General features: G+C 49.1%; 1 long non-coding RNA gene across 2 annotated transcripts; it reads right to left on the bottom strand.

Annotated features, from left to right (window-relative positions):
* Window positions 1–31,829: 31,829 nt before the first annotated feature.
* Window positions 31,830–50,891, bottom strand: LOC113197247 (uncharacterized). 2 transcript variants are annotated; one of them, XR_003302663.2, is made up of 3 exons: window positions 50,843–50,891; window positions 49,678–49,933; window positions 31,830–34,000 (listed from the first exon to the last, which is right to left on the bottom strand). It is a non-coding gene; the product is annotated as an uncharacterized LOC113197247 (long non-coding RNA). The 2 variants fall into 2 exon arrangements; XR_003302662.2 differs by having other exon boundaries at window positions 49,678–49,930; window positions 50,843–50,888.
* Between the last annotated feature and the right edge of the window lie 20,491 nt (window positions 50,892–71,382).

The raw sequence follows: 71,382 nt of genomic DNA, 5'->3' as shown, positions 1-71,382 counted from the left end.
GGCTGCAGTGCCGAAGTAGGATTGGCATGGGGTGACTGAGGTCTGGAAGCTGGCAATGGATCTTCTCTCACAGGGAACGTGAACCCCGTTGAAGGGCACTGGCTTATTTATACGGTGTGCCCGGGGACAGATCTGTGTGGGGATCCACGTGTGTCATGGAGTGAGGCCTGGCCCAGGGACACCGACCCCTTGCCTATGCCAGGTCCTGGGTTCCACCCCGCACACACAAAATTACCAAAAGAAAATGCAGTTGGCCACGGGCCTCTGCTCTGGCTCTCAGCGGGGGCTGCCTTCTCTAGGCCACGTTGGCGAGGCCCACAGGCAGAGCCTTGTCCTCTGGCAGAGTTGGCTTCTCTGCCGTGGTCACTGCTGCTCGCTGTGTGGGGAAGGGTGACGTCAGACACCTCTGGCTGAGGTGGGACAGATGCTGAGAAGTGGTGTGTGTTTGTTAAATCACCAGCCAATCTCCTTGGCCACCGAGGTTTATGCACCTACAGGTCTGTGCAAGACGCCCGGTGTTCCAGGCCCTCTGTCTCTGTCTCTTCATTGCCACATGATGAAGGGCTCTCTGAGCAACCAGGAGGAGCAGGAGGTGTGAGGGCCCCCTCCACCCAGGAAGGGCAGTGGAGCCTCCAGGACCACCTGCTCACAACAGGGTGTGTAGTGCCTGCCAAATCCCGTCCTCAAGACACAGCTGCATTTTCTTTTATAGTACTGGGGATTGAACCCGGGGTATTTTACCACTGAGCCACATCCTCAGCCCTTTTTTAAAATTTTTTATTTTCAGACAGGATCTTGCTAAGTTGCCTAAGACCTTGCTGAGTTGCTGAGGCTGGCTTTGAACTTGTGATCCTCCTGCCTCAGCCTCCCAAGCCCCTAGGATTGCAGGCGTGAGCCACCGCACCAGGCCAGGAGCTGCATCTTAAAGGGAGAGAGCATGGAGCATGTATCTATTCCAATTCTAGCATCTTCCATAACGTTCTCCTGCTGGAACTGGCCATAGACTCCAGGAGACATTTCCATCTCTTTGGACACATGGGGCACGGTACACATCGTCACACGGGGTGGGACTCCACATGAGCCCATAGATCGAGCTAGAGAGACTCTTCTTCCTCTGCTCCACTCAAGGATGCTGCATTGTAGATCCACCCTCGAGCAGGACAAGGAAGGACAGGCTGACCCTCCACACAGTGCTCTTCTTTCTCAGCCACTTGGGAGGCGGATGACTGGAATTTGGGAGAGGTGTTTTGTCCGGCTTCGTAGTACATGACCTCAGAACTTCACTAGGTGGCAGCCCTATATGTTTCTGGAGCCTTTTCCCCTACTTCCTCTCATAAGCATGTCTTAGAAAGACACATCTGAGCCAGGCATGATGGTGCACACCTGTAATCCTAGTGACCTTGGACACTGACAGGAGGATCGCAAGTTGGAGGCCAGCCTCAGCAACTTAGCAAGACCCTGTATCAAAACATAAAAAAGGATAGGGATGCAGTGCACCCTTGGTTCAATCCCCAGTCTCAAGAAACAAAAAAGATGTGTGAGAGCACTCCTGGAGAACACTCATGCAATGTCCCAGGTGCGGAGGGGGTAAAATGACAAAGTTGCTGAGAGGAAACCTGTGACCTCCCCGTGGAGACGCAGCAGTCCCTCAGGCGGAGCTGTGGGAGTGTAAGTGCCCTTGCCAGAGGACAGCAGACCACCTCCCAGTGTCTTTACTGAATGAAGAAAAATAAAGCCACGTCATGTAGAGAGTGACGTGTCAGGTACTGAAGTCCATGTTCACTTTCTGTAGTGAAGGGACCATGTCTTGGTCAGGAACGGCCTTGAGTCACCCAGAGTAGGTTCATCATACACTCTGGGCACCTGCACCTTCACTTTTATCCCCACCTGGCTGGAGACTCCATCTAGTCAAGGTCAGTGTTGTATCTTTCACACGCCAGTGCTTCAGATATCTTGGTATTGTTTAGTTTGGGTTAAATGACATAAATTAGTAAGTTCGTACACAGTGAGTACTGAATAATAGTAAATAATTAAATCTAGATGAAAACTTAATGCCAATAAATAATATACCTAAAATGGTTAAAATGATTAATTTTTGATATGTATATCTGCCATAATAAAAAAAGAATATTGCTGGGTGTGGTGGTGCTCAGGAGGCCTAGGCAGGAGGATTGAAAGTTCAAAGTCAGCCTCAGCAACAGCGAGGTGCTAAGCAATTCAGTGAGACCCTGTCTGTAAATAAAATACGAAATAGGGCTGGGGATGTGGCTCAGTGGTTGAATGCCCCTGAGTTCAATCCCTGGTATCTGCCCCCACCCCCGCCACCCCTGCCAAAAGAATATCATGCCCTTAAAAAAATCTAGATGAAATAGAATATTTCTAGGACTTATTTCAATAAATAAAATTGACACCAAAGTCTTAAATCCTTGAAAATATCAGTGCCCAAAGAAGAAATCTGAATGGTTGCCAAAAATTTACACCTAAGGAAAGGGTGGCACACATCTACGTATCCCAGTGACTTAGGAGGCTGAGACAAGAGGAGCCCAAGTTCAATGTCAGTAGCAGTTCAGCGAGATCCTGTCTCAAAATATAAAATTTAAAAAAGAAAAAAATAAATAAAGGTCAGTGGATATTGTTCAGTGGTAAATCATCACTTGCTAGCCTGCCCAAGGCCCTGGGTTCAATCCCTAGTACCCCCACACACACAAAAAAAAAAGAAAGCAAGATCCACAGCATTTCTAAGAGGCTCTCTCAAGGTCTTCTCTAACAAGTACGCTGACGTACTAACTGTTCCTCCGCAGCCAGCAAAATCCTGCTACTTCTCAAACTGGACAGCTCTCCAAAGCCAGCTGTGGATATACCTCATTTAGGGATTGAAGCCAAGGTCCACAGTCTGTTGGGGACAGGCTCCACAAGTCCCTGCTGACTCCACATCTCATAAGCTAAGGTTCTAACTGCCCTTTAGCTCCACACTGAGTTTTCAAGGACATCTGTATAGTGAATGACCTTGGAAAACAGCTGAGAAACTTCAGGTTTGCTGAGTGTCTGGTCCCTAAAAATAGTCTCCCTCTGATAGTTTTGCTTATTTCTCTGTATAAAAGACTCCGGTTCCCTGAGCTTGGAGTTCCTCAGCCAGGACACAAGCCCACTGTGTGGACAGTGTCTTCCTGGACCCTCCACTTCGTCCTCACCGTGGGGCTTGAGTGCAAGACAATCAGGAGGAACCTGGTGCTTGTGAGTCAGAAAGTCCCATCTCCGTCCCAGGAGTCTCCTGTCCTCTGGGGGCACCTGTGGGGCTCAGCTCCCAGCTCAGAGTGAAGACTTCAGACCCCCCCCCCCCCCGCCCAGTTCTCAGCAAGGGCTTACATTATGGTCAGGCTGAATTCAGTAATGCATTAAGAGATCACACACCATGGAATGACAGAGCTTGTCCTACTGATTCAAGGATGATCAGAAAAGCCATTAACAGAATAGATATGTTAAGAGAACAAGGAAAGGTAACATGCTGAAAAAGTATTTGTTGAAATGTGTCCCCTATTAGTAACTAACACTAAATAAATCAATGAACATCAGCAAAACTCTTTCCTTTCTTTCTTTCAACAGTAGGTATGAAACAGAGGAGAACTCTTCCATCAAGCTTCACCAGACCTTTTTTATTTATTTTTAGGTCATTAATTTTGTGGGTACTGGGGCTAGAACCCAGTTGTACTTTACCCCTGAGCTACTTTCCAGGTGCAAGCGCCCCGCCCCTTTTATTTTGAAGCAGGGTCTAAGTTGCTGAGACTGGTTTCTAGCTTGCAATCTTCCTGCCTCAGCCTCTCAGGTCACTGGAGTCACAGGCATGCACCACCCTGCCCAGCAGCAAAACTGTATCTACCCGCTAGGAACAGGAGAGACATTGCTTAACTGAAGAAAGTGTTTTAGCCCAGCTTCTCAGGAGGCTGAGGCAGAAAGACTGCAAGTTCAAGGCCAGTATGGGCAACTTAGGGAGACCTTTTCTCAATTACAAAAAGGGCCAGGCATTGTCGCGACCCCTTGCAAGGAAGACGCAACTCAGGAATCTTCTTTCAGCAGTTTATTCAGGCCCTTGATATTTCTTCTTCTCGCTCTCGGATGCCCCTCCCAGCCTTAATAAAGCACCTCAAGCCCCAATGCGAAGCTGCCACGTGGAGCTTTCTCATAGGGTGTTGAAAAACCATGCGCCAACTCTCCCAAATAAGGAGTTGTTTGTCACAGACCACAGCGGAGCCAGCGCCATCTTGTAATGGCAACCATAGTCCGCAGAAACGGCTCACCACAAGGCATGGTGGCACACTCTTGTAATTAAAACAAAAGCAAAATCAAAACAAAAAACTTCCTATCTTGAAAACTGGCATGCTTTTTAATAGGAAAACTCTATATATCAAGATGTCACTATATTTTTAATGCCAATTGTTATGTCAAAAATACTTTTTTTTTTTTGGTGGCACTGGGAACTGGACTCGCCGCAGCCTGGGGCACACTAGGCAAGCTCTCTCTGCTGAGCCACTTATTCAGCTACCCTCTGCTATTTTCATTTTTACAATTTACCCTGGGGGCTGCATTCTTTTTTTTTCTCCCTCTCTGCATCTTGACCCTAACATAGCTGTCACTTCATGGTGACAAATCTTAACTCTTTCATAAACTTGAAGCTTAAGTTCCTGTTCCTCCTCCTTCTCCTCCTCTTCTTCTTTATTTTCCTTTTCTTTTTGGTACCAGGGATTGAGCCCAGGTCCCTTAACCACTGAGCCACATCCCCCATCCCCAGCCCTTTTTATGTTTTATTTAGAGACAGGGTCTTGCTAAATTGCTTAGGGCCTTGATAAATTGCTGAGGCTGGTTTGAATTGGGATCCTCCTGCCTCAGCCTCCTGAGCCCTCGGGATGACAGGCGTGCCCACTAAACCCAGCCCAGTTGTACCTTCTATAAAGGGAAAAGCAGATATGTTTTGCCATCTCCCAGGGCCTCCTCTCTGGAGGCCAAGAGCTCTTCAGCCTTCATCCTCAGTGTCTCCAGGCCAAGGGGAGAAAGGACCCCTTTCCTTGGCTTTCACCCTTCCTCTGCTGACTGTTAATAACTGGTTCCTGTGAGAACAAGGAGTTAGGGGAACGGGCTGCAATTTGCTGGCTGGTGAAGTTCTGAACCTCTCCTGCTATGGAGGAGCCAGACAACAACCACACCAAAGCTGCCGCTCCGGGCAGACCCTCAGAGCACAACTGCAGGGGTGGTCAGGGCAGGGCCACTGAGGCTCACCAGGGTCACCCAGGGCTGTCCTTGTCCCCGCCTCCACACTCCTGCTTGGAACCTGAGGCGCAGGTGTCCTGCCCCTAGATAGAGCAGAATGTGCCCCAGCTCTACCCCAAGCACAGGAATTTGGACCTGTCACTTGGGAAGCAACTCCTCGCTGGCCGCCAGCCGCGTGGGCAGCGCTTCCTGGCTGACCTCTTCATTCAGCCCGCTCTGGGGATGGGTGTAGGACTCTGGCCATTTTGTCTCACTGCACATCAAAGGCCTCCGTGACAGAAGCCCCAGCGCTGGACGAGGCGAATCCCGTTCTTTTCTATGTTTACCTTCTGGCCTGAGAACCGTCTGAAAGGTGGGGACTCACCAGACCCCTGCACTGGAGGCTTCTGCTCTGAGAGCTGGGTGCCAGGCCCTCCGAGGCCTGGCTTTCACGGTGTTGTCTGGTCTGACCTTGGAGAGGCGACTGAGGTTAGGATCTGTCCCCGGCACCCTGCAGCAGTCCTTCATCCCGCCTGCAAGCCCTGGTAAAGGCCTGGGGGCTTTCATCTCTCACTGTGGTAGTCAGGAGAAGCCTGGCCCAGCCTCTCCCACTGTGTCCTGTGTCTGTGGCCCGCAGCAGGCACAGCACAGAGCCGCATGTGGGAGACAGGTCCAGAAGCCACTTGCAACCCAGGGTGACATGGAGACCCACAGGTGTTCTGTTACAGTTCCTCCTTGCTAGGAATGGGGCTGTCCAAGGGAAGGTAATCCCGCCTAAGGGCTTCAGTGGCACAGGGGCAGCTGCGCTGGGTGGGGCACAGGAGGTAAGAGCACCTGGAAGAAAGGATCAGGCCCCTCAGGCTGGGAAAGAGACCCCCTCCCACACACAACCCGGGGAAGCCTGGCGAACCTCAGCCTAAGGGCAGGCTCCAGAGGAATGTGAGGAGGCTGTGGTCCACACCCATAATGCCAGCTACTGGGCTGGGGCTGGAGGGCAGAGGCAGGAGGGCTGCAAATTCAAGGCCAGCCCAGGCAGTTCAGCAAGAGGCTCTGTCTCAAAATAGAATAAATAGAAGATCTGGGAATGTAGCTCAGTGGTAGAGCACTCGTGGAACATGCACCAGGCCTGGCTTCCATCCCCAGTACAAAAAAAGAAAAAACAACCCATAGTAGGTCTACATACACCAGTAGTCAGCAAACTACAGCCTTCAGGCCAAATCCTACCATAGCCTGAGAGCCAAGAATGGTTTACTCTTTAAATGGAAGGAAGAGATGGGAACAGTCTCTCATGACCGGGAAATTCCAATTTCAGTACCTCGTGCAGGAAGCTCTGTCCTAGCCCAGCCTCCCGCAGTCCAGTGTTGTCGAGGTCGAGACCATGTGGCCTCCAAGCTTAAAATGTCTACTCTCCCAACAGAAAGAGTGTGCCCAATCGAGGTGGAGACCACAGGTGAAGCCCAGCCTGGCTCGGCGGCGTGGCTGAGGGAAGACTTCCCAGGTCCGCCGCACTCTGCTCTGTTTGTGCTTAGTTAAGGGACACTTTTAGCAAATTTCATCCTGGAGAATTTGTCAGTGAGTCAGAGAGATGGCTGGTGCCGCCTTGGTCTCGGTGATCTTTCCTTTTGAACTCTTAGTCGTTTTGCCTTTTATGAAAATGTCTTAATTACTTTCAGAAGGAGGACGTGAAACGTCTCCAACACAGAGTAAGACTCGCTCATTCCCTTTGCAGGCACCAGGGCCACCTAATTGTTTGCTCCACACAAAAGACGGATCAGAGAAAAGTCTTGTCTTTATTCTTCCTTATACGTGTCTCCCCGCACCTGGGGAGTCTGGGAGCCCTGGGCTGAGCGTAGCCTGCAGCTGATGATGGGTTAGGCCAGAACACAGCAAGACCTAAATCCCTCCCAGGTTTAGGAAGATTTTCTACAGCTTACCTCCATTTCTAATTGTCCTGCCACCTGTACTAAGTGTACAGTGGGTGCTAATCTCAGATTCTTTCCTGTTTCCATAATCTTGATGAAGTTTCCTGCACTCAAACAGTAAACCCAGTTTGGCCCACGGGTTTTGAAGAAGGAGTTCAAGGTGACGTTAAGGATCTCAGCACAAAGGCTTCTGGGAGGTACTTGGGCAAGTGACAGCCCCCTAGGGCTGTGTTCTCCCCAGAGTGTTCCTTTTTGTTTGTTTGTTTGTTTGCAGGTGGCACTGAGATCATAGAAGGAAAAGATGGACTGGTGCTTATTTCTGTAAGCATTTTTCTGGACGTTTCGGAAGGCAACTGTATGGAAGTCAGCTGTGCGACTCAGACATGTTGTCAAAACTCCTCTCTCCTCGGATCTCAAGCTGCAAACATGCATCACCCACCCGCTGCTGCTTCTAGAAATGAAGGTGAAAAAAATGTATAGCCACTTCTGGAAAAGCAAAAGCATTCTGCAAGTGACAGTACACTTAGAAAAGAAGATTTCTGTTGGGCACAGAGGCGCACACCTGTCATCCCAGCAACTCGGGAGGCTGAGGCAGGAGGATTGCAGGTTCCAGACCAGCCTCAGAAATAAAAAATCAAAATGTGAATCAGTGGCAAAGCACCCTGGGTTCAATCCCCACAGCCAAAAAGAAAAAAAAAAAAAGAAGAAGAAAAAGAAAACACTATGTATATGTGATATGTGTAAATGTGTAAAATGTCCCTCTAGGGGAAGGGGGCAGCCTCTCCTCACTGCCTTGGCAATTTTCTGTGAGCCTATAATTACTCCAGAATCAGAAGTTTGTATAAAGTATCTGCAGAGCACTTGACACAGTGCTAGGAAGACCTGGGTATTCGAGGAGATCTGTCCTTTGTTATGAGGATTGTGTCACCTGAGCTCCACTTGATATTGTCATCTCACACCATATTAACAGTAGTATTAGTTGAATGCTTGCTGTGATGAGCACCATTTTCAGGAGCATATTATAAAATTCTGACGAACTCAGGTGGTAGTCAACAATGATGTCCCATTTGTAACAGGGGGAGTCGGAGCACAGAGGGCCGGGTCATCTGTCCAGGCTCACAGTGTTCAGAGGTGGGGAAGCAGGAAGCAAGCTCCAGCCATCTGACCTGATAACTCCCGCCCAGGGGAAGGCCGGACTTGGTCCTCTGCAGACTGAGGCTGGGTGAAGCCTGGAGGTGGGGAACCGCCCTTTGTCCTACCTTCCTGCCAGACTCCAAGGATGGGATTGTTGGGATTCCTGAGGACCAGTCCACCCCTCCCAGTAGTCCACCTCACTCAGCTCTCCTGCTGGTGGGAACCTCACAGACAAGGCGCTCCTTCCATTCTACAGTTGGTTCCCAAACTGGGGCACCTTGGGAGAAGCCTGGGCTGAGGGTGCAAACCCAGTGGCGTGGGCTGCTGGGACCCCAGCACCTTTTTCAATGTGGCTTCAGATGGATTCTTCCCATGAGCCAGGTTTAGGAAGCAAGGCCCTAGGAGTGCCTCCAAGAGCCACGTGACCCAAAGCCCTGCGGTGGCTGGGGTGACAGTGGGGAGGGGGGTGCTGGAGCGTGAACCTTCCCCGGGGCGCTCAGGCGAGTGTGGACTGGAGGCAGCTCGTCCTGACTTACTCCAGGCTCCTACCTTCCTCTTTCCCAGTCCTGAGGCTTCATTCTTGCGATTTTAAAATAGAGGCTACTGGACACATCTCACAGGAGAGGAGGGCTGACGTCATGCCGTCGCTGTGATTTACCATCAACCACCCTGCACACAGGCCAGCGAATGAGGAACAGCTGGCACCATGCTAGAGGGTGGGCCCTGGGGAAGGCCACTGCATGGCCAGCTGGACTGAGGGTGGGAGCACCAGAGGGAGATGTGCTGGGGGTCTGGAAAGCAGCTCGGTGACACCAGCCCCACAAGACGCCCCTCTTGCTGGGCACCGTGGCACACTCCTGCAATCCCACCACTTGGGAGGCTGAGGCAGGAGGATCACAAGCTCTAGACCAATCTGGGAAACTTAGCAAGGCCCCAAGCAACTTAGTGAGGCCCTGTCTCAAAAAATAAGAAGGGCTGGGGATGTGGCTCAGTGGTTAAGCGCCCTGGTTCAACCCTAGAACCAAAAAAGCCAAGGGTGGCCAGTGTCACCACCACTGGAAGAGCGTCTTGGACAAGCAAGCCCACGGCCACTGGGCGACGGCATGCTGGGACAAGAGCACCCAGCTTCTCACCAACCTGCAGATGCCAGAGACGACAGAGCCCCACCTCTTACCTCTAGCTCAGGACCTCCCCTGGGGGCCTCGACAGGGATACAGGGTCAGGACATCCAGGACATCTGTCTGCAGCAGAGATCTTGGGCAGGAATGAGTTCGGGAGATGAGCAAGTCTGCCCACGAAGAGGCAGTGGCCAAGGAGAACTTTAATGTCTTCAAATTCAGCCTCTGCTAAGCAAGATAAAGGGCTGTCTTTTCCAGTGAGAGCGTGCTCACTCGCTCTCTGTCTCGCTTACTTGCTCTCTCTCTCTCTCACTGAGGAGTGAACCCAGGGGTGCTTAACCACTGAGCCACGTCCCCAGCCCATTTTTGCATTTCATTTAGAGACAGGGTCTCATTGAGTTGCTTTGGGCCTCACTAAGTTACTGAGGCTGGCTCTGAACTCATGATCCTCCTGCCTTAGCCTCCCTGGGATACAGGTGTGAGGCCACCACGCCTGGCTCTACCTTCTTCTCCTTCTCCTTCTTCTTCAACTCTGTCTTTTCCATCTTACCCGTGGAAGTGATGTGCTGGGGGACTGAGTTGGGAGCACATGAGTCTGGGTGCTTTAGGGCACCATCGCTGTGATGGTCCGTGGAGTTGCCATTTAGGGCACCCCTCGCTGGGACATAAGGCCACAGGCAGAACACGGTGACCCTGTGCCCAGCCGCCTCCCTGCTCTACGACACCGAAGCCGAGCAGACTGTGAGCGTGGATCCCAGCGCTTAGCAGGTGATGTCAGTACCGGCGACCAAGGCCCGGCTCAGGCAGCCCTGTTGGCAGACTGCGCCCAAGAAAAGACAGGAGCAAGTCTTCCAGTGGTCCGTTGTCCATCTGTCCAGAAGGTCTCGGCGGCAACGGCGCTTGCAGCCGCAGCCTGCCCGGTGTCCCTCCTGTCTCGGTGCCCCAGGCTGCACACAGCTGGCTGCAGGCCCTGCCGGGTGCCGTCCGCTCTTGCAGGAACCAAGGGCGGCCAGTCCTTGCCTGACGGGGGCTGCCAGGTCCCCTTAAATCACACAGTTGGCCGGGTCCTCAGAGGCCTCGGGGGACCCCTCAGCCCTTCCTGCCTCCATCTTGCAATTGTGACCTGAGCTCAGCCCCAGAGGCGGGGTCAGTTGCAGCCGTGACCCCCCTTTGCCGAGTGGGGGGGGATGGGCAGGGACAACTGAAAAGCGCCACCACCTCCTCCCACCCCTGCCGGTCCCCACTGAGGGCCCTGGCCATGGAGGCAGCCCAGGGACTGTGGATGGCACTCTCTGCTTGGCTCCCCACTTGGGAGCTGCCTCAGGGTGCTGGGACACTGGACAGGTGAATCCACCATCATACCCTGTTTTTCTCTTGCTGTGGAAGAAGTTCCTGAGTCAGACGGCAAGGACACAGTGGTGGCCTTGTCAGAAGCCCTGCAGGAGGGACACAGCTAGAAGCAGGGCCAGGGATCAGCCAGAACAGAGGAAACACCTTTCTTAACCGTGTGCAGGAAATGCCTGCAATCCCAGCAACTCAGGAGGCTGAGGCAGGAGGATCCCAAGTTGGAGGCCAGCCTCAGCATTTAGCAAGACCCTGTCAAAAAATGAGAAAGGCTGGAGACATAGCTCAGTGGTACAACACCCGTGGGTTCAATCCCCGGTACACACACACAAAACTTGTGGAGAATTTAAACTATAAAAGGTAATAAAAAGGAAAAACTCAACTCATCCTCCTCCCTTGCTTTTCCTCCTTCCCTGTCTGTGCACGATAGCATATTCTCAACAGAGATTTGACCACTGGTCCTTGGGGCTGTATTCCCTGTGCTTTTTCCTGTGCATTTATGCACATACATGAGCATGTAGAAAAAGACCTTTCTTCCTTAATGTCAGTGGGCTCTTCTTGCACACACCATTGTAGAATTTCTTTCTTATTTATGTATCTGGCACCAGGGACTGAACCCAGGGGCACTTAACCATCAATCAGCCACATCCTCTGAATTGCTGAGGCTGGCCCTTAAAATTGCAATCCTCCTGCCTCAGCCTCCTGAGTCCCTGGGATTACAGGCCTGCCACACCATGCCCAGCCTTATGACCCATTTTGAGTTAGTATTTCTATAAGGTTTAAGGTTGAACTAAGTGTTTCTGTTTTGTTTTACCCCCTCGACTGCTGGGTATTGAATCCTGGCAAGTGTGTCTACCGCTGAGTTACATAGCTAGTCCTCAAGGTTTCCCTCTCTTTCAACCTTCAGTATCCAGGTCGTCCTCTATTTTTTTTTTTTTTTAAGAGAGAGTGAGAGAGGAGAGAGAGAGAGAGAGAGAGAGAGAGAGAATTTTTAATATTTATTTTTTAGTTCTCGGCGGACACAACATCTTTTGTTGGTATGTGGTGCTGAGGATCGAACCCGGGCCGCACGCATGCCAGGCGAGTGCGCTACCGCTTGAGCCACATCCCCAGCCCCCGTCCTTCTCTATTGAATTGCTCTCACACCATTGTCAAAGGCCTGTTGGTGCTGGGGAGAGAGATGGAGCAAATTGTGAATAGCAGTGGGTGCCATCATTACATAAGGATACCACCCCACAAAAATGAATACATAAATAAGCATCACATCACACACAGGCCTCTGTCGGAGAGACTGGGTGGGACTGCTTCTGGGCTCTGTCCTAGTCCCGTCCCCCCCCCCCCCCCCGAAGTGCCCTGTTCTCCTCCAACACCCATCTTCATTTCCGCAGCTAGGTACATGTTGAGCATCCCAAACTCAAAACTCCATGATTTTTTGAGTGTTGATGTGATGCCACAAGAGGAAAATTCCACAGCTGGTCTCATCTGAGGGGCCACTGTCACTACATAGGTGCACCGAAGATGTCGTGTAAAGCCACCTGCAGCCTGTCACCTATTGTGCAGATGAGACATGAACGAATCTCAGGATTAGAGCTCAGTCCGTCTCCAGGTTGTCACCGCACACATGCAAATCAGCCACAACCTGAAAGGTCCCAAACTTTGAGACGCTGCTGGTCCCGAGCATTTCAGGTGGGAGACCCAAGCTGGAACAAGGAGCCTCAGAGTTGGTGGCTGGTCCCTCTCACCTGGTTCTTTGTCATACTTCCTGGCTACTCTGGTCCCTTGGCTTCAGCGTGAGTTCCAGAGTCAGCTCATCTATATCCACAGACCCCGGCGGGGATGTCCACAGGTGGATCTGGGATGATCGACATCTTTAACATGCTGAGTCTTCCAATTAATGAACATGGTGTGTCTCTCCATTTCCTTGGGTTTTACTTTGTTCTGGTTTTTTTTTTTCTTTTCTTTTCTTCTTTTTTTTTTTAACTTTTTTTCCATCAGCATTTTGTAGCACACAGATCTGGTACATGTTTCCTTAGATTGACAACCAGTATTTCCTCTTTTTATAAAGCCATTATAAATGGAATCATGCTTTTCATTCTTGCTTCAACTGTTTCTTGTTGGCAGTAGCTGGTGGCTTGTGTGCGTGCACGTTCCCACCTGAGCACCTGCTATGCTCACTTCTTAGTTCAAGACACTTTTCTTTTCAGTAAATCCTTGTGATTCTCTGGACAATTGTGTCCCCTGCAAATAGGGTCAGTTGACTTCCCCCATCCCAATCCTTATGGAAATTTCAATCCACGGGAGACAACCAGCTAGTGCCTCCATTCTCTGTGGCTGGAAACCTGGCTCCTCTTTTATTCCAGGCACCTCCTCTGCTATCAACATGAGCCACACCCTGCATCGCACCCCAGGGGCTGGCTGTGGCTTGGAATCCCCTTCCTGGAGTTTAGAATTACTGAAGATTCCATAACATCCCAGCAGGCTTAGGATGGCACCTGTAATCATATATATGTATATATACTTTTTTTTTTTTTTTGCAAATGAATAAATGGATGCTCACACTAAGTGAGATAACACCTATAAATAGCTCATCTTGGTTCTGGTCAGTTCTGGTCAGGTTCTGGTCAGGTGTCGCTGTACATGAGATAGAGCCAAACTTATGGGGAAAAGTGTTGTGTGTGAGAGCATTTTGGGTTTAGGAATTGCAGATGAGAGACTGTGATCTATGGTTGACTCGATGTTGCCTTTGACTGTTCTTTCTCACCGTAGTTTTTACCAGAGACTGCAGTTTCCCTTCATCTGTTTCCTTCTGCTGTCAGGAGTTTGGAGTTCATCATGATTTCCAGTTTCTTAACGGTACCCGTTGCTCATTGATATTATCATTATTATTGAGTACTGGGAATTGAACCCAGGGGCACTAAGTCACTGAGCCACATCCCCAGCCCTTTCTATTGTTTGTTTGTTTGTTTTTAAATTTTGAGAGTCTCACTGAGTTGCTTAGGGCTTCAGTAAGTTGCTGAGGCTGGCCTTGAACTTGTGATCCTCCTGCCTCAGACTCCCAATTCACTGGGATTACAGGTGTGGGCAAAGGTACCCCAGCTGTCAATCATGCTTACAGGGTAAGACTGGTGTGCTCCATATTTCTTGTAAGTGTACAAATCCATGGTTTTCAGCATATCTCTACTTGCAGCCAACACTGCAATCAGTCCGAGAACATTTCCAACACCTCAGAAGAGATTCCACATGCCTTAGATCTTCACTCCCAACTTTCCCTTCTCCTTAGCCATAAGCAACCACTAATCTGCTTTGCCTATAGCCATCCATCCTGGACAGTCAGACAAATAAAACAACATAATATGTGTTTTGTACATATGTGACTGGCTTCTTCACACAATTTTTTTGTTTGTTTTCAATGTTCATTCATGTTATAGCTTGTATCAGAACTCTATTCTTCTCTCTCGATGTCTCTCTCTGCTTTCTTTTGGGGACTGGATCTTCCTAAGCTGCTGAGGCTGGCCTTGAATTTGTGTTCCTCCTGCTTTGGCCTCCTGAGTTCCTGGGATTATAGGTGTGTGCCACTGTGCCTGATTTATACCTTTTTATGATTCAATAGTATTCCACTGTATGGGTGTACCACATTTGTCTACCCATCCATCAACTGGTAAACATTTAGGTTATTTTCACTTCTTGGCTCTTATAAGTAATGCTGCTATGAATATTGGTGCACACGTTTTTTGTGGATATATGTTCTTATTTCTCTTGGATGCATCCCTAGGAGTAGAATTGCTGGATCAAATGTTAACCCTGTGTTTAACCCTTTGATAAACTTCCGGGTCATTCCAGAGGTTCATGACTGCTGCCTGAGTGTTCAAATTGACATCTATAATAACAAGCAATTGTATTTTCTTTTTCAAAAGAAAAGAACTTATTGAAAACCAGTTGTGGGTTCTAATTTTGTAAGTGACTTTCCCTGCATGGAGTGGGAATGGCCACCAGCATGGTCTGAAGCCCTCTGACTGGGGCAGCGGGTCCGTGCTTGCCAAATACCAGGAGCAGAATTCCTTCATCGAGTTCTTTGAACCTGAAACCGGGCAGTGCTCAGTGACCACGGCCCTGGGTCTTCGGGAAGCCTTAATCAGCCTTGACCAGGGGCAGAGCCCGTGCGGGAGCCTGTGGGGTCTGCCCCAGCCTGCAATTAAAGGGCCGTTCTGCAACCTGCCTCCCTCGGGATCGCAGCCAGGGTCATTGTTGGGCAGAGGTAACATTAATTATTTTTCCGCTTGTCGGATCCCATGAAAAGGTCGTGAAAACGGCCTGTTTGTAAAAGAGTGCGAGCAGGGCTGTGAGCTGAATATGTCAAACCCAGTCAGAGCCTTGGGGTGTGGGCGATCCTAAGTGACAAAGCACGGTGGCATCTGTGCCCACGGCAGGCGCAGCCCAGCCATCCACGGCTCCCCAGCAGGGACCGGAGCTGCCTTAACCCTTGCTGCACGGAGCTGATCACAGTGTGACAGTGTGACGCAGAGGCCACTCAGGGGTCCGCCATGCTCCTGCAGGGGTGGGGAGGGCTGGGGGCTCCTCGCTGGTGACCTGGCACCCAGTTCTTCCTGTGGCTTGGGCAGCTGTGCAGATGGGGGAAAGTGCACAGGGACAAAGCCCAGAAGGTAAGTCAGAAGGAACATGCTGGAATACGAAAAATCGTGCTCTCCATGCGTAATAACACTTGTGATGCATTCCACTGCTGTCGTGTATCAAAAATATAAAATCAATAATATATAAAAAAATATTTAGAATATCTGGAAAAAAAAAAGAAGGAACATTCCAGAAAAGATCTCGGAGTTCGTGAGCAGGGCTCCCCGACCTTACATACAGCAGGTCCGGCTGAGGGATGTCTCCAAGTGGCCCTTGACCACACTCACTGTATGCAGGATCGAACTCCTCAGGAGTCCTTATCTCTACCCCTCTCAGGGTGGAGAGCCAAACGTCATCAGAGTCACACACCCCTGTTCTTGGCAGTCATCCGAGTCAGTGATCATCAAGCCTGTGGGGCCAATTTTATTTTGTTATTTTAATTTTTTTGTGATATAGGGCATTGAACCTGGGGCCTTGCATATGCTAAGCAAGCTCTTTATTTTTTCTTCTGAGACAAGGCCTCACTAAGTGGCTGAAGCTGGCCTGTAACTTGCAATCCTCCTGCTTCAGCCTCCTGAGTCACTGCGATTATAGGCATGTGCCACCGTGCCCAGTCCAGTTGTATTTTTCTAATAACTGATATGTGTTGTGTGCTCTTTCCATTTATGAAACGAACTACATCAATGAGAAAGCCTACTTACACATGTGACTATAAAAAGATCAAAATGCTGTCAACATAAAATAAATCTTTACTGATCTGCAGTGAGATAAAAAGCTGACGCCAGAATGAAAATCAAGTCCACCCCATGTGCATTATTAGTGCAGGGGACATTTTCTTCACTGACTTTCCTGAGAGAAGCCAGAGGGTGATGCACCTTCTGTTGCACGCTCCTGGCCTTGCAGCAAGCGGAGCTTCCTGTAGCACACCCCCAGCAAGGCCAGCAGACGCCAGAACTTGTCAGTCAAGGCGCAGGACCAACCCAGACTTGGGACAGGCAATGTAACTCGAGGCTGAGGGTGGAGGTGCCATTCCCCACGGTGGTGGAGAATTCCACATATACAAAGTGCAGCCCTCTCCTGATCCACAGCTGTTTCTCATTCAGTTCTACTTCTTACGAGGAGCCACCTGGGGGCAGTTTGGGGTTCCAGGATCAGAATATGGGAAGCAGCTCATGCGAATGTCCAGAGGAGCTTGCAAAAACCACGCAGCCTCCAGATGAGAGACCACCCTACAGACACTGCACACAGGGACCCCGCCCCATGCACCCCATTTCAACCCAAGTCCCTTCTGCAGCTCCACGGTGCCCCATCGACGGTGCCGTCCAGTCTAATCCAAACCTGCGTGACAGGTTATTCTAGGAGGCAAATGTCTCCCCCAGATCACACACAGATCTGCCTGGACAACTAGGACAATGTCACCAGCCCAGAGTTTCCTAGGGATGCTGCCACACTCCATGCTGTCTACTAACTCATGATCTGAGAAGTTAAACTTCTAGCTGGTGTGACGGTGCACACACCTGTAATCCCAGTAGCTTGGGAGGCTGAGGCAGGAGGATCTCAAGTTCAAAGCCAGCCTCAGCAACTTATGGAGGCCCTAAGCAACTGAGCAAGACCCTGTCTCAAAATAAAATCTAAAACAGGCTGGGGATGTGGCTGGGTTCAATTCCTGGTACCAAAAAAATTTTAAGTTCTGAAAGTCTCTCTGCAAGATTTTGATAATCACCCCCCACCTCCCCACCCCCGATTATTCTGATTGACATGAAAAAAGTTGCACATACCTCCCAGGCACGGTGGTGCAGGCCTATGATCCCAACTTAGCCGGATCCTGTGTCAGACAGGATAAGGGCTGGGGTGGGGCTCAGAGTTAGAGTGCTTTCCAGGCAGGAGCCAGGACCTGGGTCCTATCCCCAGCACCTAACTAAATAATTTAAAAATTAAGTAAAAAGGCTTTCTTCAGTCAGATGTGATCTGGAAATTCTGGACTAGCCAAAGCCGAAAATCTTTTTTCGAACCCTTTAATAAGTGAGTGTGTGCATCTCCAGGGTGGAGCAGGGCTCCCCTCGGCACCTCCACAATGGAGCAGGGCTCCCCTCGGCACCTCCACAATGGAGCAGGGCTCCCCCGGGGAATGTCCAGGATGGAGCTGGGAAGGTCTGGGAAGGTCTAGCAGTGCTCACGCTGTGTGTCGAGGTCTTTACGTCCACCCACTCATCTCTCAGACTTCCTCCATCAGGCACTGCCCACTCCACCCTGTGTTTGTTGGCTGAATGGCTGTTGATCACCGGGGATGTGGATCAATCCGCATCTCTGCTGTCATTGTGGAGATGAAAGAAAGGGGGTAAGAGACAATGACTGAGGGGAGAAGTATAACAAAGTGGAGGAGATTTGTATATTATTTCAAATAGAAAATAAAAAACATATTTTATAATCCTTTTATTTTAACTTTCTGAGTCCGATGAGAATAATTTCAAGTTCTATTTATTGAATTATTTTTTCTGGTTCTTTCCATTGCCTGGGCATAGAACCTGGCCTATAGTTGTTGCTTGGATACTATTTGCTAACTGAGCTACTTAATCAATTGAATAATCATTAGCAGTCTACTCAAAAGGCAATGGGACCACTTCAGGTCTTTCTGAGAAATGAGATGTTTCCCTGTTTCTTAGAAGCAGGCGACTTAGACAGCACTAGAGAAAGCACATCACAGAAAACCTTTCACCTGTACCTGAGACGCCAATCCTACCCAGGACAGGCAGGAGCAGCTGTGCAGGCCCTGCCCTGCAGAGTCTGCAGCAGGTCCACTCCAAGAAGCGTGTTTCCACTGACCGAGGACAGTCAAAGGAGCCAAGAGCTCTCTGCTTGCTGGGTGCCCTGGGTGAAGTCAGGTCTTCGTTTACATGTGTTATGTATTTGGCTGCCCTCTGGGGGACCAGTGGCCACGCACCGGAGCTCCGCTGCAGGGGTTCTCATGCTCTTCTATGCTAGACTGCAGTTCCCTGGCCTCGCTTTCTGCTCACGACCACTTCTCAGTCAGCACTAGGTGACCTGCCGCTGCCCGGATCCTTCCTTCTACTGATCAGGCACTGTCCCTTTGGTCTTCCTGACACACATGGCGTATCCTTCAGGGCCCTCAAATGTCACCTGTCTGGGTGGGTTCTGCTAGCACTCTCTGTCCATGACCACAGTGACCAGAGAGAGTGGCTAAGTCAGACAGAGGGCTCCAGTATAGGGTCCCTGGGGTGGCCAAGAGCCTGGGTAAGTCATCCCTTTTCTAAGCCCCTGGTTCTCTGGTCTGAAGTGAGAAGGGACACTCCTCCTTCATAAGACTGGGCTGCGGTCTATGGGATATCGCAAATCTGGCCCCCGAACAGTTCCTGCTGCAGCTGAGGCTCAGCAAGGTCATGGCACCAGCTCTGCCTGGGCTCGCCTGGGTCCTGTCCCCGTGGGTGAGGCCACCCCACAGTCACCGAGCTCCTGTGTCCACTGTGTACTCACCAAGTTACACTGCATGGCCTGGGCTGGAGGGGAGGCCAGGTTGACCTCTCAGCCCATCAGGGTGTGTGGGGGGCCCAGTGCAGAAGGCAGCCGTGTGGTACCAACAGAAGCCTCTAGAAGGGAGGAAGGTCTGGCAGTGAACACCCCACGTGTTGAGGTCTGTTACATCCATTCCTCATCAATAAACTGGACTGGTTGTTGTGTTTCACCCAGAACGTTCTTGAGGGGGCTGGGCTGGGGCGCAGTGGGGAGACTTGCCTGGCACACTCGAGGTGCTGGGTTCGACCCTCAGCACCACATAAAAGTAGATAAATAAAACACAGAGTGTCCACCTACAACTAAACTGGGCCACACCCCTTCAGGGGGCGGGAAGGCTGGGCGCCCACCCAAGACCCTTCTTGAGTGCAGATGTCCCTGTTTTATCCTGGGACACTGACCAACCTCCAAACACCAGTCCCTGGGACTTGCCTAGAAGGATTTCCTCCCGGTTCAATTGTAAAGTGCATCTGTCACTTCCTCCCAGTGTTTGCGGGTCCCTTCCTCTGCTGCAGCCACGCTGAAGTCAGCCCCTGAGTCCCTCACGCTGACGTCAGTCCCCGTGGGACCCCCTTCCCGCCCATGGGAGGTGGGTCAGGACTAAGGACCGGGTCTTGGGCTGGACACCGGCTGCCAGCTGTGGCACCCAGGAGCCGCGTGGCTGCAGCGGAGCAGCTCCTCTCACTAGGTCCGCTGTTGGGGGGGCGGGGGAGGCGACAGGGTGACAGCCAAGCCCTTGCGCAGCCCTCCAGGGAAGAGCCTCGCAGTCAGCCCGCCCGGTGCCTCCCTGGGGACAGGGGCGCCCAACCTTCCCGCCACCAGTGGGGGTGTGACCCCCAGGTGATGCCCAGCCTGGGCCGCCTGGCGACCTGCTGTCAGTTTCAGGGCTTTGGTGATGGCCAGTGTGGCAGGCTGTGCACACTGTCCTGTGTTCTCCCCTCACCTCACCTGATGGGGACTGGGGTCTACCAAGCCCGGCCCACTTCTCCCTCTAACGACCCCCTCCACCCTGACTGCAGGTCCAGTCCCCGCTCTGGATCCTGTGCTGTCCACTTCAGTCACCTAAGGGTAACCACAGCTGGACAATCCTACCTGGAGAATTCTAGAAATGGACTGTTTTGTGTGTGGTTCTGGGGTGGAGGCCAGGGCCTCCCTGTGCTGGGACAGGCTCCACCCCTTGGCCATACCAGCCCATATGCTGCTCACCCAGAGTGGGCTGTGTGCCCTTCAGGGGGACGATAGACCTCCTCTGGTCCTCTTCCCACCCTGGACACGACCCGGACCCTCAAGTCACCAGCAGCTGCCTGAGTTCTTGGGTGGACATCACAGCACTTTGGTGCCTGTGTTCAGGTGACCCTTGCTCTACTAGATGTCCCCGTGGGGCAAATCAGGGTGCTCACGGCCACTCACCATGGTCTTGTCCTCGCTGTTCTGTTGTGCAGAAGGTTATCCTTGACCTCTTACTGGGTCCAGTTTATAAATTAAGCTACATCACAGTAAAGACGGTAAAGCAGGAAGCTGTCCTACTTCTAGGCACCCACTTGGACCCTGGAATGACCTCCCCTCAGAGAAAGGGGAGATTCCTGTGTATAAATCTCACACTGCCACTAGGATCCTCTCTGCATTCTCTTCTCAGCCTTTTTCAATGATTTTTTTTTTTTTCCTGGCACTGGGGATTGAACCAAGGGAGCCACATCCCAGACCTTTTTATTTTTTATTTTGAGGCAGGGTCTGTCTCACTAAGTTGCTGAGGCTGGCCTCAAACTTGTAGTCCTTCTGCTTCAGCCTCCCAAGTCACTGGGCTTATGAACTTCACCACCACATAAAACTGACCTTAATTTTTTACTTATATGAAGTCAGTGTGTTTTTTTTTTCCTGCTTATCTTTATGTCATACTTACTCAACTTTATGTCATACCTACTCATGATATATTGGCCATAATTCATGTAATTGTCACTTAAAAATCTGTAGTTTGCTATCTTGTTAATTAATGAAAGTTTCAGTTGGGTGTGGAAGTGCAGGCCTGTGATCCCAGCAACTGGGGGGGCTGAGGCAGGAGGATTGCAAGATCAAGGCCAGCCTCAGCAACTTGGCAAGACTCTGTCTCAAAATAAATAGATAGATAAAAAGGGCTGGGGAGGTAGCTCAGTGTTAGAGTGCCCCCAGGTTCATTTCCTAGTACTGAGGAAGGCCTGCAGGTAGGCAGGCAGGAAGGAAGGAAAAAGAAAAAGAAATGGAAGTTTTATGTGGGTGTGATGGCACATGCTTTTAGTTCCTTACCCAGACCCTGGAACCACTCATCTACTTTCCATCTCTATAGATTTGCCTTTGATTTCATGACCATCTAATATTCCATTGTGTAGATATATTACATCTTATTGTCCATTCCTCCTTCCCTCCCTCCCTCCCCTCCCCCCACCCTCACTTCTCCCTCCCCATTCCCTCTCTCCCCTAGGGTGGAACCCAGGGCCTGGGAGTCACAAGCACTCTCCCTAGGATGCTCCCAGCCCCAGTGGTCCTCTCGGTGTGCTCCCTATTCTGTTGTGTTGCTCTCCTGTTGTCTTTTTTGGTGTACTTTGGACCATAAAAGCTTTACATTTTGTTAATGTCCAGTTTATCTATTTTTTTCTTTTGTTGCTTGGGTACTTGGTACCACATCTGAGAAGTCAATGTCCGGCCCACGCTCATGAAGATTCATACTTATACTTTCTTCTAAGAATCCTCCGGGTTTGGCTCCCGTGTTTAAGTCTTTGATGGGCTCTGCGTTACATTTTGCGCGTGGTGTGAGGTAGGGGTCCAGAGCCGTCCACCTGTGTGCGGGTGCCTGAGGTCCAGAGCCGTCCACCTGCGTGCGGGTGCCGGGGTCCTAGCACCACTGGCTGAAGACTGGACAGTATAAAATCCAATATAAAAAGCTCCCCGTTGGATGGTCTTGGCATGATGCCTTCACCTTCTCAGTTCCTCTTCCCTGCAGGACTGCACATGTTGTGAGCAGGCAAATATATTTCTGGAATCAAAGTGTAATTCTGAATAATTGAAGCTCTTTTACACCAGGGCTAAACTTTCAGAGAGGACTTCCTCTGGGGAGAAAACCAAACAAACCCATTGTTTTCGGGGAATTAGGTTCACAGTACTGCAGCAGAGTTCCTATTACTCCTGAGATGGGCCTAATCTACTCAGAAACGCCACCATCATTCAGTGCCCTTGAATCAAACCAGCTTCTGAAAGCAGAACTCGTCAAGCCTGTCACACTGCTAACATGTGCCAAGTAAATGCATCATTGATCTGAAGGCACTGAGGATGTGTTTTGAGCCTCTATCTTGGGCACAATAAAAAATAATGGTATTAAGTTGAATTTAGACTAAAAACTGTTTCCATTGGGGTTGTGGTGCACATCTGTACTTCCAGGAACTTGGGAGGCTGAGGCAGGAGTAAGGCAAGTTGGAGGCCAGTCTCGGCAATTTGGCAAGGCTTTCGGCAACTTCACAAGACAAAAAAACAAAACCAGAAAAACCCAAACAACAACAAAAACCCCTCAAAGACAGTCTAACCAATTAGAATACAGAATCTTTTTTGGCCTTCACTTTGGGTGTGAAGAATTGGAACAGCAAGGTGATTCTTTCACACAAGAGGTTGGGGAAGATTTTATACTGCCCAGCACAGGAGCCTTGACCGGGATCAGCCTGGTGTCCTCCACCAGGGTGCCCAGCACACCTCACATGTGATCTAGGGCCCTCTCCTGCTGAGCCCAGGAGGACCTCAGACTCTTCCCAGCCCCGGACTCCAGGTAGACCCACCGCTCAGTCTAAATGGGAACAAAGTGGAGACTGTCTGCCCCTGACCAGGAGAAAGAGATCCCGGAACAGTGAGGAGCTGGGGACTGAAGCTCTCCGAGGGCTGCCTACCAAGCAGACAGAGGGCGACACCCTGGAGCCTGTCATTTAAAACTGTGTTCAGTTGTGAGCCCAGTATTTGACTTTCCAGGCTCCTGCCAGTTCACATTGCCAGCTCTGTTCCTGCTAGAGCGTGCTTACTAGGTAACACAACACGTGGTGCTATTAGAAAGCACATTATGTGTTTTGATCTATGATATTTTGCATGGGATTTTTGTTTATGTGGTGAAGTGTTTCTCTTTTTCCTTTTTTTGGTATCAGTGGTTGAAACCAGGGCTTTGCACATGCCAAGTAAGCACTGTGTCACTGAGCTACACCCAGCCCTCTACTTATTTGTTTATTCTATTTTTTTGAATATATATATCAGTTGTAGTTGGACACAATGCCTTTATTTTATTTATCCATTTTTATGTGGTGCTGAGGATTGAACCCAGGGCCTCGCAGAAGCTACGCAAGTGCTCTACTACTGAGCCCCAGTTCAGCCTCTGTTATTCTATTTCAAGAGAGGGCCTCACTAAGTTACTGAGGCTGGCCTCTAACATGTGATCCTCTTGCCTCAGCCTCCAAGTCTTTGGGATGACAGATGTGGGCCATAACCCCCTGGCCTTTTCTATAAAAAAAGAATATCAGGTACCAAGAGGTCCACATGTAGATGGGCCTAGAGTCCCTCTCTCTGGAGTTCTCTGGGCTCTTCCTTCTCCAGGAACACAGAATCTTTTTCAGCTGCAGACTTTGTCAAAGAGCAGTGTGTCCCCCGCCTACTGGAGACCCTCAGGATGCTTGGCACTGAGAGGTAGAGCCAGCCCAGCTGACCGTCGGCATCTGTGCTCAGAGTGACTCCAGCTGGTTGAGAGGCAGTAAAAGGCGGGGCGGCTGCTGTCACCCTATGGGGTGGCCATGGGCACCCCTGGCCCCTGGGGAGGGCAGTGGCAGGGTGCTGCAGCTCTGCAGCTGCCCTGAGCAGCCGGGTGGCGGTGGTGGGAAGCACCCGCCAGCCCAGGGAGCCAGGTACCAATTAAGTGGGGATAAATAGCCATTACGCGGAGGCCGGCAACCGCGGAGGCCGCAGCCCGCTGGAGCAACTGCTTATTTTCCCATTGATCCCCGGCAGGGTAAGGCCTCGCCTTCTGCAGTGCCCCAAATAACAGGCTGGCAAAGCCGCTGCTCAGAGGTGGCATCTGGGAGAATCCGCTCGGTCTTCCTGTTTCATCTCGGGGCCTGCCGCAGGAGAGATAATTACGGGCCTGGGCTTTGTACCTCGCAGACAATGGGGGGATCAGCCCGTGCCCTCTGAAATCAGATTAGGAAATTCTAAAGGTTTGGGCTCAGGAGGATGCCAGGCCTTCCCACAGGCCCTGCGAGAAAGGGAAGAGGTGGAGGGGAAGGGGGGGAGGAGTAACCGTCGGGAGGCGCTGAACAGACCCCTGCCCGCTGCCCCGCCCTTTCCTCCAGGTACCTTTCCCTGGCCTGTCCACACCTTGAGGCGTGGACTGGTTCCATGCAGAGCCAGCACCGCTTAAGCCCCAGTCCCTGCACAGCCTGTGCAGTCAGGCTGCTTCTTGGTGGGCAGGGGTGCCTCCCTCCTCCAGGGTCCTTGCCAGGCAGGGATGCCTCAGGGTGCACTGTCTAGGGTCAGGGACCACCCCCTCCCCTATGGGGAGTGCACTGCCCAGGGTCAGTGATCCCTGGGGCCCTCACCTGTGGGGAGTGCACTGTTCAGGGTCAAGGACCTCCACCCACCCCCACCTGGCCCTCCCCTGTGGGGAGGTGCACTGTCCAAGGTCAGGGGACCCCGGATGCTCCTCTGTGGGGAGATAGCATCATCTAGGGTCAACCCCAGGGTTCAGAATCAGAGCTCAGCCTTCCACTGGGCCTCCTGTTTTTGCCAGTTGACCTTGAGGAGGCTACTTGGCCTTGACCTTGGACTCCCTGTATCCTTATCTGTAAAACAAGCCCCAGGCGTCTCTCTGAGACTGTTTTCCAGGATCTGATGAGACAAGAGGGCCTCAAGGGCCTTGGTTCACAGGAGCCTGGCACCCAGGAGGGTGCAGGTCCAGCCACAGGAGCTGCAGTGGGCTCCTTCATTCACCGGAGAGCTTCCTTGGCAGTGTCCTTCCATTGTTCCCCCTAGAGAAGCACTTCATGTGGAACCAGACATCTTCAGAAACCCTGTCCTGTATATTACTAATACATTATATTATTATATACATTATATTAGTTTGTTTTCCTCCCTCCCCTTCTAATCCTCCTCCCTTCCCTCACTCCCTCCTCCTCCCCCTCTCTTCCTCCTTCTCCCTCCCTCTCTTCCTCCTCCTCCCCTCCCTCTCTCCCTTCTCCCCTCCCTCTCTCCCTTCTCCCCTCCTCTCTCCCTTCTCCCCTCCCTCTCTTCCTCCTCCCCCCTCTTCCTCCTCCCCCTCCCTCTCTTCTCCCTCTCCCTCCTTCCTCTTTTCCTCTTCCTCCCCCTCCCTCTCTTTCTCCTTCCTCCCTCCTCCCTGCTTCCCTCCCTCTCTTCCACATATATATATATATATATATCTAATGTGTGTGTGTGTACACATATATACATAAATATGTAAGGGCGGGACATAATGTTTTGATACATTATACACATAGCTTGTGAACTGAGAACCATAATGAAGCTTAATTAGCATATCCATCACCTCATAGCTTTTTAAAATTTTTTCATTTTTTTTAACTTTATTTTTTTTTAAGAGAGAGAGAATGAGAGAATTTTCATATTTATTTTTTAGTTTTCGGCGGATACAACATCTTTGTTTTGTATGTGGTGCTGAGGATCAAACCCAGGCCTCACGCATGCCAGGCGAGCGCGCTACTGCTTGAGCCACATCCCCAGCCCAAATTTTTTCATTTTTATATCTTTATTTATTTATTTTTATGTGGTGCTGAGGATGGAAGCCGGTGCCTCACTTCATGCATGCTAGGCAAGCATTCTACCACTGAGCCACACTCCCACCTCATAGCTTTTCGAGTGGTAGTAAGAACATACTCTTTTTGAATTTAAGTTGATACAATTGTACATATTTATGGGGTACAATGTGATATTTTAATATGTATACAATGCATAATGATGCCATCAGGGTAATTGGTACATCCTCACCTCAAAGGTGTCCCCCCCCCGCCTTGTTTTTCTTTTTGGTACTGGAGATTGAACCCAAGGGTGCTTTGAACTTGCCCCAGCCTCCCAAGCCACCCACCGGGATCACAGGCACGTGCCACCACACCTGGCTCTATCATTTCTTTAGAAGACACCAACTCTTTTATATATATAGTTGCCAATGGATCTTTATTTTGCTTATTTAAATGTTATGCTGAGGATCGAACCCAGTGCCTCACACATGCTCTGCAAGTGCTCTACCACTGAGCCACCACCCCAGGCCACCAACCATTTTATATACTTAACTTTATTTATTTATTTTGGGCAATATTGGGGACTGAACCCAGGGTCTCCCTCATGCTAGGCAAGCACTCTGCCCCTGAGCTACATCCCCCTCCTTTTTATATTCTGTTTTGAGACAGGGCCTAAGTACCTGGGATCACACACAGGGGCCCTGCACCCAGTTAGGACACCCCAGGTCTTGAGAAGGTTCTGAGGGCAGGGTCAGTGGCTGGGGCTGAGGACAGCCTGTGTGGCCGTCCTCCTATGGGAACAGATTACACATTCTCAGCTCTGGGTTGGAAGGCACAGCCAGCTCTGACCAGGTCTGCAGAGCAGCAGCAAGGCCAGAGGTCAAGGAGTCCGAAGGGCAGGTCCAAGTCCTGCGTCTGAATCCATGTTCTGAGAAGTCCTCTGCCTCCTTGGGGATCCTAGGGAGAGGCAGCTGGTGCTGTGCCACTCACTGGAGCAGCAGTATTCAGAGGTAGGGCTCACTGCTGACCAGCTCCTGCAGCCCTGCTCCCAGGGCTACCCCCTGGAGCCACCTCCTGCCTCAGCTCCCCAGCAGCTGGGACCACAGGTGCACAGTTACACCTGCTTGGAACATTTTTGAATCTGACTTTCTTTGTCCCCAAATTAAGGATGAAAAGAGATGCCTCCCAGGGTTGCTGCATTAAAGGCTTACATTTGTGGAAATTGTATGTAGATTGCTAAGTGTTATGGAGATGTCAATCACAAAAGAGTGAGTTTTAATCAGGCCTGGTCCTCGCCTCTCCATTTACTGGTCTGAGTGTCGGTCATCTGCAGAGGCCTGAGCAGGAGCCTCCTGTCTTGCAGAGCTCTTGGGGTAGTCGGGTCTGCTCTGAGGACAAGGTTAGCCCCACCTGCAGGGGGCTGTTCTCTGCCTCTAGGATAGCACCTTGAACTTGGGGTCTGCCAGAGGGCCAAGCACAGCATCTCACCTGGCAGAAGGTAGGGGGGCATGAAAGGACCAAACTCCCCCCTCAGGCCCGTTTAGAGTGGCATTCATGAGGGTGGAGCCCTGGGGACCCCATACCTCTGCTGCCCCCAAACAGTGTTGCACTGGGGATTGAGTTCCCTACACACAAATTTTAAGGGGACACATTTAGACCAAAGTAACTATTGTGAATTTTTATATGAAAGAGATTTTGCATTTTCTTGATGACTCACGATGTTGAACATAATATTATGTGTTTTTTAGCCATTTATATAGACTCTCTGATGAAACTTCTGGTCAAAATTTTTACCATTTAGAGCTGAACATGGTGGCACACACCTGTAATCTCAGATAAGTTTGAGGCCAGCCTCAGCAAATTAGTGAGACCCTGTATCAAAATTTAAAAAGGGCTGGGCATATAGCTCAGTGTTAAAGTGCCCCTAAGTCCAATCCCCATTATCCATCCCCCCACACCTGCCAAGAAGGGAGTTTGACCATTTAAAAAGTAGACTTGGGGGCTGGGGATGTGGCTCAAGCGGTAGCGCGCTCGCCTGGCATGCGCGCGGCCCGGGTTCGATCCTCAGCACCACATACCAACAAAGATGTTGTGTCTGCCGAGAACTAAAAAATAAATATTTTTAAAAAAATTCTCTCTCTCTCTCTCTCTCTCTCTCTCTCTCTCTCTCTCTCTCTCCCTCTCTCCTCTCTCACTCTCTCTTTAAAAAAAAAAAAAAGTAGACTTGGGCTGGGCATGGTGGCATATACCTGTAATCCCAGTGACTCCAGAGGCTGAGGCAGAAGGATCACAAAGTTGAGGCCAGCCTCAGCAAATTAGTGAGACACTTAACAAAAGTACTGGGGATGGGGTTCAGTAGCAAAGCAACCCTGATTCCATCCTCCAGAACCCTCACTCCCAAAATTAAATAAATAAATTTGGTGGATCCTTTGGATCTTACATTCAGCACTCCGGTTACATGTGTGCATTCTGAGTATCTCCTCCAGTCTTATCACCTCTGGGAAGTAGAAGTATTTACTGATGTAGTGATATTTCTTTCTCTCTTTGGTACCAGGGATTGAACCCAGGGGCATTCAACCACTGAGCCCCATCCTCAACCCTTTTAAATATTTTATTTAGATACAGGGTCTCTACTGAGTTGCTTTAGGGCTTTTAAATTGCTGAGGCTGGCTTTGAACTTGGGATCCTCTTGCTCTAGCCTCCTGACCCAGTGGGATGACAGGTGTGGGCCACTGCGCCCAGCCATTTATTTCTTTTTAATGGTTCAGTGTTTCTTGTCTCCTGTCCTATGAATCTTTGCTAACTTCAGGATCATTTTCCTTTGGAAGCTTGATGGTTTTGACTTTCATGGATGGTCTGTGACTCCTCTCAAACCGAACTTACGTGTGGAGTAAGATTGAGTTGGGGTTACTTTTTTTTTCCTTAAAAGATTTGCAGTTTTTTTATCCCAATTGCTTAAAAGGCTTTTCTTTCTCCATGGAATTGACAAGACACTTTGGTAGAAAACCAGCTGAATGTATACGGTGGTTTGTCTCTGGATTCTCCATTCCGTTTGCTTCATTTTGCTTGCTGTATTCTTGAGACAGGGTCTTGCAAATTTGCCCAGGTTGGCCTTGAACTCACAATTTTCCCTCCCCAAGTAGCTGGGATTACAGGCGTGCACCATCATGACTGCTCGACCCTGTATCTTGCAATCGACTACAAGCTGGGAGTTATTTTGTGGATTCCAGAAGATCTTTTTACATACAAAATCAAGTTGTCTGCACATTTGAGTTTCAGTGCTTCATTTCCAACCCTTGTGCTCTTTATTTCTTTTTCATGCCCTAATTTTGAATAAAACTGGTAAGAGCCAATACCTTTGGCTTGTTCCCTAATTCACTGAGAAGTGGTTCCACATGTCACCATTATACATAATACTAGGTATAAGCTTCTATCATTGCCCTCAATGGGTGGGTGGGGGGGATTTACCCTTAATTTGCTGAGAGCTTAGATGATGAGAAGGTGTTAAATATTGTCAAATGCTTTTTCTGCATCTATTGAGATTTTGTTATTGGGGTTGTTATGTTAGACTCGGTGGAAATTGTTTTTCTTCCTTTGTTTTCCTGAAAGAGTCTGTATAGGACTGGTGTTATTTCTCTTTCTTTCTCCTCTCTCTCTCTCTCACTGGGATTGAACCCCAGGGACTCTGTACCACTGAGCTACTTCCCCAGCCCTTTTTATTTCTATTTTGAGGCAGGGTTGGTCCAAGTTGCTGAGACTGGCCTCCAATTTCCCAACCTCCTTTCTCATACTGCTAATTGCTGGAATTATACCTATGTGCCACTGTGCCCGGCTTCTCTCTCTCTTTAATGTTTCGTAGAATTCACCAATAAGCCCTTTGGAGCTGGAGGTTTAGTGTGTGTGTACTTGTAAGAGTTTGATTATAAATTTAATGTACTTAGTTTATATGAGGCTGTCTAGGTTTTCTATTTCTCCTTGTGTCAGTTTTGACAAACTGTGTTTTTAAAGGTTGCTGGATAGATTGGCATGAAGTTGCTCATAAGGTATTATAATTTTTTGTTTGTATATGTGGGATCCATAGTGAATAAAAAGTACATTCCTGCTCTTAAAGGGAGTTGGCAGAAAACCTCCAAGAGTTTTCCAAATGGGGAATTCCAGGTTAATGCCATCATGGAAGACGGCACGGATTGTCTGTAGAGTCTTGTTTCTAGGTGTCTTAGCTCTTCAGGTATAGATCAGAAAGGGGAATGGTATGCTCACCCATAGCCATCTTTTCCCCATCTTCCTTTTTCTCTCTACTTTTTAGAGGATTTGCCCCAGTCTTTGGCTCTATTGCAAAGGAACCTAAGATTGCAACTTCAATTTGCAATGGTAGTTTGAACGCAGTTGTTTCCTTAGCAACAAGAACATATTTGTACTTTAGACTTTGGAATTTAAAAAATCCCGGAGGTCTAATTAATACTTACCTTTGAGCAAGCCATTCACAGTCGAGATTTTGAAAACCCAGCATAGGTTTAAAATAGAGAATTAAGATGATGTGATCACAGTAGGTATATGAGGCACTGGTTTCCCCAGCCCTCTCCCCACAAACTCCTTGGAACTAAAAATTGCAAAAAATTCAAAAGAACACACGACCCAGCAGAAGGCATGTGCAACAGCCCCTCCAGTCAAGCAAGAATAGCAGGGGCAAAACGCTGACCACAGAAGCTTGTCCACCCTTGTCCACCCCCCGCCACTTTAACCCAATAGCAGGCCTTGCTCAGGGATGGGAAGCTTTCTTTCCTGGGTGGCCTGGGCATTTGGGGGTCAATCTTCCTCCCTGTCCACCCACCACTCCTACTTCACACACACACACACACACACACACACACACACACACATTCTCCAGTGTTCTGCACTGTTTCTTCTTCAAATTGCCCAGTGATCAGAAGGTATTTGGTCCCATCCAGTCCCTCTCAGTCTGTGGTAGGACTAATTTGTTAATAGGGCTCCAGAGGAAAGTGCCTAATGTGGCTTCTAATTGGACATGACTGCCTCAGAATGACCGCGGCCGCCCGCCAGCTCTCACCGACCTGGAGGCTGGATAATAAGCTACTGCCACTGGCCCTGGGTCCTGACCAGGACCATCTGCGGTAATGAACTTGGAAGGTTCATTGTAGATTGCAGAAATGGAAAAGAGAGAAAAGTGCAGTCCAGCTCTTGTCAGGGGGTTCAATTATGGCTTCTGTCAGCTTAACAAAAGGAAAAGCTCTGTTAGGACGGACAGAGGAAAGGAGGAGTGCTGGGGACCCAGGACAGCGGTCCAGGCTGACATTCCCCAGACCAAGGCTTCCAGAAGGAGAAGCCCAGAGGTCACAGCCGCCGGGCGTGAGGCTCTGAAGCTGTGGGCACCGGAGGGCAGGGTTCACTGCGTGTCACTGATCTGAGGGCACCAGCCTCCTCACATCTGTGCTCAGAGCAAACCCCTCCCTCACACTGCTCGAGGGACAGGGTCCAGGTGCACGTCACACACTGCTCGTTGCTCTTGTTGTTGAGAATCTATTTTCTGAGACGAGATCTTAGATCGCTGGCTGAGCCCATATCTATTGCCAAAGCCATTCCAAAGGTACTTTTTTAAAATAATCTTTTTATCATGAAATATGTCAGTAAACAGAAAAATGCACGAAACATGAATGTCTGCCTGAACATAACAGAGTTCCTGAAAAGGGAACCACTGTGGCACACCTGTGACCACAGTGAATCTGGAAGCTGAGGCAGGAGCATCAAGAGTTCAAGGCCAGCCTCAGCCACTTAGCTGGACTGAGTCAAAATAAAAAATAAAAATAAAAGGGTTGAGGGTGTAGCTCAGAGGTAGAGTCTCCTGGGTTTAGTCCCCAGCACTAAAAATAGGTAGATAGATAGATAGATAGATAGATAGATAGATAGATAGATAACAAGGGAAAAATGGAAAGAGAAGGGAAGGGAACTGACTCAGGCAAGGAAACAGAGCTTTGTCAGAAGTCCCACCACCCCTTTCTGATCTGGACGCCTTTCACCACCCCTAAGAGCAGCCACTCCCTGGAGTGAGTGTGTGTGTGTGTGTGTGTGTGTGTGTGTGTGTGTGTGTGTGAGAGAGAGAGAGAGAGAGAGAGAGAGTTACTGGGGATTGAGCCCAGGGATGCCCTATCACTGAGCTCCACACCTAGTCCTTTTTATTTTATTTTGAGATAGGTCCTCACTAAGTTGCCTAGCCTTGCCTCAAACGTGGGATCCTCCTGCCTCAGCCTCCAGAGAAGCTGGGATGACAAGCGTGTGCTACTGTCTATGGCACCTGACTCTTACTCTGATTATTTCCTTGCTTTCCTCCTCGTTTCCCCACTGACTTGGGCAGCCCCAACAGTGAAGCTCAGTTTTACCTGTCCTCAGCTGTGTACCGGTGGGGTGAATAGAGCATATTTCTGCCCAGCTTCTTTATTTTTGCGTGTGGTGCTGGGAAGTCCCCCTGTACTTGTCCTAGGTCTTCTGTCAGTGTCTTTCTTTCCCTGGTCCCAGTGCTCACATTCCCCCCTCACCCCCTTTTTCTTCCACTTTCCCTACCTCATTTTCTTCTGCAACACATGCGTCCTATGGCTGGGGTTTCCCGACAGGAGCTTGTGTGGCCATGCAGGGGACCAGCCTGGCCCAGCAGCAGCTTTCTGTCCTGGCTTTGGGCACCTGAATGACCCACGGGCTCTGAGCAGGCACCAGGAGGGTGCCTCAAGCTCCGGGTCTCTTAGGAAGACTGCATTTCCCTGACTGCAGAGAGCTCCCCCCTGCAGATCAGCTTCAACACTTAAAAACACTAATCAATGTTGTACTATTACGAAAACACCCAATTGCTGTACAGTGTCCACTCAGAAGAGGACAGACAAGGGCCTGGGCCTGCCCTGTCACTCCCGGATGGCGTGAAGCCCTCTGGAGCCTTTTCTGTGTGCACACGGGCCTGGCTTGTCCTTGTTATGTGATGGGATCTCGCTCTCCGTAGCATGCTGGGACTCTCTTCTCAAGGACCGTATTCTCAGACCTGTGTCCTCACCAGGACTCACTGACCCTTCTTCCCAGGGCTGCATCTGTACAGACACTTAGCCACTCCTCTCTTGAAGGATGTTTAAATGTTTTATTTATTTATTTATTTACTTATTTTAGGTACTGGGGACTGAATGCCGAGGCACTCTACAACGAGGCTACACCCCCAACCCTTTTCTTTTTTTATTTTGTGATAAGCTCTCACTGAGTTGCTGATGTGACCTTGAGCTTTCTGTCCTCCTGCCTCAGCCTCCTGGGATAACAAGTAAGGCCCACTGGGCTGGGAGAAGGCTTTTGCTTATTTGGGGGAAAGGGTAGGTACCACGGATTGAACTCAGAGGCACTCGTCCAGTGAGCCACATCCCAGCCCTCTTTTGCATTTTATTTAGAGACAGGGTCTCACTGAGTTGCTTAGTGCTTCGCTGTTGCTGAGCCTAGCTTTGAACTCATGATCCTCTTGCCTCAGCCTCCCAAGCCGCTGGAATTACAGGTATGAGCCATTGTGCCCAGCTAGGTTTTTGCTTTGATGCAATCTCATTTGTCTATTTTTGCCTTTGTCTCCTGTGCTTTGAGAGCAAATCCAAAAAGCATTGCCTGTACCAGGGTTGGAGTGTTTCCTTGTGCTTTTTCTTTTCTTTTTTAATTTAATTAATTTATTTATATTGGTACTGGGGATCAAACCCCCTGGAGTTACCACTCAGCCACAACCCTGGCCCTTTTTATTTTTTATTTTGAGACAGGATCTGGCTGACCTGCTTGAACTTGCTGTCTTGGCCTTGAACTTGGCCTTGAACTTGGCCTTGAACTTGCTGTCCTCTGGCCTCAGCCTCCTGAGCTGCACCCAGCATATGTAGCTATCTTAGACTCAACCTTCCCAAGCTGAAAGTCTGAATCGATCTTTCCCATCACAGGAAGGAGGCCCCACCTCTGTGGTGCTCAGGCCAGGCCTGAGCATCTTTCACTCTTCTTTCCCTCCTCCCAGACCTGACTTACCAGTAAGTCTACGGTGGTAGGCCTACAGCAATGGCATTTGTTTTGTTTTGTTTTGCTTTTCACCAAGTGGAAATTTGTACAATGTCATTTGTGTTTTAACATTGGTGCCTCCACACAAATCAAGGCAATTTCACCAAAAACTCCCCCTTAAATAAAAAGAAAACAAGTTGGTTCCACTTAAGGGTGCCCTTGGTGAGCAGTGGGAATCCTCCACCTTGTTCAGTCCTGATCCTCGGTATTCTGCGTGACAAGTGGGAGGTAGGTGATCGGTCCGACTGCCTTACACCTGCAGGACAGGAGAAGGAGCATTAGATTGGGCTGTGCACTAAAACACTTGAGCTTTTATGACTGTCATTTTCATTGAAAGAATTGCAAGTAGATACATTGTAATTAAAGACTTGTGATGAAACTGAGGGGGATATTAATGAATGTGACTTTGAGATTTAAATGATGATATGTTTCAGGATATGGAAGATCTGCATAACTGAAGGAAACAGTATTTCCTAAATGACCCACGTGTGTTACAGAATCATGCAGGGGCTGTGAACTCTTACTCATGGCAATGCTACCCAGAAACAGTGAGGTTTCTGGAGAAGGTATAGAAGTCGCCCAGCTTCCGATGAGGTTACGACCTGCTAAACATCGGAGCCATTGTTTCTACCCAATAATTTGCTTTCTCACTGTCATAAAGCTGAAAAACTGTAAGTCGAAACACTGTAAGTTGGACACTGTACATGTCTTCGGAAAGAATTTACATTTTTTTCTCGAACATCTTGAAGCAGCTGGGCGTGGTGGCACGTGCCTGTACTCTGAGCTACTTGGGAGGCTGAGGCAGAAGGTTGCCAAGTTTGAGGACAGCCTGGGCAACTTAGCAAGACCCTGCCTCAAAATAAAACATAGAGGCTGGGTATGAAGCTCAGGGTAAAGCATTGTCAGCATGCACAGGCCCTGGGTTTGATCCCTAGTGTGGAGAAAGAAAGGAAGAGAGGAAGGAAGAAAAGGAAGGAAGGATGGACGACATGGACATACCTCTTAAGCACCGCCAGGTAGCACTGTCAGGTTTGGTACACTTCATTTTATTGTTTTAGCTCATGACAGTTTCAAACAAGTTCAGAATTAGAAAGAAGACTCCCCCATCCAGGTACACATCACCCAGCTGCACCAATGGTCAACTCTAGTAGCCACTGATGACCTCTGGCTGTTAGGGTCTGTAAACAAGTCAAGATGGCGCCTGGCATTTTGCCAGAGGGAGTGGTTTATGAAGTAACGCCAACGAGCCATTAAGTGTGGAGATTCCTTATTGGTTGACTGCTGTATCTAGTTTATGTTAATTAAGATAAGCTGTGTGGAATGTATATATACCCTTCCTTTCCTACAATAAATGGCTCCCTCTCCTGCTGTATCAATCTACACAAGTTGCTCGTCGCCCCCCAGTTATTTTGCTGCAGCCGGACTGCGGCATCTGGCCACTTCTCCCTCCTATATCTTCATGAGCGAATTCCAACATTATACAATTGTCTCCACAAACCTTTCACTACATATTCTTCTAATAAGTACTTTTTCTATCCCCCTCCCCCCCCGAAATTCTAGGGACTGAAGTCAAGGTACTTTACCACTTGGCTACACTCCCACTCCTTTTTATTTTTTATTTTGGGACAGGGTCTCACTAAGTTGCAGAGGCTGGCCTGGAACTTGTGATCTTCCTGCCTCTGTCTCCAGAGTGGCTGGGATTACAGGTGGGCACCATTGCACCCAATAACAAACATCTTTGAAAAAAATCCCAAAGCCACAGTACCACCATCACACCTCCAAATACTGACATCAATTCCTTAATATCGTCGGGTGTCGGGGCAGAACCCCGTTGTTTATGAAGTTGTTTGTGTACATCCAGGTGTTCACATCTCCAAGTGCTTACGAAAGTCTTATTTTTTTATTGCATACAATTAAACCATGATTCAGATAAGGCCCACTCGTTGCAATTGGTTGAATTGCATATTGAGAGCCTTAGCTTTTTGTTTGTTTATTTCTTTCCTTTCTGTTGTGGGGTTGGGGATGGACCCAGGGCCTTGCATATGCTAGCAGGTGCTCTACCACAGAGCTCCATCCCTGCCCACATCCCCTCAGTAGTAATGTCCTTGCCACCTCTTCTTGTTCCCTGGTGATTTGTTCATCCTGCGGCGTCCCGCCCTTGAGGAGCTCACCAAACGCACCCCACAGCATACCCCTGTATTCCAAAGTTCCACGGTGTCAGGGTTTGCTGTGGTTGCTTCAGGTGTTTCCCTCTAAATTAAAATGTTTGCTTGTTATTTTCCTGAATAATATGAATGCAGACCCATGTCCATAGGAGCTTATGCCACTGTTGACTAAGTTTCCTTTTTCTGTCTTTGTTGTTATTTGTTAATTTGGCACTGGGGATTGAACCCAGGGATGCTCTACCACTGAGCTGCATCCCCAGTTCTTTTTATTTTGAGACAGGGTCTTACTAAGTTGCTCAGGCTGGCCTTGAACTTGTGATCCTCCTGCCTCAGCCTCCCCAGACCTCAGGATTACAGGCGAGCATCATTGTGCTGAGTTTAGGGTTGGATTGTTTCTAATCCATCATGTGCGTCTACTTGCCATTCAAGTCAGAAAACCCACTGGACAGCACTGGGATGGAGTCCAGGGGCAGGGCACCTAACATATGCAGGGCCCTGGGTTCAACCTTCAGGCAGTGGGGTGGGCATGAAAGTCCACAAGGTGGTCACCTGTGACTCTGGAGGGAGATAAATTCTGAACTTAGTGGATAATTCTAGGTTCAGAATTAATGCCTTGCCTTAGAAAGGGAGAGAAAGGAAAGGAGGACGGAGCTAATAAAGGAAAACCTGTCCCTGCTGTCCCTCCCTGGTCAGGCCTTTTCAGCTCCCTCCTTCCTAAGTGCCACCCCATGGAGGTCCACCCTGGCTCCCCACTGGCATCCCCTCGCTGGGGTCTGACCAGCAGCACCTGGTTGGGGAGCTGGTGCCCAGCTTCAGTCTTCACAAGCGGCTCCCCTTTCCTAGCTCTCTGTTTCTTTTTCTTTTCTGCAAGCCTGGGGCACCTTGGAGGTGGAGTGGATTCTGGATTGGAGAACTTCAGTGTGTTAGATCACCTTATTCCTGGAAAACCTTAACACATGCTTGATCCTGCAGTTCTGAGATGATCTTTTAACTAGGCCCTATCTAAAATTTTGAGCAGAAAGAGAACAGTGTTGCCTGGAGATCAGAAAATGATGCCTGAGGGCTAAGAAGGAGGGCCCAGGTGAGCAGGTGAGGAGCGGGAGGACCCAGCCGGGAATCTGGGTGGGAGGAGGCCACCGGAAGCCCACAAGCTGGGTTGGGCCAGCTGGGTGGAGCAGCGGCCCCCACACAGCTCCCTGTTTATAAAGGTGTGGGCTCACAAAAGACTTCTTTCTTCCACAGCTAGTGGTGGTTGTCGCTGCGCCCACCAGGGCACTGTCCCCAGTGCTGTGGCATGTGCCTCTAGTCTGATCAACTCGGGAGGCTGAGGCAGGACATCACTTGCATGCAGGACTTTGAAATCAGCCTGGGTGACAAGGGAAGAGCTGGTTCTGTCTGGAGGACTTCTGGGCAGGGTGCTCGGTGGCTTCCCTGGGGCAGTTGCCTGGGGGACCAGGGTACAGATTGTGCCCTCTCCCTGTGCCCCAGCCACCTGACCCTCCTCTGCCAAAGTTGACTGTGCCCATGGCGGAAGGAGACCAGGGTGCACTGCTCTTCTTTTCTGATGAATTTAAACTCCTAAGGAACAGTAGAGTTTGCACACACACACACACACACACACACACACACACACACACCCCAAGCTGAGCAGTGGGCACTGTGGAGCATGTGGCCCCCCAGCCACTGGATAGAGCAGGAGGTTTCTGGAGGCATGACTGCATGGGCAGCCCCAGAGATGCTCACCTGCTGTTGGACTTTGAAAGAACCCATGGCAATGATGCCCGAACAACAGTCCCCCTTTCCAGAGGGTGTAAGGGCCACATGACAGCGCACCCCACCCTGGGTGGCTGGAAGAGAAGCTGCTTCTCACCCAGCTCTGGAGCTGGGCTGTCTAAGGTCAGGTGCTGGCAGAGTTGTCCTGCTGAGGGCTCCAGCCAGGCTGTCCACCTCCCGGACTCACAGGGCATCCCTCCAGTTCCTGATCGGCCTTCATGTGTGTGTCTGTGTGTCTGTGCATCTCTGTGTGTGTCTCTGTTTGCCTCTGTGTGTCTGCATCTATGTGCCTCTTAGTTTTTGTCTCTACGTTGTCATGTGTCTCTGTGTCTCTGTGTTTGCCTGTGCCTGTGTAAGTGTTTGTGTCTATGTGTTGCTGTTTTTGTGTTTGCATCTGTCTCTGTGTGTGTCTGTGACTATGTACGTTTGTGTGCAGGTGTCCCTGTGTCTATATGTGCACCTGTGTCTGTGCATTGCTGTGCGTCTCTGTGTGTGCTGTGTGTGAGCACATGCCCAGGCTCACATGGTCATTTTCTTAAGAGAACACCAGTCCCATTGGGCTAAGAGCCCACCTGTATGACCTCATTTTCACTTAACTACACCTGCAATGATCCTATTTCCTAATGAATCCACATTCTGATGTCCCAGGAGTTAGGGCTGCAACATGGTTCTTTAAGGAGTCCATAAGGAAGGGTGAAGGTATCAGCATGGCTCTATGTTTGCCTAGAACGTGGCTGCTCAGGCTCTGGCTGAGCGCAGCCCACAGTTCAGCCTCAGCGTTGCTCTGCGCTCTATGCCGGAGGGTGCGACAGGCCCACTCGTGGAAAAGGCCAGAGAGGTCTCCACAAGTCTTCTGTGGTGGACATGGCCCAGCACAGCATCATGGCCTCTGATTTTGTGAGGCGCCCCCCTGAAACACAAGGGGCTAGTTGTAGGACCCTGGCAAGGACAGCTGCTGTGACCAGGGGTGGGCTGTAGCTCAGTGGCATGCACAGGCCTTGGGTTTGATCCCTAGTACTGGGGGGAGAGGGGGTGGGGAAAAGATTACTTTTTAAAAAATTTTTTTATAATTGATTTTCCCCCCAATACCTGGGGATCTAACCCAGAGGCACTTCACCACTGGGATACCCTCTTTTTAAATTTTTTTTGATTTTGAGACAAGGTCTCCGTAAGTTGCTGAGGTTGACCTCAAACTTGTGATTCTCCTGTCTCAGTCTCCCAAGTTGCTGGAATTACAGGCATGCATCCGATGGAAAAAGGAATTCTTGAATAAATTGTGTTTTAAAAAGTAAAGTTCCAAGGGAGGGAGGAGAAACAAATGGACTCTTTGTGGAGTTGACGTTGGAGATATGAAAGGGGCCTTACTGAGTGGTTATTCCACTTGTCCAGTGACCCCTCTGCTCTCTGTTGGGAATACGTGGGAGGCCTGCGGATTTGAAGCCACCTCCTCTTTTTACACACCAAAGTCTCACATCTGTTTGTGTCTTTCCTTTCAGTTATACTGTCTTCTCCATTCCTTCAGGATATTCCAGAAGAGGCTGGATCTTGTTCATCCACACCCTGCATGCTTATTACCATCTTTAAAAACAACATTCTAACTTTTTATTATAGAAATAAGATATTTAGCCATAAGTACATAAACTCGTGCTTTGGTGCCAGGTTTAGCTTTGTGATTCCTTCCTACCCAGGGCTGACTGGCAGGCTTGAGTGATGCTGAGGCCATTTGAGCATAACTGTTTCTCCAGGTGTTTTTGGTGGTGATGGCCTGGCAGCATCAGAGAGAGTGCAGGGCATCACTTGGTCAGAGACCAGGAACAGGAGTGTGTGGCTCTTGTTGTTGCTTCTGTTACTTAAAAGAAACACCTTTTACTAATTGCTTAGCTCTAGAATAAAAACCAAACCAAATCTCCAAACTACGGATTTTTCTCAGGTACATTTTGTACTTAGATCTGATTAGCTCCAACAGTACTTCAGATGATTCTTCACTATGGATTCTCCTACTATCTGAAAACAGCAATCCTCTTCAGAGGATCAGCATTACTGGGACTTGAACACAGAGGTGCTCTACCACCGGTCTATCCTGGATCCTCAGCCCGTTTTATTTTATTTTGAGCCCCGTCTGACTAAGTTGCACCTTGCCACCTTCCTGCCTCCGCCTCCGCCTCCGTAGTCACTGGGATTGCCTGCGAGCACACCACGGGCTCAGGCAGTTCTTTCCTGCCTCCAGGTCTTGGCTTCTGCTGTGATTCTCCGAATGTCCGTCGCCCTCATCACGAACGCCTACTCTTCATCAGGACCCAATTGCTCCGTGAAATCTCTTTCCACTTCCCTGGAGGAGTTAATCTCCTTCTCCCTGAACTTCCAGGAACCTTGAAAACCTTTATTACAACCGCACCATGCTGCATTATAATTATCTGCGTATAAAACTGCTTTCCTCAAGGACGCTAAAAAAGAAAAAGAAAAAAAAAACCAGGAGGAGGGAAGCAGGTGGGGTTCCGATTCACCTCTTAGCGCCTCTTCTGCAGATTGGAACCCTTATAGAAATCCGGGTGGGGGGCGCCCTAAGAAGTGAGTTGTCCACTCCTTTCAGCATCGTCCGGTGATAAGGGAGCCCACCAGCGGCGACTACGGCCTCTGCCGCTGTGCAGCCTCGCGAGGTGCCGGGACGCGGGTCCTTCCCCAGCTCCGGCGCGGGCTGCCCACGCTCTGCGTGGCCTGGGACGGTCCTCGCTGAAGCCGCCGGGACTCCTGCCCACCCGGGGTCCAGGGCCGGCCAGGTGGGCTCCGGGCCGCTTGGCAGAGCCGGGTCCCACTCTCGCCGGGCACCGCGGCTTTGTTTAGCATTCGCCGTGGGACAAGGGCTGCAGAGAGCTGGCAGGAGGCGCTGGCCCGCCCGGGCTCCTCGGAACCCCCGCGGCCTCTTCGCCCGCGGGCCCCTGTGGGAGGGAGCCTGCAGCCCGCCGCCGAGCGGGAGCGCCCCGCCCAGACCGGCCGCCGAGGACAGCCGGCGCCAGCCCGCGGGGAGTCCCGCACCCCACCTGCTCCCCGCCCCCACCTGCTCACCGCCCTGCGGGGCCTCGGAAACCCGGCCTCGGAAAGGGGTCTGGGAGTTCCCGGCCAGCCCGGTCTGTCCTGCAGCTGGCCCTGATCTTTCTTTTTCTTCCTAGTTCTTTCTTCACCTGACACGAATAAGCTCCAGCCCCAGCGACCTCTGCAGACCTCCACTGCTGGGGGCAGAGCACCCCTTGTTACCTGTCCCTGCGGATTACTTCATGTGGCCCCGTGTGGCCTCAGGTTAGTGCTGCTCAGAAGCCAGTGTTTCAGACATGTCGCTGAAGAGGCCTCTAATGTGATCTAAACGAAGTTGCAGGTCTTTGACTGGACCTGGCCCCCTTCTCAGGGAAGTGTCCCATCCCCATCTAGGATAACTTGATCAGCTGCCACTCAAGAGGGGTAAGGGAGGAACAGCCCTCGGCTGGTCAGCCAGAAGGCAGCCACAGTCAACCAGAAGGCAGCCACAGTGGGAGAGAGACCTGCAAAGGTGGCTGCAGTTCTGCCTTCAGATGGACAGAGCCTTCCGAGAGGAGCAAGGATGGATTGGACTTTCTTCTGGATCTGGACAGGCAGAGGACAGAGATAGTGCCCAAGAGTCCTGGGCTAAGCCTGTCCCAGTTCAGAGGAGCCCAGAACAGCCCAGAATCTGGGTGGTCAGGCAGCCCCTTCATGGAGGGGAGGGTGTGTCTCCCCTCACTGGTCTCTGTGGCCAGAACAGGGACAGCCAAGGCTGCATTTCTGGAAAGACAGGAGCTGAATGAGACTAAGTGACAAGAGAAGAAAAGGGGGGAAGAGGGCACAAGATGGAGTGGGACTCACACCAGAGCTCTCAAAAGTGTTGCTTTGAGTTTGGGGGTAGTCTGCTGGACAGCAGTGAATAGTTAGAACCCACATCCTGGCTTGCCTTGTGGATACTCCCCATGTCTGTGGGACCTGTGCATCACGACCCCAACTTACAGGCAGGAAAAGCAAGCCTCAGAGTGGGTAGGTCACAGGCATTAGGGACTGAATTTTGTACCACCACCCAAAAAAATCATGTTGAAGCCCTAACCAGCATGACTCCTTGGAGGCACTTACAGAGGTAATCAAAGTTAAATGAGGTCATTCGGGTGGGCCCTTATAGGACTGGTGTTCTTATAAGAGGGAGGAGAAAAACTTTAGCGTCTTGTCTCCATCATGAAGGACCCAGTGAACAGGTGGCATTGACCTGCCAGGAAGAGAGCCCTCACCGAGAGGGAAACACCTTGGTCTCAGACTCTGTCCTCCAGAACTGGGAGATGATGAAGTCCTGCTGTATGAGGCCCCCCCCCTGCCCCCGGGCTGTTTTGTTATGGCAGCAGGAGCAAACTAATACACAACTTGGTCATATCCTTGTCATGATGCAGATCCCAGTTCTCTGACTTCAAAATCTGCAGCACACTCACACACTGCCAAAGCATCAGTGAGTCCCTGTTCACAAGGGGCAGTGCCCTGTGGCTCTGCCAGGGTCAGCCAGAAGCCACCCTTGGGTGCCTGTAGGTCAGGGTTTGCCTGCGGTACTCCAGGGCAGGGCCAGGACCCAGCCCTAGAAGGCAGGTCTCAGGAGCCCTGGAGTCTGACCTGGGTTTGGACAGGCCGAGGGCAGGCCTGGGTCACTGTTGGTAACTCTTGCTCTAGGTTAGAGTTGGGGAACATCACCAAGGTGTTCTGTTTGTCTTCCTCCTTTTCACAAGTATTTACTGCATGTCAGTGACACATCAGACACCATTCCAGAAACGAGGGGCCAGCAAGCCACCATACTAGGGCCTGATCCCACGGAGCTTACATCCCGGGGAAAACAGCAAGTGAGCGGGGACATGACCACACGTGGAGGGGTATCCACAACAGAACTCAGCAGCCAGCTGGGCAGGAAGGGCTGGGAGGGGTCCACCTCGCTGAATGTGGAGTGATATCACATAGAGGAGGAACGGGTGCTCGGTGGGCACCAGGCTAGTGAGAGGCTGGGTGGCCAAGTGGGCCTGAGGGAGGTGGCCAGGCCAGTCACGGCTCCCACAGGGTGAGGAGAAGAGTGGGAAACTGGTGTGTGGGCAGACAGGACAGGCCTGTGGGCTGTGGCAGGAGGAATCCAATCTACATGTGTGTGTGTATATATATATATATACTTTTATATATTTATTTATTTTAGTTGTAGATGGACACAATATCTACCTACCTCTCTTCCTCCCTCCTTCCCTCTCTTCCTTCCTGTGGTGCTGAAGATGGAACCCAGTGCCTCACACACGCCAGGCAAGTGCTCCACCACTGAGCCCCAGCCGCAGCCCCAGCCCCAGGAATTCAATTTAATAAATGAAAGACAGGCTTCTCGTAGCTGGTGAAGGGCAAAGGAATAGTAGCTGAAGGTCCTGGGAAGGCAGAGGAGCTCAAGGGAGCCGAGGGCAGGAGCCTATGGAAAGCATGGCTGATGTCCCACATGTCCAGACAGGGACCTGGGGACCAATCTTCTGCTGACCAAGAGCCCTCTCTCTCTCTGAAGTGTCCGCTTGCTTCCTTCTAAGACTGCCACCCAAGGCACAGGGACATCGGAGCCTGGAGTGCCCAGTGCTAAAAGGCAGCCGATGGTCCAGGTGTGCCCAGGAAGAAGGGGAGGGGTCACATGCTCTCTGGTCTCCTGGGGCTGGAACCTGGCACTAGCACTGGGGCCGTAGCAGCCCACAGGGATGGCCCTCTACTGGAAAGTGGGAAGTCTGACCCCAGTCTGGTTGGGTAGGGTCAAGGTGTTAGCCAGTCGGCCCTCCTGGCGGGCTCCATGGGAGGGTCCATTTCCTTCTTTTTCAGCTCCTGGTGGGCAGCTGCGTGCTATCCTAGGCTGGTGGCTCCTTCCGCATCTTCAGAGCTGGCAGTGGAAGATGGGGCCCTCTCAGGCTGCCAGCTCTCTGGTTCTCCTGTGAGTCCATCTCCCCGTGGCTGCATATAGCTTCCAGAGCTTAGGGGGCTGATGTTGTTTGCTTATTTTATTTATCTAACTTTTGCTGTATTATTATTATTATTATTATTATTATTATTGGTGCTGGGTATTGGACTCAGGGCCTCATGCATGCTGAGCAGGGCTCTGCCACTGAGCTGCACCCCAGCCCAGCTTCTGGAGCTTAGGACCTGGACATCTTCGGCATGGTTTACCGCCTTCTGCAGTGTGAGTTGGGGGCTAAAGGCATAAGGGTGAACAGGTCTAGGTTCCTAGGCTGGCACGTCCAGAGATTCTGTTTGATGAGTCCTTGTGCTGGAATCTTTTGTCTGAAGTTTTGTGTTTGGTCACAGCTACAAATAAGACAAATCACTGTCTCTTGGGAGCCCATCATGTACCAGGTATTTTGCTACAACTATGGCCACGTACCACTTATAGTAATCACAGCTTTGTGCTGGGTCCTTGCTGCACACTGGGCTTGTGGGGGAGCATGGCATGGGCAGCCCAGTGGCTGACTCAGATTTCTGCTCCCCTGTCTCCACCGGCTGGGTAGAGGTCTGCCTGTGGTCACTCACCTTCTCCCCTCTCCTGCCGTTCAGTGGGAATCTGGCCCTTGGAACCACATTCTTCAGCTTTTGTGGTTCAGAATGGGAAGAACAGGTAAGGAGAGAGGCCTTGGAGCTTCCCTCCCAAGTCAGTCACAAATGTCTTCCATGGCTGTCTGGCTTCCTGGGACTGAACCCAGGGGCGCATAATCACTAAGGCACGTCCCCAGCCCTTTTTACTTTTTATTTGGTGACAGGGTTTCGATAATCGCTTAGGACCCCACTAAGTTGCTGAGGCTGGCCTCAAACTTGCGATCCTCCTGCCTCAGTCTCCAGAGTCACTCGGATTATAGCGCCCAGCTCACTTTCCTTTTATACTCCACTCTACTAGCTGGACCAGAGACCTGCAAACCACGCCTTTGCCAGCTGTCTCTCCTTGGACTGTGCTGGTGGGAGTGGCCGAGGGAGGCTCGGCGGCTGAAGACAGGGAGGAATCTGCTCCCCTCAGCAGTTTGGTCTCACCCTGGCCGCCCAGTGGTTTGCTTGCGGTGGAAATGGCTGATTTTCATCTGCCCCTTCCCAGACCCAGCCTGTGCCCTCGGAGAGGTCAAGCAACAGCCCATGGCGCACCTCCTCAGAAATCTGAGTCCCAGCCCCGGCTCTTCCTCGGGGATCTTGAGGTGGCAGCTCCAGGTTAGCAGGGGACCTTGCTCAGGCAGCTGGGGCCTGGGTCTCTCCACCCCTTACATGCGTGTTGTGGCTTCCCGGGTAGCTTTCCTGATACTGCAGGTGTCCTGTGTTCCTTTCCAGTCCTCCAGTTCCTGGTTAACAGTTCTTTACAGTCAGTGCTTCCTGCTGAAATAACTGGTGTGGCTTCCTTCCCCACTGGATTCAACAAGAGCCTTGGGTATGAGACGCAGGAGTCTCGGGACCTCTCGACGTGCTGCAGAGGAAGGGTGTGCAGAGGGAGAGAACGCCCAGTGTTTTCCTCTCGAGGCACCTGCAGCACTCTGCCACCCCTACACCCTCCCAGAAGGCCCAAGGGACGCTAAGTACATCCTTGAGGTGGCACCATGTTCTATATAACTGTGGGAATGACTGGGAGGTTGGCCACCACAGAACCTGCAGAGATCTGGGCAGCAGAGGCCAAGGGGCAGCTTGGGCTCTCAGAGTCCACCCTGGCATGGATTTGTGCATCTTCCGCAGTTCAGCTCAGGTTTCCTCTGTCCTGTTCACAGGCATCCCCTGTTTTGGACTTTCTGTCCCATAGTCAATGAGTCGCACGAGGTTCTAGCACTTTGTAACAATGGGCTCTATGCACAGCTGACTCTGCCCAGTTGTGCAGAGTTCTGAGGCCACTTTAGCAAGTGAGGCCAAGCTGCGACTTTAGCAGGTCAGGTGAACACCTGCATCTCCACCTCGCTGGGCCTTCTGCCTGCGATGGCTTTATTGGGACACAATCCATCGTAAATCAAGGAGCGCCTGTAGCGGAAGCATGGGTGGGTGGTGATGAGATGCCGCTGTCCTTTGGTGATGACTAATTCGTTTAGTATCCCCAGGAATGGAACAGGGGGACAGCTTACTTTACGTCACAGGAAAACCGAGGTTTGGATAACAAAGGGAAGGAAGGGCCTGGGACGATCACAACAGCAACATCTAAACCCGGTGGGCAGCTTTCCCAGCACTTGCCAAACGGGCTTCCCAAGGACCAACTGCATCTGCCCCTCGGAAAGTGCGACTCCCAGGTTTGGGGCCTCCTCCAAGTGGACACCAGCAGGACGGAGCCCCTCCCTAGGGCATTGAGTCTCAGCCCTTTGCTGTCCTTCCTATGAGTTTCTGACCCTGATTTTTCCAACCCTTTCCATGTGTCCTTGGCCCTGGGAATGATAGAAGCTTTTATTTATTTATTTTTATTTTTAAGTTTTTCTTATTTGTTCTAATTAGTTATACATGACAGAGGACACATGATACATAAGTGGAGTCTGACTTCTCGTTCGTCTGGCTGTACATGATGTGGAGTTACATGGGTCAGGTAATCTCCCTGCACATAGTATAATAAAGTCCAGTTGTACTGTCATGCCCACTCCCATGCCCCCTGCCCTCTCGCCACTCCCACTGTCTAGTCCAAAGTACCTCTGTTCTCCCGGCCCTGTTGTGAGTTGGTGTGGCATGTCCAGGAAACATCCAGCCTTTAGTTTTCTGGACTAGCTTATGTCACTTAGCATAATAATCTCCAGTTCCATCCACCTACCATCAAATGCCATCATTTTACTCTTCTTTAAGGGTAACATTCCATGGTGGATAAACACCATATTTTCTTTATCCATTCATCTGTTGAAGGGCACCTAAATTGGTTCCGTAGTTTGGCCATTGTGAATTGAGCTGCTATAAACATTGATGTGGCTGTGTCACTGTCCTATGTTGATTTTAAGTCCTTTGGGTATAACTCTAGGAGTGGGATGACTGAGTTGGTAGAAGCTTTCTTTCTTTTTCTTCTTCTGGTGCCAGGGATTGAACCCAGGGTGCATAACCACTGAGCCACATTCCCCACCCTTTTCTTTTTGAAACAAGGTCTGACTTCATTGCTTAGGGCCTCTCTCAAGTTGTTGAGGCTGGCCTCAAACTTGCAACTTTCCTGCCTCAGCCTCCCTAGCTTCTGGAATCACAGGCATGTGCCACCATGCCTGGCAAGATCTGTTGATTGTGAAGCCTTATTCCCAAAAGAAAATGTCCAGAAGTAGAGGAACCGGCCACCTAGCCATTGGACTGCCCAGGCTGGAGACCCAAACAGGCAAGGAAGAGGGTCCTGTTCTGGTTGCCATGGGGTGACTGGTCCCAACACTGAGGAGGATCTGACTCACCACAGCACAATGTGTGGAAAGACAGTGTTTGGAAGCAAAGGAACCTTTGGGTGCCCACGTCTAGCAGTTAAAGTGAATGGGAAGCCTCAGTAGCTGTGGGCGAGCCCTGGGCAGGTTCAGACCTTCTGAGCATCAGGTGTAGCACTCTACAGGTAAAGGGTCCTGACCGGCTGGAGGAGGACATTCATGCATTTCAGCCACCACCTCCTGACCAGGACTAGGCGCCTGACCGCCTGTAGACAGCTTCCTCACATGGACATGCACATGCTAAGGATGCTCCAGTCTTCACTTACTGTGGTGGACAAGTTTTGTCACAGATTAACTTCCTATTTTAGTGTCTAGGTAGAACATTCAGATAGGGTTTTGAATGGATCGAGTGGCACAGGCAGGGAGTGCCTGACTGGGGATTGTCACCTCCTTAGTGTGCCCCGTGAGAGCCACACCGTCTGTCTGTAGGTAGTCGTGGTGGGGAGGGCAGCGCAGAGCCGCTTGTGGCTGTGCGAATTCACAAGTGTGCCCAAGAGTGTTCAGGGTGGCTGTGCCAGTCGTCAGTCACGGAGGCTCTGGGCGCAGCTGGGTGGTGCTGGGGGGCTCTGCAGGTCACATTCCTTCCTCACGCTGTCCTGGGTTGGGCTTCACCAGTGCAAAGATCCAGAGCCTGCCTTCAGGATGGGGTGCAGTGGGGCGCCCCCCTCGGTGTGTGCTTCCCTGCCTGTGAGCAACACTCTGGGGCATCTTCCTGTGGCAGCAGCAGTTCCTTTCAGCAGAAGCTTTGCATTTGGTGTGACAGTCACCATGGACCCCCCTCAGAGACTACAGCCCTGGCAGGGCAGGTACTGTCTCAAGGCCTGCTGAGGCTCCGCAGCCCTGCTCCGAGTTCCCAGGTTCTGAAGTTCTACCCTTCCTCTGCTGCCTCCTTCAGTTAGCGTGTCCTCATCCTTGTCTCCAGCCCAGTGGACCACACAGTGTGCAGGTGAAGCTCTTCGTGAGCACCCTACCTCTTTAAATCCTGTAGGTGGAATCTGCCTCTCCACTGGACCTCAGCTGACACAGGCCCTTGGGTCTGTCTGACACTTTGGAGGGAGAGAGCTGGATCCTGAGTCGGCACCTCTGGCCACCCACACCCTAGACACAGCATTAAACCTCGTCTACACGCTGGCGAGCTCACACCGCTTGCCCAGGCCTATCAGGAGAATGCCACACACTTTTCTGTCCACTTGAGGACTCCACTTGGCAATTTAATGCCTGAGACATGACATGGCTGAGCCAGGATGTGACTCCCTAGGTCATCTACTCTCCCACAGACTCCTCCCTAAACTTCTCCATTACAGCCATCTAGTTAGTTCCTCAAGTTCAAATACATGAAAATCAATGCTGATGTCTCCCTCCCTCCTGCTCTCCATATCTAATCCATCAGCAAGTCTAATAAAAATGTCCCTTGGTCTCCACGATGATTCCTCGCTGACCTTCACTACCACTCTGTCCAGTTTGGACCTCTACAGTGGACTCTCCATAAGCCTCTCTGCCCACTCTTGCCATCCCCTATACGCCTCCTCTGGATAGCAGCCAGATGGTCTTTTAGGAACATAAGTCAGAGCTCAGATCCCTCTAGCGTGTGCCCAACACACAGGTCACAGGAATGTGCTTTATACTGGACGCAAGGCCTTGCTGAACGTGGCCCTGTAGGTCTCTCTGAACCATCCCACCCCTCTCTGGCTTTCTTCCTGAGGCTGAGGCCTCTGTGAGTGACCTGGAGCCCAAGCAGGGGAGAGGTGTTGTCAGACTCTAGGCTCAGCACCTCACACCTGGTGCCCACTGGTCTCAGCCACAGGGTGCCGCAGCAGCTGCCTTCACTCCCCACACTGGCCGCAGCCTGGTGTCCAGCAAGACCTTGAGATCAGCTCCTCCAGCCCAGTTCCAGCCCTTCCTACTCCTTACAGACTCCCTGTGCTGGACTTGTCCCTGGGCATCAGTCTCCACACAAAGGAAAGAGAATCTGCTTGCTGACGTCCCACGTTGTGCATCCAGCTATTCATCTTTTAAAGTTGTGAAGGAAACCCTCTGAGTTGGAGTACAGATTGTCTCTGGCTTCGGCTGCAGCAACTTGAGATCTTACCCAAGTTTCCCCGCGGAGGATCAGGGCTCAGGAGAGAGTGAGCCTGTGGGTTTCTTTTTTTCTGTCAAGATTCATCTTCCTTGGTAATTGTGGTTGTTCGGGTAAACTGATAATGAGATAATCACTAGGCACATCCGTTTCCCTTTGTATTGGAGACACAAGCAGGCCGTCTATGTCAGTTACTCTGCCAATCAGTCAGAAACCATAAGGGCAGGAAGGGAGGGAGGGAGGGAGGGAGGGAGGGAGAAAGGAAGGAAGGGCCGAAGGAAAGAAGGAGGAAAAGGAGGGAAAAATCTCCAAGCTCTGGTTCAAAATCATAGCATCAGAGTTTTCTGGGCTGGCAAGACTTTTATGTGAAATTAAGTTTTAAAACTTTGTGAGTGATTCTGACGCACCTCCTGGGTAAGAATGGATGCTTTAGGAAGTTTCCTGGTAATTTTAATTCCCTGTCCTCAAAGGGGTGGGAACATAGACTTACCAACTCCTCTTGCAGATTAGAAAGAGAAAGAGCCAAGAAAGGTGAGCAACCCTCCTCTCCAGCTTCCTGCTGGCAGGTCCTAGGCTGTGCGGAAAGTTCCGGATGGGCTTTCAAGAGGAAGCGAATGTGGCTGGTGGGAAGCAGGCAGCAGGCAGGTGGGTGTCTGCCAGGGTAGGCCGCCGGCCTGCTGTGATGGAGCTCCCGCTCAGGCACGTTCTACCTGGCAGGCTGGCTGCAAGGATGGGAGGGACAGCTGCTGGGGTAAAAATAGAAAGCATTGTTGGTTTTTTTGAGGATGCTCACTTGAAAGAAGAGCATAAATCATTCTTTCACCCAGAGCCCTTATTTGTTCTTTATACCTCTGAGGGTGGTGTGCAGCAGGTGGGGGCTGAGGAGGGGGTGGCAGGGACACACCTCATCCTCGGAAATCCCCCTTGGTCCTGCATCCATTGGGGGTGGGGGTGTGTGCCCATAGTGTGTGCCAGGAGGTCGAGGGAGAAATGGACACGGAAAGGAGGGACACACCTGGTGGGGACAGAGAGCCCGGGAAGGAGGGGAGAAAGGAGGGTGACCTCCGAGGCACTGAGAGGCTCCCACTCACTGAGGTGTGGGCAGCTGTCAGCTCCCTCCCTGCTCCCACACCTCATGGCCTCGGCCCTTCTTGGTGCTTATGGTGAGGTTCCTCCCAGGGTTTCGTTCAGGAATTTGGGGGAGCTCTCACTCTGATCTCAGACCTCCAGCCTCCAGAACTCTAAGAAAAATATCCTTTTGTTGTTGTTTATTAAACACAAAACTTGAGGAGGGGATTGGAGGTAGGGGCTGGGGACTCTGGCAGTCCGAGGCTGCCCGAGCCCCTGATCCTGGGCGTCCCCCCCAGGCTAGAACCGGCTCGCTCACCGTTAGCTCCCAGCCCGGCCCCCACCACTGCCTCTGCTGACATTTCCTTTTGCTGCTTCTCCTCTGAGTCAGCACAAAGCTCTGTTCCGCTGATACCGCTCCTCTGCTTACAGCCAACGTTTCTTTAGCTTTAATCCCTTAAAACCCCCTTAAACAACTCAAAAGCAATAAAGAGATAGTTCTTGGTTACATTTCTCCCCTTGGCTTTGTTCTTCTTAACCCTCTTCTCAGATTGCAGGCTAGAAGGCCTTTGTCTCTGTTGACTCACCTCCTCCATTCTAATGAGATCACCCACAGCACAAACTGGCCGCTCTCCCGACTGGGTGTTGGGTAACAGAGCTGTTAGGGAAGGGACGGAACTTCCAAGAGGACAGGGGAGGGGCCACTTTGACACAGCAGTTACTCCCAGAGGCCCAAGGTTTGTAAGCCCCAGGGCAGCTAATCCCCCAGTGACCGGATCTCTTGATCTCTTCCGTTCTCCCAAATATCTGCACCTGTAGTGGGGACAGCAATCCTTGGCCCATCCCACTCCCCCGGGTTCCCACTGCATCCTCAGGAGGAAATACACATGTTACTCATTAAACTATTAACTTTAATTCTGCTTCTTAGCACAAAAATGTTTGATAGAAATTGTCTAGGACAGATTTTCCCCCCAGGGGGACCATGGTACTGGAGATTAACCCAGGGCCTGAGTGCCAGTCAGGCCTCTGCCACTGAGCCACACCTCCAGCCTTTGTAGTCCATTTTGACTCCGGGTCTTACTAAATAGCCCAGGCTCGCCTCAAATTTGCCTTCCTCCCGCCTTAGCCTACGAAGCTGCTGGGGTCACAGCTGGGCCCCACAGTGCTCTGTTCGGGGTAGGCACATTTTGGTTAAATTTGGCCACCAGCAGAGGAGGACAAGGCTTAGTTGAGTGAAGGAGTAGAATACAATGTGCTGCTCATGGGAGCTTGGGATTTGGATTTGGAGAAAGCCCTCTGCCTCTTGGAACCAAGGGACCTCATGTGTAGACTGAGGGAAGCTGACCGTGAGACCGGTCATGGTGACAGGTACAGACAACAAATCACGAATGGGGTCCGCACAGCGACTGGAGGCCATCGAGGCCAACCAGGATGGCAGTGTCACCAGCCATGCTGTGTGTGCACAATGAGCTCCAGAGACCCGGCTTGGGAGGGAAGCCCAGGCAGTGAGGGCAGGTGGGCAACGTCCCCCAGTAAAGTAGCTGAAGGTGAGGGGCTTCGCGTCAGCAATCAGATGCCCAGTTACACACACACACACCAGCACACACGGGTCTACTTACACAGAGAAGGGGGTCAAGGGTTCAGGGGTTGTTGAAGATGGGACATGGAAACGTGGGCTTGCAACCAAATCTTCACTGTGAGAAGGGACTCCGCGTGGGGAAGAGAGGGGAGAAGCAAGCTGCTCTCTGTAGTGCCTGGTCTCCAGTGGCCCATCCTGGAGGTGATGCCTGTGTCTGGGACTGGCCACCTCAGCAGCCCCATTTGGAGCCCAGACCCCAGCCCCTCTGAATGCCAAGTGCACTTTCCTTTGTTGATAAGGAGTTTGGCAAATCTGGGGAGGAAAGGAAATAAGGTTTTGATTTTTCTGTAGAGCTGGTGTCAAACCCAGACCCTACGCACATGTGGGCCTAGCACTACTACTAAGCTGCAGCCCAGCCCACAAAGTGGGAATTCAGGTAACTTATGAGGCCCTCAGAATTTGTTTCTGAATACATTTAAAAGAATCTAGCTTTATGCCTTTGATTTTCCTTTATAATTGATTTTAAAATGTAAAATACTTAAAAGAATCAGATTCATATTTTCAACATGTTTGAAGGGTTAGTGAAGAACCTGCTTATAAATTTTAGTAGATTTTCTTAGATTTGCAACAGTTATTTAAAATCTTAGTGGTAACTCTTAGAATCAGCCTCTTTAAAATTCATTTTAGGCTAGGCACAGTGGGACTCCTATAATCGCAGCAGCTCAGGGGACCGAGGCAGGAGGATTATGAGTTCTAAGCCAGCCTCAGCAACTTGGGGAGGACCTGAGAAACTTAGCAAGACTCTGTCTCTAAATAAAAAATTAAAAGGGATGGAGATGTGGCTCAATGGTTAAGTGTCTCTGGGTTTAATCCCCAGTACCAAAAAACAAAACAAAAATAAATAAATAAATAAAGTATCATTTTGGAATTTATATTGATATTGCCTTGATTCTATAGATCAGTTTGGGGAACAGACCCATTGTAACAATGTTGAGCTTCTATTCCATGAATATAGTATATCTTCCCATTTACTAAGCTCTTCTTTCATTTTCTTTTGCAATGTTTTTCAGTTTTCAGTATATAGATCTTACATTTTTTATTACAGATATCATGAAGAATTTTGTTTTTTTTTTATTACAGCTTAAAGGATGTCATTTGTTAATTTTATTTTCTGAGACTTTATTGCTACAATACAATTTTGTTCATTGCTACAATACCATTTAGTTCATTGCTACAATATAATACAATTGATTTTTGTATATTTGTATCATATCATACAATCTTACAAATTCAGTTATTGATTTTCCTTGTCCATGTTTAGATCTATTAGTGATGTCAGGCATTAGTGATGTTGGTTTAGTGTGATGAGGATTTTTTATCATACATGTGTTCATAAGCAGGTTCTTCAAAGCTCTCCAAGTATGGTTAAATTCTTTTCCTGCATTTATTGGAAAGACTACATGGTTTTTCTCCTTTATTTTTGCTAATATGGTAAATTACATATTTGGGGATTTAAAGTGTTAAATCAATCTCTCATTCCCAGGAAAATCCATGATATATTATCCTTTTTAAATATTCTTAGATTTGATTGGCTAAATTTTTGTTAAAGATTCTTGTTTTGTTTTGTTTTGAGACTGTGGCTTGTTATGTCACCAGGCTGGCCTGGAACTCCTTGGCTCAGGGGGCCCCTGCCTCAGCCTTCCAAGGAGCTGATGACACAGGCACATGCTGTGAAAGGTGGTTCATGAGGAATATTCGTCTGCAGTCTTCTGATGATGTCACTGTTGGGTTTTACCTTCAGTAGAAAGCTGAACACAAAAGTGAAATAGCAAGTTTTCTCTTCTCTGCATCTGGTGGAGTTGGTATAGAATTCTTTTTGTAAATGGTTGATAGAGTCCATGGGTACAAACTACCTGGGCCTGGTATTTTCATTATGGGAACATTCTCACTTATGAAATTTTTACATGACATTAGGGTTTTCAAATTTTCTATTTCATTACATTTTGATAATTTTGTGTCTTTCAATAAATTAGTCTGGTTAAGTTTTCAACTACATTGTCATAAAGTTTTAATATTTTATTATCATTTTAATATCAATAGAATATCTACTTGTGTCCCCTTTTTCAACCCTGATTTGACAATTTGTGTCTTCAAATTTTCTGGATCAGTCTAGCTAAAGTCTTATCAATTTCATTGAACCTTTCAAAGAACACACTTCTGGTTTTACTGATTTTTTTTCTATTGTTTGTTCATTTTGCTTTTCATTGACTTCTGCTCTTATTATTTCTTCCTTCTACTTATTTTAGGCTTAATTTGCTTAAATGATTCATTCTGGGCCATTCTTCTTTCCTAAAATAAGCATTTAGTTTAGTGAATATGTGTCCTTTTAAGTCCAGCTTTAGCCACATTCCGCAAATTTTGACATGCTCAATTTTTATCACTGGGTTGAAATGCCTTCTGATTTCCAAGGTGATTACTTTCTAGCCCGTGTGTTATCTAGAACAGGGGTCCTCAACCAGGGCAACCTGGTCCCAGGAATATTAGGTAATGTCAAGGGATGCTCTGGGTTGTTACCTGGGAAGAGTGCAGCTGTTGCCTGGTACATGAGGCAGGTACCCTGCTGGGCTCTCTGCAGTGCTCAGGGGAGCCCCTCTCCCCCATGTCCTGCACAGGTGGTGGAAATGGGGTTCCCCCCAGTGGTATGGGCTGGCTGAGAAATAAAAGCTAGGAAAAATAGAATGACAAAAAACCCCACAGGACACAGGAAATAACTTCAAAAGCAGAGTCAAGATGGGCTAGCTGATCATACAGCTCAAACTTGTAGACTCTGGCAAAATGGAGCACCCAGCTGCTTTATTTATATCGGGAAACATCAAAGGCCTTCCCTAGAATGCTCTTCATCAGGAAAGGTTAAAGATGGGGCTGGGGTTGTGGCTCTGCAGTACAGAACTCGCCTAACATAATACCTTCATATAATTCATGGGTGGCTTACTGCAAGTCCCCACAACAAAAACCCAGCCCAGGGGTGATAAGCCCTGTATAAAATTATACTGTTTAATTTCCAGATATATGGACTTTTTCAATTATTTTTATAGTTCTTGATTTTCACTTTTGTTCCATTGTAGTTAAAGAACATAGCTGATATTATTTTTTGTTGAAGTTATTTAACTATTTTAATAACTTTATTTTATTTTTATTATTTTTGTTAACGTGGTGCTGAGGATTGAACCCCGTGCCTCACACATGCTAGGCAAGTGCTCTGCCACTGAGCCACAATCACAGTCCCTATTTTAAACTTTTAAAATTTATTAAAGCCTGTTTTATGGCCCACTGTGTGGTCTGTTCTGGTGAATACACCACGTATACTTGAATAGATGTGTATTCTGCAGTTGAGGAGTGTAATAGTCTGTAAATAACTATGGGTCAAGGTGGTTGAGAGTATCATACATTTTGTCAGTATGTTTGCTGATTTTGTTACTGTTGTATTTTTCTACAAATTGTGGAGACAGAAAGATGTTAACATTTAGATATGATTATGAAACTGTCTCTCCATTTAATTCTGTAAATTTTTTACTGTATGTTTTTGAAGCTCATTATTTGGTGTATACATACTTGTGGCCGATGGATCGCTCTTTTCACTATTATGAAACATTCTTCTTTATCTCTAGCTTTTGTCCTGAAATGTATTTTATCTAACACTACCGTATTGTGCTTGCTGTTGGAATGAAGTCTGCTTTCTCATTCATCTACTTTCATCTCTGTGTGTAGCCTAAAGAAAGAATACAGTTAGTGTCTCTGTTATCTCAGGATGTGGTAACAAAATGCTTAAACAGTGTAAACTGGTTTTTCTTACAGTTCTGGAGAGCAGGAAGTCCCATGATAAAGTGCTGACCAGCTCAGTTCTTGGTGAGGCTGTCCTCTGGCTTTCAGATATCTGCCTTCTCCCTGTGTTCTCCTGTGGTGGGGCTACATGGCTGGCTGGATAGGGGGTTGGATGGATGGGTAGGTAGGTAGGTAGGTAGGTAAGTAGGTAGGTAGATAAACTGCTCGCTCTGTGATGTCACCTCTCAAAGGACACCAATCTTATGGTATTGGGCTTCCCCACTTATGACCTCATTTAACCTTATTTTCTTACTCCACATACAGGAGTTAGGGCTTCAACATGATGAATGGGACACCATTCGGTCCATGGCAGTTGGATCCTTCTTTGTATTTATTTGGACAGTTCCTGCCCACCGTGATAGGTCTCATGATCACAGCATACATTTTTATCTTTTTTGTAGTTTACTCAATTACTGTTGTTCTCTTTTTGGAAAAAATACTGAAACTTTGCAGCTACACGGGCCTATCTCTCATTTCCTATATTTATTATATGCTGAAAATCTACATAGGTTATAAATCCCACTGGAAAATGATACCATATTTGCTTTCAATGGTCACATGTATTATAAAAAATTAAGAAAAAAAAGACAAAGATGGTATTTTTATTTACCCAGATATTGGTCATTTCCGATGGTCTGTATTCCTTTGTAAAAGATGTTTAAGGGTGACACTATTTTAACTCAGCATGAAGAATTCCCTTGAGGAAGTCTTCATTGCATGAGGGTCTGTTGGGAGTGAGTTTACTTATTATTATTTATCTAAGGGATTTTCAGCATCTGTCCTGGTGAACATGGGAGCAAGTATGTCTGTAAATTCATGTTTTGCTTTTTGGCAAACAGTAGAAGGCAGAGGGTTCTGCTTTTCGGTTGCCTGCAGATTGGAACAGTGCTTTGATATTCTTTCTGTGCTACACGGTGTCTCAGGGAGTCTTCATTTTACCTTTAGCCTCAAAGGATATAAAACTCTGACTTACCAGGGACTTTTTTCCCCCTTTATGTACTTTAAAGACGTGTGCGTGTTAGTTACTGGGGATTGAACCCAGGGGTGCTCTACTACTGAGCTACACCCCAGCCCTTTTTATTTTTTATTTTGAGTCAGGGGCTTGCTAAGTTGCTCAGGCTGGTCTTGAGCTTGCAATATTCCTGGGTCAAACTCCTGAGTCACTGGGCCTTTAAAGACTTTTTAAACTGTTATGTTTGCATTTCCAAGGAATAATCAGTGATAATCATTCCACTGCATATAATTTGTCATGTTTTCTTACTGCTTTCAAGATTTGCTCTTTATTTAGTTTTGTTTTTTTTTTTAACAATTTCACTACGATGCATCTTGTGGTGTGGCCTTTTTCACATTTATTCTTAGTGTTCACTGGGCTGTTTTTTTTTTTTTTTCCTTTTAGCACTGGGGATTGAACTCAGAGGCGCTTAACACTGAGCCACATCCCCAGCCCTTTTTATTTTTTGTTTTGACACATGGTTTCACTGAGTTGCTGAGGCTGGCTTTGAACTCCCAATCTTCTTGCCTCAGCTTCCCAAGCTGCTGGGATAACAGGTGTGCACCACAGCACCCACCATCTGAAATCGTAAATTTGTATTCTTCATGAAATTTGGGAGATGTTCAGTCATTATTTTTTCAATGTGTTTGGTGCCTCGTTTTCTCTTTTTCCTTGCACACTATGATTGCATACTGGCAAGCCCCTTTGCATTACCTAATAGTTACCAAAGACTCTTAAATTTTTAAAATATTTTTTCCTTCTATGTTTCTCATACCCATTAATTTCTAGTGTCTATTGATCTGTCCTCAAGTTCACTTACTGTTTCCTCTGTTAACTCTGTTTATCATGAACCTTTTAATTTTTAGATATTATATTTCAATTCTAGAATTTCCATTTGGTTCTTGTATGTTTTATATTTCTCTAATGAGATTTTTTTCTTTTCTCTTTTTGCAGTACTGGGGACTGAACCCAGGAATGTAACTTAGCAAGACCCTGTCTCAAAGTAAAATATAAAAAAGGGCTGCGGATGTGGCTCAGTGATTGAACACCTCTGGGTTAAATTCCTGGTACCAAAAATAAAATAAAGTAAAAGGCAAGAGAGAAACAGAGTTGAGGAGCATCATCTATAACCCTTGCCATAGATAGTGTGGTCTGGGGACCAGCAGTATCAGGTATCACTTGGGAACTTAATAAAAATGTAGATTCCCAGGGTCCATCGAAATCCTCCTGAATTATAATCTAATTTAACAAGTTTGCTGGGTGATTCATGTACCTACTAGCTGAAAAAGCAGTGGTTTTTGTGATACTTGATTTTTTAGACTTGCTGAGGCTTGCTCTGTGGCCCACTCCACAACACATTTTTGTGAATGTTCCATTGTGTTTGAGAAGGATGTATATTGTCTAATAGTTTGGCATAGACTTCCACAGATGTCCTTTAATTCAAGCTTGTTATTTATGTTTTGCTGATTTGGGGGGTCTATTTGGCCAATACTGAGAATCATATGCTGAAACCTCTCACTATAAAAATGAAATTTTAAATTTATCTCTATAATTCTATCAATTCTTTCTATATATTTTGGAGTTATATTATTAAGTGCAAATATTATTTTACGATCTTACAACCTCTTTGTCATATATCTTCACATTCTCAACTCTTTGTTTGAGTGTTGGCTGGTGCATTGCAGTCATTCGTAATGGTTGGATGGTTACATATGTGGACATGGACACATCATAGCACCAGAACTTGGCCAATATCATTCCCAGTAATCCCCTCTCTCCCCTCTTCCCTCCCCTGGTATTTTCTCTACTCAACTGATCTCCCTTAGATTTTCACGGGATGCTCCACACCTTTCTTTTCCCTTTTCCTCTCTGGCTTCCACATATGAGGGAGAATGTAGGACCCTTGACTTTCTGAGTTTGGCTTATTTTGCTTAACATAATGATCTCAAGTTCCATCCATTTTCCAGAAAACAACATTTCATTCTTCTTCATGGCTGAATAAAATTACATTCTGTATATACACCACATTTTCATTATCCGAACAATATTTATTCTTGTTTATTTATTCTTTGGTACTAGGATTGAAACTAGGGGTGTTTAACCACTGAGCCACATCCCCAGCCTTTTTTTTTAAAAAATATTTTAAGTCATCCCACTAAGATGCTTAGGTCCTCACTAAGTGGCTGAGTCTGGCTTTGAACTTGCAATCCTCCTGCCTCAGCTTCCCAAGCTGCTGGGATTACAGGCAGTTGCCACTTCACCCAGCATAATCTCTATTCTTGATGATGTTTTGTGTCTTAAATCATTTTGTGATATTGAAATATAGCCATACTAGCTTTCTTGAGGTTAGGATTTGTCTGTATCTTTTCCTTTCCTTTTGCTTTCAGCTTTTGTTTTTAGCTTTGAACCCTAGTATCTCGTTGATCTGGAGATCTTTCTGTTGTGTCGCAGTTTCTGAAGTTAACCATGGTGCTTGTAATATCAAGAACTTTGCTCATTTCTTTTACATCCTGTATGACATCCATCCCTTTAAGGACTGGCTGTTCTTTTTGATATCATTAGCTGTTATCATGTAGCTGGTGATCTTTGGTTATCTGCTTGTATTCTAAAAACAGAACTCTTGATAAGTATTCATAATTGTTATGAATCCCTCTGCTGTTTCCTTGACAGACTTCACCTTGCAATGGAAGGCTGAGTAGACTGTGCCTTGCAGCTCACACTAAGACATGAGCTCCCAGGCAGCAGGGAGCAGGAGAGGCTCTGGGGGCATCTTGTTCCTGGGAGGGCTGATTCCCCCTTGGTTTCTGCACATCTCACCTTTACCTAGGAGTTACCCTGGGCTTTGCTCTGCATCTTAAGCAAGGACACCCTGGCTCAGAGCAGAGCCTGCAGCTCCTTGGACAGCTGTTCTGCCTCTACTTTGAGACCCAGCTGAAGTTTTCTTAGGCTGCCCTTAAAAATGCATTTTAGAACAAATGTTGGAAGAAAATTAAGACTCAAAGTTCCCTTTTTAGTAATCAGAATAATTATTCCAATAAGCAGACTTGATTTTCAGTGTGTCTTTGTGATTCATTTAGCCACATACCTTCCTCATCTTCCAGCAGTTTACATCTGGAATTGTTTTCTTCTTCTTCTTCTTCTTCTTCTTCTTCTTCTTCTTCTTCTTCTTCTTCTTCTTCTTCTTCTTCTTCTTCTCCTTCTTCTCCTTCTTCTCCTTCTTCTCCTTCTTCTCCTTCTTCTCCTTCTTCTCCTTCTTCTCCTTCTTCTCCTTCTTCTTCTTCTTCTTCTTCTTCTTCTTCTTCTTCTTTCTCTTTTGGTGCTGGGGATGGAACCCAGGACCTTAGACATGCTAAGCCCACCTTCTCCCACTGAGCTACCTCCCCAGCCTACTCATTAATTTTTTTTCTTTTTATTCTATTTTTCTTTTTTGCTCTTTTCAAATAATTAGAATAAATACTTTAATTTCCATTTCCATTTCCCCAAGTAAGAGTATATGAAGGAAATTACCATCACATTCTCTATCTCTAATGCGTATGAAACTTTATAAATTTTCCTAAACCGTAATGTCCCTGTTACGGTAACTTTGTGGAAAAGGAGATGCCAACTTCTGCCTTCTATAACAAGGGTTAGTGGAAATGAAGGTGACACATAGCAGCTAAATTTGATAGCTAATCATCATTATGGAAATTTTCTTAGAAAAACTTTAACTCACCATCGTACTTGTGCTTTCTGTTGAAGGATCTTAGTCTTAGCAGGAACACCATCTAACTTAAATACCCACTTACATAGAAAGGTTTTGCAGAAAGAGGATTCAAGTGCTTCCAAGGTGCACAGAGAGAAATATTGCAAATCTCTCTGGCCCGAGTTTCCATCCAGGGCTCCCCACAATGGATGACCTTCAAAGCAGAACCCCAAGGCCAGGGATGGTGTGACTCAGTGGCAGAGGGCTTGCCTAGCACACACAAGGACCTGTGCTCCATTCCCAGCACAGGCAAGAAAGAAGGGAGCCAGCAGAACCAGGATTGGCAGGCCACAGGCTGTTTCCTGGTGAGTTCCTGGCTGTCCCACAGGGCACTGGACCTGTGCTTTCCACCGGGTTCTTCCAGGTCATTCCAGAGAGGCTATGAGGTCCAGAGGAGATCTGTTTCTGCCCTATTTATGGTCTTTGAATTTCTCTGCGCCTGCCTGGAGAGCAGGAGGGGCGATTATCTTCTCAGAAGCACAGGATGGGGAGGCGAAGTGTGGCCTGTCACAAACCATCTTTTCCTCTTACTGTAAAGGAATAAAAACAAACAGCTTCCTCAGCTCTGTTCAGGGAGTGGGGCTGCTGTTTACAGATAAACACAGACCTGCTGCCTGTTAGGATCCCAGTAACAAAATTCAGTAGGAAGATTGAAAACACAATTGTGTTTACAGATCAGCATGAGCAGCAGAAGGCAGAGGTCATGTTTACTGCAAGCAGAGGTGCCTGGAGCTGCCACGGTGCTGGCCAGGATCTGGAGATCAGGCTGGGGGTGCTGGCCAGGATCTGGAGAGCAGGGGGCTGCAGCAGCTGCAGCTCTGCAGTTGCCTGGTGTGGATGGCCGTGACCCTCACACCTCGTGGTGGGGGCAAGAGGCAAAGCCCTAAGGCCCATGCAGCACCAGGGGTCTGAGGTGGGTATCCAGCCCAGTGAGCTGGCTCTCAGTTCTTCCATTCCTCAAAATTTTGCTTCTGGCTGGGGAAGATGAGTCCTCTCCATTAAAAACAACAACAACAAAAAAAAAAAAAAAAAAAAAAAAAATCCCACAGTAGAAGAAGATCACGAGTCCCATAAAAACAGTGCCCAGCCTATGTAAAGAGGACTGCGAAGGTCGCAAACAAGAGCCCCCTCCAAAGAGAAGCGCTGGCCACTGGGGGGGCCAGCCTGTCCAGAAGGCAGAATAGCTCAGTGATCATGACTGCGGCCAGGGAATCAGGTCATCGGGTTTCCCACCCATTTCTGGTGTGATGTTGAGTAATTATTTAAGCTCTTGTAGCTTGAAATTCATCATCTGAAAAATGAGGATAAAATTTCTCATAGGATTAGTAAGAGAATTAATAGTAATAATAATAAAAAGTCAGCCTATTCTACAGTTCCTGGCAGCAAGCACATCAGGAATGGTAGCTGGTGCTATTACAGGGACTTCTGGGGGAAGGGTTGCATCCGAGAAGAGGTTCACCCTGGTGACTCAGAGTGGCCTCACAGGTGGGGAACTGTGCTGGGATCTGGGCTCCTGCTGTGGGCAGGGCCGCACAATGGGGGCAGGGAGTGGGCAGGGGGTGAACAGCTATTCCGGATTTGCCTGACACTTTCTGGTTTTAAAAACATGATCCCACATCGTGGGAAACCCTCCATCCCAGGCAAACCCAGATGGCCGCCACCCAGAGCCAATGCACTTGGTTGGGGAGTGACTGCAAGTCAGGTGCAGTCAGCAGCCTGCCCTTCCGGCCATGCCCTGCACCCTGAAGCGCAGGCTCTTGGCTGAAGGGGCCTCACCAGGGACACGGTCTTCGGCTTCATCCCTGCTAATGGCTTTAATGAGTGCTGGGTTCTCTGGCAGGGCCACTTCCACCCAGCATGCTGGGAAAATTCCCTCCCTACTGGGCCCAGTTGTCAGGAGGATTTGTGTGGGGCAGGGGCCCAGCCCTCCCCAGCTCTCCCCAGGCAGGATCTCTGCAGAACATCTGGGTGACTCAGTGCCCCATCCAAATGCCCAGTAGCCTCCCAGGGAGACCCACTAGGACAAAGCCGAGTCTCAGCTTCCCTCTGTACCCCACCTGGACCTCCACCCCTACAGAGTGAGGCTAGAGTCCAGCCTGAGGAACCAAGGCCAAGTGCCACAGCCTGTCCTCTCTGACTTGTGGCCAGACACTGGGGGTGGTGCACAGCCTGCCCTGACTGGGGAGCTACAGGTCACATCCCCAGGGTCCCTCCAGTCCTCCCAGCTCCTCTGCTGGGCTGGGGGGAGAGGGGGTGAAGCATCCTGATTAAGATCAGCATTCGATAACACAAATATTAATCAAAGATGTGCTTTAAAGGTGGTAGCACTTGATTTCAGTTTATTGATTTATGTGAACATGCTGTTTCTGCAGTCGCTGCAGCATAATTGTTGTTAGGTTAGTGTCGCAGGTAAAAGCCTGACAGGATAAACACACTGGGGTGCACCGATCCTCTGCGCTTCTGTTTCAAAGTGGGCAATCAGGTCTTTGGGGGTCTTCAAGCACTGTTAAGAGTATAAAGAGGGGACTGGGCTGGGGCTCGGCGGACAAGTGCCCGCCTAGCACGTGCGAAGCCCTGGGTTCCATCCTCAGCACCACATATAAATAAATAAAATAAAGATATGTGTCCAACTACAATTAAAAAATAAATATTAAAAAATAGAGCATAACGAGGTCCTCGGACCAAAGGGCTTGAGAGTCGTTGTTCTAGAGAACTTTCCACCGCAGCTACAGAAGACGCAGCACTGTTTTTAATAGGAAGAAACCAGAAACAACCTGCATGGCCATTCTCAGGGACCACGAGGGTACCATGTGTGACTGACAGTGGCCCGTCACACGGCAGTTAAAGTGGATGAATGAGATGTGTGTGATGAACACCAAGAGACACGTCATGCAAAGAACACATCTAATGTTACTCCACGTGTGGAAAACAAAGATCAAAGCCCCTCGTGCATCGTTTGTGAACACCTGGGATATGAGTTAATCATAAAGCATGAGTAGCTAAAATGACACAATACAACAGCAGCAGGCACGGCCGCCGGAACTCTGTAGCATGGTCACTGTTCTGAACGCCAGAGCACCACCCAATCGGGAACCGCTGGGCAGTCTGAAAGCTGAAGGCACCCCTCCGGTGACCGCCATCCCAGCCCTGGTGTTCAACAGAGCCTCCCGAGGTTTGTGGCAGCTCCGTTCATCGTCACCCCAACTGGAACAGCCCAGGTCTCCTCCAGCAGGTGACTAGGAGCAAGGGGCATGCCAGCCCAGTGGAACGATATGCACCAGAAAAAGGACTAATGCTCCCAAACCTGCAAAGCAAAGGCAGGAGGGAAGGAGGACAGCCTCCCATGACACACCTGATTCCACTCCACCTGCTTCAGAGACAGTCCTACAGTCACAGAGGAGGTCAGGGCTGCCAGGGCTTGGGAGCAGGAGAGTGTGACCACAGAGGACAGCAAGGACCTGGAGCAGTGGTGCTTGCCTATAACCCCAGGGACTGGGAGGCTGGGGCAGATCCCAAGTTCAAGGCCGGCCTGGGCAGCTTACCAAGACCCTCAAAATAAAAGCAGAAAGGGCTGTGGATATGGCTCCGTGGTAGAGCGCCCCTGGGCTCAATCCCCAGTGCTAAATAAATAAATTATATATACACATATATAAAATGTAATATATATATAATATATCCTAATCAAGAATTTTTAAGGCAGCAGAATACAACAGACACTAGTATGGCAATGTGTAAATCAGTGGATGTGTAACCGATGTGATTCTGCAATTTGTATATGGGGTAAAAATGGGAGTTCATAACCCACTTGAATCAAAATGTGAAATATGATATATCAAGAACTATGTGATGTTTTGAACAACCAACAATAAAAATTTTAAAAAAAGGGAATTTTTAGAAGTGATAGATTCCATATCCTGATTGTGATAAACATTGATGAATTTGTACATGTTAAAAAAAATCATAGAACTGTACACTGAAAGGGTAAAAATGATTTTGTATAATTTTAAAATTTTGCATAATTTTAAAATCATTATTGTACATTTAAAGTTTAATTTTAAAGGAACTCATTTTCAAATAGTTCTAAATAGTTTACCGAGAATTTCAAAGAAGGTACAGAGAACCTGTACTCACCATCCAGCTTTCCTTACCTTGTGCTAAGCTGATGGGGTACCTTTGTGGCGACCTGAACTGATGGACTGTTATTAACGTCCACACCTCACTCAGAAGTCTGTGTCCATCCTGTTCCTGTTTCAAGACCTCCACCTTGAGTTTACTGTCACCTCTCCAAGGCTCCTCCAGACTGACCGTGTCGCGACTTGCCTTGTGTCGGTGCCCTGGCAAACTTGCTGCTGACCATCTCGTAGAGTGCCCTCTGGAAGCTGGCCATTTGTCTTATGGATATTCCAGGACTTGGGGGCCTGGAAGCAAGACCACAGAGACCACCACCACCTCCTCTTGCAAAGGTCCATGCTGTGGACTGGATTATTACTGGCTACTTCCATCCCTGCCAAGCTCACCTTCCCTAGCTTCTCCACTGTCCCCTAGGAAGGAAGTGATGGTGTGCAGCCCACGCTCAGGAGTGTGCAGTGGGGCCCACCTCCTCCAGGGAGGAACAGCTGCGTCCACTGGTTGGAAACTCAGTGCGGGGGCTTATTCTTTCTCCCCACTTACTGGTATGAACTAGTGGGCATCGGAGCGTGGGTTATGACCCAACACTGACTGTGGTTTCGTCTTTGGCTGGTAGGAACACTTTTGGCCAGCTCCTGGGTCCCCTGCCCATGTCCATTGCTGTTGGAGCATGCTCCTACTCAGCACTCAAAGGAGCTCCTGGCTCAGCTTCTAGGAAGCCCTAGGACCAGCCGTCTCCAAGGAGCCCTGGTTCCTCTCACTGGAGAATGGCTTTAGAAAGCAAGATGTGGGCACCAACTGTGCTCACGTTACTGGGATGTCGTCTCTTCTAGGCCCTCCGCCGACAGAGCAAGGAAACGTGTATACCAACCCACGGGCTCCCTCCCCCCCCACAACCAGGCCCACACTGTGCCCTGTAGCTCCATGAAGCTAAACATGGGTTCAGATTTGACTCAGTTCTAACTCAACACGCAGACCTTTCCAACCTTGCCCTCCCTGTCCGTGACCTCCCACCAGTTAGGAACCTGGACCCTGCGTCTGTTTTCCCTGGTGGGATCATTCTAGCACCATGCACAGTGATTTCAGGACCGTCGGCCTATACCACAGAAATCGATTCTGCCGACGACGGAACAGCTCTCGTGCAGTTCCTTCTGCCCTTATCTTGTAGTCTCCGTCCACTCACAAGATCACTTGGGCTGGCACTCAGGTTAGCGAGATTGTTTCACATCTTCACACATCCCATAAACGAACTCCTTGGTCCCAGTTTACACCCATCTTGGGATCCTCTGACTTTCTAAGTGATTTTTATTTTATTTGCATACTTTAAAGTTTACAACATCGTATTTTTCATAACTGCATGTTATGTTTTATGAATACTGCAGTAAGGAAAGACATTTTCACCATGTCAATCTTAAGGCATAAAAGTTCTTCAGGTATGAAGTTCTTCAACATATGAGCAGAGCTTGGGATGGGGAGCAGACAGCCAGCAGCTCTTTCCAACAGAGCGGTGGCTGCCAGTCAACAGGCTCTGACAGACCCACTGCCTTCTCCTCTGTATGTCATATGAATGGAATCCTGCAGTGCCTGTCCTGCTGTGATTGGCTTATTTCACTTAGCATCCATGCTGGTAGCATGTGATAGAACTATTTCCTTTTTAAAGGCTATACAATATTCCTTCGAATGTGTATGCCACATTTTTTCCTACCCATTCACTTCTCAAATGGCAACTGGGTCCACCTCTTGGGTGGTGAATGATGCTGCAATGAACTTAGGGATGCAAAAAACTGTTGAAGATCCTGATTTAGAGTCCTTTGGATAATGCATAAGTGAGATTGCTAGATCATAATGTAGTTCTATTTTTAACTTTCCAAGAAATATCAGTAGTGTCTCTGGTAGTAACTACAATGTTCAACATTCTCACCAAAAGGGCAGACAGCTGCCAATTTCTCCACTCTCATCAACACCCATTATTTTCTGTTTTTATTTATACATACAGTTGCTGCAGTATGAAGTTTGACCAAAGTCATTGAAAATTCAATGAAAAAATAGCAAAATAAGTGTTCCCTGGTATGTAGGGTATTCAAAATAGTTTTTTGTACTTTCACATACATTTTGATGTTTAAATTTGAAATCTTTTTAAAAGACATTAATTTTTGACTTTAAAAAACAGAACAAATGGGTTTCTCTGAATTATAGACTCCAGCTTTATGAATGATCAAGGTACATATATAAACAAAATTTCAGATGCTCTTGTAGACACATTTTAAGATACAGTACTCACGATGTATCTATCTATATCTAGATAGATGTAGATATAGATATATTTAAATTTATTCATCTGGGAATAATGAATGCTCAATTCATCTTACACTGCAAACTTAGCTCTGGATAACCAGGACTTGGATAGATCACAGAGTAGAATTTTGAGTCTCTCAACGGGTTTTGTGTTCAAATAGCTCAAGATACGGTGTGGATATATTTTCCTCCTGTGCTCAGGATTGGCGGGCTCTGGAGCTGGCCGTTGGTGCTGCCCGTGATTCACTCCTGCGAAACTACCTCTACAGGGTAGGACAGCCGCTGCCCCATGGGGCACCCTTAGAAGACTCAGGCCTCCTAACACCCTCCTGCTTTCTGGATTTTTCCTTTTGCAGTCACTGCGGTCCTGTGTTCTGAAAAACAAAATCCAGCCTTTTGTTTTGATCACTGGCCCAGAACTATCTGGAATGAACCCAAAGGACGGCGCAAAGCCGGGCTCCGCTGGAGCGAGTGGCGCTCCGGGGCGCAGACTGGGTAGCGGGGCTGCTCGCCACCCTCCCGGAGCCCAGCGCTGCCTCCCCGGCTTCCTGAGAACCTCCTCGCGACGCCCTGGAGGGCGCCCACGCTCCGCCGGCCCCGCCAGCTGCTGCCCAGGGTAGTGGGGTCGCAGCGTCAAACCCCTCGCCGGCTCTCCAAGCCCGGGCTCCCCGCAGCTCCCCTCCGGCGCCGGCTGGCGCTCGCAGAGCCCTGGAAGGACTGCGGGAGGGAACTGGAGGCCTGGCGGGGGACCGCTGGGCTGCCCGGGGACGCTGATTGGTTGCTCTTCAAAGGCCGGGTTCCACTACCCTACATCTTCTCCGGTGTGCGGGGTTGTCATGCTTTTTGACATTTGCCCCGTGGATCGGTGCGACGCGGGGTCTCCTTGGATCCTGCAGACCAGGCCTGGCACCGTCTTGCACGCTTGGCTCAGGCGTCCCTCTTGGAAGCGAGGAGGGTCCAGGACGCCTGGCTCACCAGAGCAGCATGCGAGTCTGGCATCGGCTGGCGCCCTCGTTTATGATGTCACACAGGCCCTCATCCCGTGCAGGGTCCCCACGCAGAGGCTCAGGGACAGTGCCAGGTCCCCGCGGCCCAGCTCAGCTGCGGAAGGCCACTGCTCCAAGCTTCACAGCCGCTTGTGGTCCCCGCGCTCCTCACGCTGCTGGGACACTCTGCGCAGGAACCGCGCCTCTTGCAGGCCGCCTCCAGTGAGGCTAGTGATGTGGGCCTCCCCTGCTGACCTCTGGCGACCGCTGACCGCTCTGGCGACCGCTGACCCCACCCTGCGCCTGCGGATTTGCCATTCTGGACAGTTCGTGGTGGCTGGAGCATAGTGGCTGCCTTCGCCTGGCAGGTTCATGCCATGACGCGGTGGGCGCTCCCTTCTATTTATCCACCACGGATAATATTCCGCTGTGTCTGGCCACATATTGTTGATCCATTCGTAAATTGAGGAACTTTGGGGTTGCTTCCATTTGGGGGTCGTTATGAACCAAGACGCCTGAACGTCTTCATAGTTTGGGCTTCCGTGTCTAGTGCTAGGAGAGGAATGGCAGCTGGTGACACAACTCTGACTCGAAGTGCCAGGCACTGCCAGATGTTTCCAAGGTGGGGGTGCCATTTTGTCTTCCCGCCAGAAGAGAATAAGGATTCCTATTTCTGTCACCTTTGTGACGGATGGTTATTTTCAGGTGTGTGTCCTAACCTGTGGGTAGGCTGGTGTATCAGTGTGGTTTTAGTTTGCATTTCCCTGGTGACACATTCATTGAGCAGCTTTGCATATGCTAATTTTCATCTGCATAGCTTCTGTAATGAAGTGCTCGGCTGCTCACCTTCCATTGGGCTGTGTGTTTTGGCTGAAGAGTTTTGTGTGGTTTATCCGCCATTCACATGTGTGGGCAGCCAGACTCCAGGAGTCTGTTTCTCTTCCTAAAAGGTGGAGATTAAGTAGCATCTCTGAGAGTGCCTGTAGGGGCCAAATGAGTATAATATGTAAAAATTATGGAAGTTAATAAGGGCTCAGTGAATGTGAGGCCTCACCCAGGTTTCCCACCCAGAACTGCTCCCTCACATTGCCCACCAGAGGGCAGCGATAGAGATCAGCCAGGCCTGGGTGCCAATTTTACCTCTGCTGCCTGCAGCTGGGCCACACTGGGAAGGTGACCTCACTTCTCTGAGCCTCAGTTTCTCTTCTGGGAAGTAAGGCAGGATGGGCTAATGTACTTAAAAATAGAGTCTTTGGGACACAATAGATAGTATGTATTTTTTATTTATATACATTTTTAAAAAGATGCACCTTGGTATACTGGGAACACACTGAACTCTCAGAGTCAGGAGTTCTGGGCTCTTGGGCTAACTCCCTGTGTGACTTGGGCAAGTCTTGACCTTTCTGGACTTTGTAGTCTTCATTTAGATTAAAGCATAAGAATCACGAGGGAGGCTTTTAAAACTCCAATTTAAAAAATCAGGAACTATACATGTGAAGGGTCAACACCAAAATCTGCACAGCAGACGTCTGTGGAAGGGGAGCAGGGAGTGGGGCTGCCCAAGGACACAGGGATCCGCTGCATCTGTGATGCTTTTGTTCCTTAAAGAAAATTCAAGTCCATGGCAGACCGGTCAGCTTTGGTAGGTCCACGCTGTAGAGTAACGAAGTCAGTGTCCTCTGACTCTGAAGGAGAGAGCCTGGTGAAAGGAGAGAGAGGTGGAGGTGTTGTTAAGGAGAGGACGGTCCAGGCCAAGAAAGTGGGCAGACAAGGGGACAGCGGATGTGCAACTCCCAAGGGGTTTCCATATGTGGCCCCCAAGAAAGGGAGTGGCCGAGATGAAGCAGGAGGGGGTCAGGTCGAGGAGGGCCTCGCTTGCCAGCAGGGAGTGTGGACTTCATTCTGTCCAGGATGGAGGTGGGTGTGGTCACAGGAGTTGCATGCCATGTGATTGGGTGGGGTGGGTGCTGGGCATGGAACCCCGGGCCTTACACCTGCTAGGCAAGTGCTCCACCACTGAGCTGTTCCTCACCTGTTTCGTTCTGAGTCAGGGTCTCACTGAGTTGCCCAGGCCGGCCTCGAACTTTCGATCCTCATGCCTCAGTCTCCCCAGTAGCTGGGCGTGCACCTGTATTCAGGTGTGCTGTGTGCTTTTGCTTCTGAAATCGCCCCTTTGTTCGTTATTCACTCTTCTTAAAAACAAGACCTTTATTTATTTATTTATTTATTTATTTATTTATTTATTTTTATGTGGTGTTCAGGACGTGCCAGGCAAGTGCTCACCGCTGAGCCACAGCCCACGCCCCTCCTGATCCATTCTTTTGCCTTTGGAATGTCGTGCCAGCCACCGTCCTAGCAGGGAAGGTGCGCAGTTGGAAAGGTGGGCACAATCCTTCCTTGGACGGCGTCAGTTTCGTGGGAAAGCAGATGTTGAGCCACCATAAAGTGGACTCATTGCAGATTTGTTGCCTATGATGTCCAGGAGGGGTTGTGGGGGCCTGGGCCTGGGTGGCCATGGGACATGCCGGTGGGTGGCATGAGGGAGCGAAGCAGGGCATGGTACCTGAAGCCTGCTGGGCCTATTTCTTGCACTCATGGTCAGCATGTAGGGATCCTTGTGTTTCCTGCAGAATACAATTAAAAGTTGATATCCATACTACAAAAATGGTGGAAAAATTTTTGATAAATTAAGCATCATTTGATTCCAATTTCTAACATAAGAAAGCTATATTAGGCATTTTGATGTGAAGTAACAATTCACAATTCATTTACAAAAAATCAATACCATCTCTCTACACTAGCAATAATTAACCAGGAAAATAGTAAAATTAATATATTTACAGTAACAACAACAAAAAAAATTAAAGGACATGGCAAATGATTTGACCTGCTTAACGACTCTCTAATGACGGGCAGAGAGAACTCACCTGAACAATGGAGAAATGCTCCAGGCTCAGATGAGTGACTTACAAGATGAAGATGTCAGTTTTCTCCAAATGATGTACATATTTAATGCAATTCCAACCCAAATACAAGTTACAAAGACACTGGTCCACAGCAGGTATTCTTGAGAAAGAATTCCAACATAGTACTACCCACTATGACTACGTTCTGCCTTAGTGACACCAGCACACGGCTGCCCAGAAGGGAACAGGCAGAGGCTCCCAGAGGCACATCAGCTACGGGCAGGAACTTGGTGATGGAGAGGGCACCATGGCCTTGGTGAACAGGGCGGTGGCCCTCGCCTGTAATCCCAGAGACTCCGGAGGCTGAGGCAGGAGGATTGCTAGGTCAAAGCCAGCTTCAGCACTCAGGGAGACACTGTTGGCTTTACTGTATGGACATACACAGAATCAGAGTGGACACATAAAACAGGGACTCCAAATGGACTAGAAACTGGAATATGGAAGGTGAAACTGAAATAAAATCAGGGAATGATTTTTTTTAAAGAATAAAACATCCAAAACACGTACCATTAGCCAGAAAAAAAAAGTTTATACAGAAATTAAAAGTTTTCTATGCAA

Source organism: Urocitellus parryii, chromosome 12, assembly GCF_045843805.1.
Source record: "Urocitellus parryii isolate mUroPar1 chromosome 12, mUroPar1.hap1, whole genome shotgun sequence".
In the NCBI taxonomy this organism is placed as follows: Eukaryota; Metazoa; Chordata; class Mammalia; order Rodentia; family Sciuridae; genus Urocitellus; species Urocitellus parryii.
Note: the sequence above shows the minus strand (reverse complement) of the source record. Positions and strands in the feature narration are given on the sequence as shown.